Source organism: Manis pentadactyla, chromosome 11 (assembly GCF_030020395.1).
Source record: "Manis pentadactyla isolate mManPen7 chromosome 11, mManPen7.hap1, whole genome shotgun sequence".
In the NCBI taxonomy this organism is placed as follows: Eukaryota; Metazoa; Chordata; class Mammalia; order Pholidota; family Manidae; genus Manis; species Manis pentadactyla.
In genome coordinates, this window is record NC_080029.1 from 106,580,306 (window position 1) to 106,652,394 (window position 72,089).

Here is a 72,089-nt window from a genome sequence, read left to right on the forward strand (position 1 = left end):
AGACCGACTTGCCGAGAACCCCACAGCCTCCATTTCTGAAACTTTCTAGGGTTCAGTGGTATAAACTGGCTTGCTTCTTACTGGTTTCTCCCTGCTTGCAGACAGCTACATATCAGTTTTTTCTATTCTAGTCAGCACATGAATGCATAGGTTGGTGTAATTTTTATTCTTCTGTCATTTCAGTAGGGTTTCAGGATACAATAGATTTAAATGCAAGTGCTCAATCTGCAGTATTTAACTGGATGTCTTAAGCAGTCTACTCAACAACCTTGTAATGTAGGAACAAGTAATATCCTTTTACAATTAGTGAAACAGGCGTAGTTCAGGTCATTCATCTAGGAAGTGAGCGAGCTGGATCTTGAACGAAGCTCTGTCTAACCCTCTGCTTAAGAGGACTGGACTCAGTGGTCTCCAAAGCAGTGGTTCTCAGCCCTGTTTGACATGAGAGCTACCCAGGGAACTTTAAAATGCAAGTATCTAGGCCACCCTGAAACCGATTAAATCAGTCTTTGAGGTTGGACTTAGGCCCTGATGGTTTTTAATGGCTCCCACAGGAGAGTCTAAGGAGAATACTGGCTTGAAAACCACTACTCTGAATTCTCTGCCAACTCCAGTATTCTTTCTACCACTTTCCTTTTAGAGGAAAGGACAGTCTGGATCTCTCGGTGAAGCTCCTCTGCCCCTTTCTCAGTTGTCCCTCCATCCTTTCCTTCCCTGTTCACTTTTTCACCAGTTCTAATCAGATAGGGTTGCCAGATTTAGCAAATACAAATATAAAACACTCAGTTAAGTTTAAATTTCAGTTAAACACCAAATACTGTCGTTAGCCTAATGTCCCAGGTAATCTTTATGACATATATATATACTAAAAACTTATTTAATCTTTGAAATTCAAATGTAACAGAGTGTCTTGCATTTCACCTGGCAGTGCTATATTCAGAACACCAGTTTGCAGAACACTTGAGGTTTGTAGAACCTTCCACCTGGAAGCAGCCTGCCTTCAGGCCCTTCGTGTCCCCCAGGCTCCCTTTGCATTACCACCCCTCCTATAGCAGAATCCAGTGGATGGGCAGAACCGATGCTCCAACCTTGCTTCCTTCTCCCCTTAGAACCAGCACATCCATATCTGTAATGCCAGTTTAAGTACCACTTCTTCCAATACCATCTTGCCATTTTTCCTCTGACCCCCAACATTTGTTTTGCACTAATGAACAAGCTGAAGTTATAAGATCTCTCCATGTGTTGTGAGATGTTACCCATCTGTTTCCCTGTTTTGACTAAAGCATCTCCAAGGCTGGGACCCTGTCTCGTTCACCTTCTCGTCCCCACAGCACCTGTGTCTCTGGCTGTGTTAATGGGGAGCAGAGGCACTTAGGAACCAGTTGGGAAGTTGTGTTCTAGCAATTTCCTTCCTTAGACTTCCCAGCTGTTTGGCAAATCTCCTCTTCCTGGCTTACCAGACACTGACTAGGGTGCATGAAGTGCCCATGTCAATATCTGTAAAAGCGGGATACTAATTGTTTCTGCATTACAAGGTTGTTGAATTGATTGCTTAAGACATCCAGTTAAATACTACAGATTGAGTACATGCATTTAAATCCATTCTGTTCTGAAGCCCTACCGAAATGATAGCAGAATACAAATTACATCAACTATACTAATTATACCAATATATACCTAATATACTGGTATATATTATACCTGTATATACCAATTATACTGACCCTGAACTTGCATGACACTGAGATTGAGTGCCTTCTTAAGACTGTACATCCCTGGGCCTTGCTTGTCTCACCTAGTCTGGCCCTGCCTCTTGGGGGAAGAGCACTCGCTGCCTGGCCCAGAAGGAAATAGGCCTGGGTTAAGTCAGGCAGCAAGGTGTGCTTCCCCTGCCCACACCCGCTCAGTTTGTGTCTGCCTTGCCCCAGCTGCAGCACATGGATGCTGAGGCCCACGCCTACAGTCTGTGGGGCCACCAGCGCATTGCCAGCACGTCGTCACAGCAGGTTTGAGAAACACACACTCTGGGTACACGGAGGAGTCTCCAAAAGATTTTGAAGTTTGCAGATATATATTTAGGAAATATGTCATAAAGATGAGAATCAGATCCTGTCCTTAGGAGTTTATGGTGTATAAGTGTCTTAAGTTAAAATTGTATACCACTTCATTAAAAAAACGTGTTTTTCCAAAAAGAAAAAATATCACAAAACCTTCTGCATTATCTTTAGCAGAAATAGGGTCTTTGACTGAGTTCACAGCTGTGTTACTGTAGAAGTCACTTAATGTCAAGGACGTTGGTTTCTTTGTAAGGTGGTGGGAGATAAGATGAGACAATCTCTACCCCCTTCTGTATTTTAAAACTGCCATGATTTCTCTTATGTTAGTATTTCATTCCCTTCTTTATTTTTGTCTCTTGGTCAAACCAAGTGACAAAATTTTTTCTATTTTCGGTCTTTCTTGATTTATCATTTATTTTAATCTGCTTCCATATCCTGGCGTCTTGCTTTGTCTAAAACCTGTATTTTAATTTTTTTAATGCAATTTGTCCTTTATAACTCTTTTTCATGTCCCATAAAAATGATGGATAGAGGAAGGTAGATAAAGCTACAGATCAATCTTAGATTCTGATAATCTAATAAATGCTTTGAGCACCAATCTTGCAGTTTATGACCTCTTGCCAACTGATTTATGGCCTTGTAGTAAATTTTCTCTCCCACTTATCCAATATTTATTGGAACATCTTGTTCTTAACAGACAAAGTACTGTATAAAACATCTGTCAAAACAAAAGGCAATTCAATTAAATATCTTTTGCTTCCAAATCTGCTTCTTTGGTTTTCTTCAGAATCTAGAGTGCAAAACAAGTCATGTTATGCACAACCTTTGAGCAAGGTTTTGGGACCATAAAATGTGTTTGCAAAACCATTAAAACTTAAGTTAATCTGAACAGAGTGAGAGATTCCTATTTCCTCCCCATTAGAGCCTGGACTCCGCCCAGTTTGATGCTGGCTCACCCAGTGTTTCCCAGTCTCTTTGTCAGTATTCACTCTGTGACTCAGCGTTCCCCTCATAGACCCATGACTTGAAAGATTTTCTTCAAACAAACTTTGTTTACCAGTGTGAACTAGCTTAGTGATTAACCTAAAGATAAATTAACCACCAACTCCCCTGGTTAGTCTGTGATAATCCACGTTCATTCACAGAGTTGATGCAAATTCCAGCCAAGAACAAAGGAAAAGAAATGTATGTACAAATTCTTTAGGCATTTTGAAAAATTGAAATAATATCAGGGTCACTCCCTTCTACTGTCTTTGAAGGAACCACTAAGTAAATATAAACTGGGAAGCTTTTCACTCAGGTCCTTTTTCCTACTATCAAATCCAACGGGGAAAAAAAAAAAGAGCCTAATTAATTCTCCAAACTTGCAGTGGGGAGACAGAACCCTGGGCTCTCTGCAGCAGAGATGCACAAGCCTGTACTTCTTGCGATGTTTCCTTTGTGTGAGCGGGAGAAGGACTCCAATCAGCATTCTCCATCCTTCTTTCTGACCTGCAAACCCCCTGAGCTCTACTCCGAAGGCCAGTTTATGTATGGTTTGTGTATGTGGCTTAGTGAGCCCTGTATTGCAACATTTCCATAGTTCAAATTTCTCCAGAATTCAAGGTCCAATCTTGTGTTGCTGCTGCCAAATGCTCCCCAAATGTAACACAGATCGATGACATATTGAAAGCATATGTATGTTTACCTCCGTATTGATGTCATTTCCTATAACACCAGGAATTATATGTGAAGTGCAGGGAGGTGGCGTGTGAGTGGGGGGATCTGACAAGCAGAAGCAAAGGCCAAATGTATTCCAGGAAAGGACTCCGTAGTATTTTTTATGTTAAAGTTGAAACCTGAGAATATATTCTCATTTTAAGGGTAACAAGTTGCTGGACATTGTACCTGAACTGGTTTCTTTTCTATCCTGTGTCATAGGACATTTGGGAAGGAGGATCAACTGTAGACTTTCATATTCATTGTCATGATGGTGGCTGTTTTTGTTCTGCTTAACTATTCAGTCATGATAGTCCCATATTCACAGGGGGTAGGGAGAGAATAGATGACTGTGGGCAACAGATCTCAAACTTGTTCCCCAGGTCGCTCAGGTAGGATGTTCACAGCCAAAAGGAAAAGGTAGAAAATGCACGTTAGAATAATTTCTGAGTCAGGTTTTGCAAATGGTCAATTTTTGTCATTTCTGGCCTGGGTACTTCCAGCTCTTGTGTGGACAGAATGTCTTTTAACTTCCATATTTGAAACTCAGCCACTGAAGTTCAAACATGGTTTTTTAAACGTTGCAAATTGTCTTCGGGTGTTTAACATTTAAACTGTTAGCCCAGAGTTTCTCCAATGCTGGAAAAAACTCCAGCAAAAACAGGTGGAGTTGCAAGACCCCATTTGACCTCCCACAGCCTCCCAAACTCTCTCAGAGGTGCCAGGCTACAGAGTGGGCCTGGAGCAGAGCCATCAGGAAGCAGTGTAAGCCCTGGGTTCCCTGCTTGCTGTGACCCCACCTTCCCTGCCTTCCGGTGTAAAGCACGGCTTCACCAAAGGCCATCCACCCACCTGCCTGTCTGTCCCAGCAATGCCCCCTCACTGGCCTGCCTCCCAAGCGCCCAGGGTCTCTCCCCCAGGAGAGCATAGGCTTCCTGATCAAATGGCCCGAATTTGGTATTGGCTGGTTGAATAACCTTGGGCAAATTACTCAGTCTTGCTGTATCTCAGTCTTCTTACCTGTAAAATATTGAGAAGATCAAATATTATGAAGCAGTTAGTACAGGGCCTGGCATGATTAAGGGCAAAGTAAATATTGGTTCTTATTTATTAGTGTGATGAACAACACTGGAGTGGAAGTGACCATGTGTGATAATGCCTTGACATTTCCCCCCCGCATTTCCACATGCAAATACCTTAGGCCAGAGTATGGAAATCCCTGGACCTGGACCTAGTGCCTCCATGTAAGGCTGCTCAAGGCTAGAGTTAGTGAAAGTGAAGGAGGCCTGAGCCATCCTTAGCAGCGAGAGCTTGACGCTATGAGATGGCCGTGAAGTTCACCAAAGCACTCTCATGAACGTTCACGGAGCTCTTGCTGAGTCCTAACACCCAGGATACCCCGGAAGCAAGACAGAGACAGTGCCTGCCCTCAAGGAGGAGCTTCTGGTTGGGCAGGGGAGAGCGCAGCAAATGAACCATTGCCCTGCAAGTCTCCAGATCAGTTTCCTTTCTATGCTACTAGCTACACACAGCACCTTTCCCATGATGCCCACCCCCGCCTATGTCCACCTGGACCCTCCTGAAGTTTGGGCCATTTCTCCATGGTCTTTCGTGACCCCCTGTCTTGCAGGACCCCACTATACTCAGGCTATGGTCCTTGAGCACACTTACCCACTTAAGTCCGGTTCCTATACCTGTGGCTAGATGAGCCCTGCAGCCGGTGACAGACAGCAGAGAGAATGTGCTTTGTCTGGAAGATTCTTTTTTTTAAAAGCAAAAATTGTGAATTATTTTAAAAATTGAGGTACATCCAATAAAATGCACACATCTTAGTGTACAGCTTGATGAATCTTTTTCTGCCAGATTCCTAATGCAGTATCTCAGTCTGGAGGTTTCAGGTAGGGCCCTACAGGGTCTGTTCCTAGGGAGGATCCATCTCCCTAATATTCCTACTGATAAGTGATTGTATCAGGAGTTCTGTTAACATTATTGAACTTTTAGCTTTGTGTAGCCCTAGACTAAGCACTGGCTATGCACTGTCTCACTTAGTCCTCTCATCACCCTCTGAAAGCCATACTATAACTATCCTGGTTTCCTAGATGAGAAAATCAGGCTTCCCAAGGTAAGTCACATGCCCAAGTCCCAGAGTCTGTCAGCTGCAGAGCTGGCGCCTCAATGCTGCTTCATATTCTCTCTTTCCTGTTCTCTGCAGCTTCTTTGCACGTCTTGCCATTTCTGGCGTTCATCTTCTATCCCATCCACAGCCTTGTTCCTGCCTGACATTCAAGGCCTCCCACAGACCCCTGCAGCCACCCCGTTTGCCCCTCAGTCACCTCTGCACCACTGGATGGAGGCTGTTGTCCCACGTCTGCCAAAGACCTGGGCAGCCTCTAAGACCTGGCACCAGTGGTGCTGCCCTGCCAGGATTGCCAGGCTCTCGCATCCCTGCCCCCATTCCCCTGCAACATGACAAAAGCATCACTGGTCTGCCTGCAGGGTCAGCTGACAAGCGCCTGCCCAGCGCTTTATCCTCCTCCTACGCCTGGCACAGAGCATTGTGCAGGGAACGGCCGGTGTGTACAGTCTGGCCTCCATAGTCTACATTCATCATTAGAGAGACATGGGAAAAAAGCTTAACCACATGTAGGCTGTTGATCTGGGCACTTTGAATTATTACTGCCAGGTTGCTTGAGTTTATTGTTACCATGTTGACTAGTCAGTTAATAAATAAACAAGAAATGACTGGAAAACCATGGCATGATGCCCCTGTGGCAAAATGATTTAATGGGCAACAGTTGTCGACTTTGTTGCTTGTCCTCTTCGAGTGATGCTTTCATGAGCCCAGTGACTTGTCACTTGTCCTTGGACATTGTACCAAAACCTGCTTGTAGGGCCTGCATCTCCTCCGCCAGGTGTAACTGATCCCCGGTGCTCTTCCTGGGAGGTGCGACCTGTTTTAACTGGAACCAGAGCCTTAAGGTCAAGAGAAGAAGGTTCTAGGGAGGGATTGTAGGCATTCTCAGGCAAGGGGACCCGTGCTCAGCCTCCTGAAATTACACATAGGCTCCCTGAGTTTATCACTGTGTGGACATTTGTGTTATTCTCTAAGGGACAATTTTTTGCAGAAGAATCTCAGGGTGGGAAGGCTGAGGCCCTGCTGCCTGGGGAGTTCCTGTGCCAGCTGATAAGTGTGTCTGTCAGCTCCCAAAGAAAGGGGCGCCCCACAGGCTGACCTTGCTCTTCTCCTCTTACCTCATGGGCTGCCCCTTCTTGGGCACCTCTCCTTCCCCTCACCCCCCCAACAATGGGCTCCTTTCAGCAGCTGCCCCTTCCCTTTGCCGTTCCTCTCACTCTGAGCCCATCTATTCTCATGGTTTCATTAGCACCTCTTTGGAGATGACGTGTAAGACGACCTTTTCAGCCATGACCCTTTCCTGTGCCCCAGACTACATTTCCAACTGCTGACAGGACATCTCCATCCACATGTCCTGAAGCCCCTCGGCCTCTGTGGGTCCAGAGCGCCATTCTCCATGTGCTCACCCCCTTCACGAGGTGCCGGTGCCACATCTCCGTGTCTATTTCAGTCAGGGCTCTGCCCAGCTTCCTGGAGGTCCTGGCTGGAAACTGGAGTCAGTCATCAGAAGTCTACTGAAGGCTGCTGTATGTCAAGCAGCAGGCAGCCTGCTCTGGTCCGGGGTAGAGAGGGGAATAACACCGGCGACAGCCCTTATGGCACTCAGTCTAGGGAAGGGGACAGGGGCACAAACGGTGCAGGCACTCCCTGGGGAGAGAATTGCAGGGCGCTGTGCACGGCACTTGTGAATGTTTCCAAGTGAGGAGGATCTCAGTCTCGGCTGGTCTGCACTCCCTGCCCAGCCCCACTGCCACCCTGTTGGTTCAGTTCCACGTCACACACACCTAGATCACTGCATGTGTCTTCTCTCTGTCTGCTTGATTGTGCATGTCTGTCACTAGCTAATTTTTTCTGAGATACCACCCTCACCAGTTTACTCCAGTTCTCAAGACAAAAACCCGCCCTGTGCCTCATGCTTTCTCTGTAGCCTTATTCCAGCACAGTTAGCGTGTGGGCTCCGTGCCAGGCTCACTGTGCCAGAATTTCAGCTCTGCTATTCAACTCCTGTGTGAGCTTTGGCAAGACACTTAGCTTCCCAGTGCCTCTGTTTCCTTATCTGTAAAGTGGGGATAATAATAATATCTATTTCCTAGAATTGTAAGGACAGAATGGGTTAATATAGGCAAGAATCATAGGCACTGGATAAGTGGTGGCTACTTTTTTTCTTCTGCTTCCAAGTGGTGGGGGCCCCCTGCTGCTCTGAGGCTTCCTCACAGGCCGTGGGGACTGCTGTGTTTCCCCTGACGACGCCTTACCCGAGACACCAGGCTTGTCTGGTTATGTTGCTCCCGCACATCTCTCAGACCCAGCTCAGTTCCTGAACCTGCATGGAGTGTCCCCAGTTTCCCCAGCTCCCAGTGAGTTTTCTCTGCCATGTGGGCTTGAATCAGAGAAGAGGCCTTTAAAGAGAGTCGTCTGTATACTTCCTCTAAATATACTGCCCTTCCTCCAAGCAAATAAAGACTCTGTCTGGATGGTTGAAACTGGCAGCATTTAACACACACAAAAAACTATTACCTCCTGCTTGGATTATGGGAACAACCTGTTACCTGCCATTTGTACCTTCTGGATCGGGAGTTGGCAAACTTTTTCTGTACAGGGTCAAATAGTAGATGGTTTAGGCACTGCAGGCTATGTGCCTACAACTCAGCTCTCAACTACTCAAGTCTGCCATTGTCATGAGAAAGTGGCCAGGGCCAATATGTGGCTGTGTTCCCATAAAGCTTTGCTTATGAAAACAGGTGGTGGGCCTGATTTGGCCTGCAGGCTGTAGTCTGCTGACCTGTGCTCTAGCTAAGAGCCGGTTTGTCAGACAAACCCTTCTGCCCAGCTGGCCTCCCTGAATTTTCCTCCCAGGAACAGATTATTTCCTCATTTTTGGACTCCAGTCAGCCTCAGCAAATGTTTAAGTGGCCTGGGGCTGAAGTGAGCAAGCCTCCTTGTCTGACAGCTTTGTTCCTGAGATCAGCCGGAGTGAGGAAGGACGGCCCAGGGGGCTGAAGATGGTTAAGCAAAAGGAAATCAGAGGCTCTGCTCATCCCCTTCTTCCTCCCTAACCCATGGCCCGTTCACACTGCCCTCAGCCCTAGTCCCAGAGGTAAATAAATACACATTTTATAACCGCCTCAGACAGACTTTTTATTATTAAGAAAGGAAATTAAAAGTCTCTGAAGTATAGATAATATGGAGCTTACTAGACAATTGACAATAGCTAGGAAATTTGAAACCGAGGGCTCTAAGCTTCTCCCCTGAAGTGCCTTTGGCCTGTAATCTCTCTGGGCAGGGCTGGCTTCAGGGCATGGTGGTGTGGCCTTGACCAAGCTGTTCTGGACCCAGAGCTCCCTGCACGCAGATGCGCTTGCCTCAGTATTGGTTCAGCATTTGTGAGGACCCCTCCACCCCTGGCCCTTTCTCTCCTTTGTTTTACCTAGAGGGTTGCTGGGGAAGGTAGTCAACTCCCCAAAGGATGGCCCAACTGCTAACCCCTGGGATACGCCCTCTTAATGGAATCTTCCTTTGCAGGAGGTAGAAACATCTCCAGGGACCATTCACTATAACCCCTTTGGTTGTCACCAGGGGAGGAATTAAAATTTTAATCAATGGGTACTTGAGAGAAGGTGAACTATTTGCCCTCCTCTTACACTTGACATTTTGAACATTGGACAATGAAAGGTGATTTTGTTTATTTATTGAGTTATTATGACTTAACACTAAAATGGGCTCCTGCCAAGAACTGAAAGAAACCACCGTTTTGGGATTAAGTCTTTAAGCACAAATTGCTTTTGTTACTGGTCAATATTTGAGAAAAAAAATCCAGTGAAAACTGTATTCATTTGATATTGCATACATTTTTCTATCTCACTGGGTATGCTGAAAGTAAGTGCTTTCTCCAGTATTTCCAACATCTGGTCTTAATATTCAAAAGTCTTTGTTTCATGTACCTTTGATAGACAACATATTTTTTTTTTTTGAAGCATTTGGTATTAGACTCTATGAGATGTTGATACTGATCTGAGCTGCCCTGGTCTTCCTGAACACAAGGCCAGTCTGAAACTATCCTTGGGTGCATCTTTGAGGAGTATTTTGGGGACACACTACATATTTTGTCATGCGTCCAAGGGCATCTGATTTTTGTCTTGTGGAAACCCTGTGTGTACTTTTTACCCAGCGGGCCCCTGGGCAGGGTTGCTGCTCACTTCAAATCCCCCCAGCCTGTGTTTTGGGTGTTCTTATGTTAGGAACATTGGCAGGTTGAAAGATCAGAGGTCAGGATTTACTGCCTTCACTCTGTGTTCCTGAATCCAAAGGCCTGTAATCTCTCTGGGAAGGGCTGGCTTCAGGGCATGGTGGTGTGGCCTTGACCTACTCAAAGCCTCTGTGAGTAGATGGGTAAACTGTATCTTGAAGGGGCCTTCAACCTTTCTGGTTCTGAATGGACTTAAAAGCAGGGGCCTGTTTTCCAAGTGGACCACTTGCCAGTAGGCCAGTCTGCACCAAGCTTGGAGCACATGCTCTCTAGCTGTGGCCAGGCCTGTTTGCAGATGGGCAGAAATGACCTGGTCATATGCAGAGTGACATCCTCTGTCACTGTCAGCATCTTTAAGGAAAAAAGTATGCTGGTAAGGGTAAAATTTAGAAGGCTTATGAAAATATAGGGTAGTGGGGCCATTTCCATGGAAGAAGTTGGGATGAGGAGGTGTGGTCAAGTTGAGGCAAGGCGATCTGGCAGCCACCAGCATCTCAGGCCTGGATGGTCTGGGACCTGGCTGAGGTCACAGAGCAAGTCAGTGTGAAGAATAGTTCCTCACTGATGAATCACCTGGAGTAGATGATGGACTAGAGATTCATCTTCCCTGGCCAGAAATACTGATTTCCTCTTACACATATTTCTTTTACCTTTAAATTAATAAAGGGTCAGTAAAACTTTCTAATGTAGGTTCCCTAACCTAGTGGTGAGCACTGAAACCTGGACATCAAGAACCCTTGGGATATGGTGATATGTGGATTTCTGCAGAAGCCCCCAAGCTGCCCCTTCCCACAGCCCCTCCCTCCCCACGGAAGAACGTCACAGGCTGCCTGTTCGTTAGCTGCATACAATTCTGCTTTGATCTAAACTTCATTACTGGGTCGTTGATTCACAGATGCTCTCAAGTTCACGGAAGAGGATAATTAAATGGAAGTGTACACAGGGCAATAGAAATGTACCACCCAATGTAATAAACTAAGATAGACTTAGAAACCTTGGATGAGAAAAATCCCAGAGTATTCCCAGCCACAGTTAGTGGTGCCTCAAAAGAGAAAAAGATCCTTCAATACCCAGGATGAGCATTCATCGTGTCAACCACTTATAAAGACCTGAAGTTACAGAGTGGGCTGAGTCATGGTGGGCTGCCCAAGTTGTTTCTGTTCTGCTTACTGATGGAAAGATCTCCAAGTTGTGCTGTTGAGAGAAATGGGTGCGGTGGAGATAGTGTGTATAGCATGCTGCTCTACGGCTAAGAAGTTAAAAAGAGTATCTCTGTGTATGCATAGCATATATCTGGAGGGATACACAAAAGCTGGCAAGGTTGCATCTGGGAAGATGAGCTGGATGGCTAGGGTCCAGAGCAGAAGACGGACTTGCTTTTCACTGTAGAATCTTTGGTATCTTTTAAAATGTAGACCACATACATGCATTACCTGTTCCTCCCCCAAGTAAATAGTAAAAGCTAACAACTGAAAAAAAAAAAAAAACTACTTACTGAGTGCTCACCCTATTCTGTGTAGTCTTTGGAACCCAACTTCCTAGAAGAAAACAATTCCCAGTTTATAGAAACAGATATTCTTGGCCCAGCCCCCTCTCTATCCCATAGACAGGCCAACCAACAGAACACTCAATACCATGGTTTTTAATAAAGAAACCCTCACCTCCTTACCCCTTTAGTTTAGCAGTCACAGCAAAGAAAAACTGGGAACAGGGTGCTAGACATCAAAAAGGGCTGTGCATTTAGGCTGCGGGTTTCTAACACTTATAAACAGGTGCCCTTGGGAAGGAGGTGTGCTTGGCTATTTGGGATTCAGCTGTGAAGGAATAAGTTTATTTACACATGAGTACCTGCAGGCAGGCTCTGCATGGAGGGCCAGGGTTAAGGCATATGATTAGGGATAAAAAAAAAAAAACTTTCTAAAAATGTCACAGGAGAAAAGGAAATGCGAATGAAGGGAAACTGGCCTCTACAATCCCTTATTATCCCAGGTATAACTGCCATCTGACACAGATCTTCTCAGTTTAGAGTGCGTAAATCTTTTTCGTTGGAGGGGGGGACATATTTTTATCATTAACAATAATATAAATTGGAGGAAAAGACTGTAATGATTTTATAGAATTTAAAGACCTTGGTTACGGTCTCCTTTTCTTCCACAGATCCACAAAGCTCTCCTGGAAATGAAGGGGAACAACTGCGTGTCCTAGGGTCGGAATTTTTCGGGGTCTGGTTTGGGTCTCCACTGTGGCTCTCTTGGAGGACAGGAAGTACAGTCAGGGGCCCGAGGATGGAGTCAGGCTGCTCAGGGTGCATTCCTGTTCTGCCGCTTCCTAGCTGTGTAGCTTTAGACAAGCCACACAACCTGTTTGAATTTTAGTTTTCACATCTGTGCAAGGGGGTTAATAATACTAACCTGGAAGGGCTGGTATGGGGATTACGTGTGAACACTGGTATCCAGCACCTGCCTGGGGTCAGCACTCCCTTCGCCGAGAGTCCTGAGGTGGGGACACTATGCCCGCAATGGCGTCAGTCCGACTCCCGTTTTATAGGCTGCCTGGCTGAGAATTCCAGGATGCTGACCTGCCCTGGGTATGGATGAGTGCTTGCTGCGAGGCCCATGCCGAGCTAGAGGGCATTGCCTGTGAGACAGCTTTCTCAAGGAGAGCTTGTATTTTCTTTGCTTGGAGAAATGCTATCTCACAGTCCCTCAGCAGAGGTCAGCAGCACAGCAAACATCTCTGTTTGCCACAAGAGAAGCAGGTTGGTTTAAACACAGGTTTCCAATTCAAAAAACAAACAAACAAAAATCCATGCTCCCCTTTGCAATTCCCATCAACAGCCCCAGACCAAAATGGTGAGATCTACTGGCCTCAGAGTAGATTCTCAAGAGGATTCCCAAGGGCGCATTTGCATGTTAAAGACAACCTTTTGTTCTCAGTCCTGAAAACATCATCCCAGAGATGGTTAAGGATTATAGCAACCTTTTTAGAACTTTCTGTAAGTTTATGTTGCATTTACCCTCCAGGCAAAAGTGTAATAATAGAAGATGTCCAATATTTTGCTTCTTCCTGTGAAGTAAATCAAAACCGTGGGAACGTTTTCCCCTAATTTAATTTACTGCTGTCTCCTTGAATATATCTTTGATTGTATTCAATTAACCCTCTGATTGCAACCACAGACAACTGCAGTGAGGTCAAAGAATAAGAGTTTTCTGGTCAGGAAAAAAGGGATGATGGGAGTTTGTGGCCAAGTAACGTTTGGGTGGGGATCTCAACCCTGGGTTTTGCTTATGACATTTAATCTATAAACTGACTCTCTTTCCCACCGTCTTCTCCATTCTTGCCCACCCCACCCCCAGGTATGAGATGAGCTGGTCAGTACTGCTAAGATGTGGGGATGTCTCTCACCTACATACGCTTTTGTCCCCAATTATAGGTAATTTTGCCGCCAAACCTGACTTCATGCTAAGTTAGTTCTTGGATTTATTATTTACTGTGCTTTTGTGCTTCACAGCTTTATACTGAGGTTTCAGTCTGTGCTTTCCTGCCATTCCTATCACGGCCTACACTTTGGCTGTAGGGAAATAGATTGTGCCCAAGGTTTGAGCATTTGCAGTTGCTCTCTTAAGTAGTGAGCTCCCTGTCACTAGACATGTTTATTCATCAGTGGTTCTCAATTATGGCTGCACATTGCAATCATCTGAGAAGCAAACAGCAAGGAGGGTGACCAGTGATCCTAGGGATGTTCCAGCTTTAGCACTGAAGGTCCCATGTCCTTTGTTCTGGGCAATCCGAGATGCTGGGTCACCAAACTGATGCTTTCCATCTTCCAGTTTAAGTGAGCATTGAGATTTTAAATAGCATCCCAGGTGATTTTATTGTGCAGCCAAGGTTGAGAACCATTGACCCTGAGGCCAAAGGACCATGGTCTAAATGCTGTAGAAGGGGCTCTTGGGTAAGCTGTAGGAAGAGGTGGCCTTGCAAGGTTTCTGTAACTGTCAGAAGCTTGACCTGGGGATGTGGCCTGGTTTGTAACACAACAGGCGCCTTTACTCTTACATAGGCAGGACTGGGGCTGGGATTAGGGTGAGCCTTGTACACACAATTTAAAGGGACACCAAAACCGCAGTAATCAACAGATCATATTTTGATATAATAGTTTTAAAAAGAAAAATTAATGCAGAAAAAAATCTATACTGTCTTTATTTAAAAGTTTGATATTTTATTCATGATGATTTTTTTTGCATTAAACTTGATTTTTTGATGTTGCATTTAAATATGTATCTTGATGATTGAGTTTTTTGGTGCCCCCTTAAATGTTGCCCCCAAGGACGGCACCCCACTCACCATGCCCTGGTCCTGGTAAGGATGCAACCCTGGGCTCATCCAAACTGAACAGGGGCCCCCTGGGCCGGTCAGAGGCCCAGGCAGTTCACAGATGGGGAGCCCTGTCTCCCTCCACTGTTTTCAGAAGGAAGTGGGCTTTTTAGAAAAGGGAAAGTGGTGGCGGGCGGGCTGAGTAAGTAGACTTCATAAGGGGCCTGTAAGGGTACCTGGAGCCTGTGATCCTCGGCAGCCTGGCCGCAGCAGGGCAGGCATGGGGGTTTGGCTTATCCATCTAAGGCAACGCTAGGTGACAGGTTTAAGCTGATTGAAACTCCTATAGCCTTTTTGGTTAGAAACCAAAAGCAAACTGTGTTTCTCTATCTCTATTTCCAGGTTTAAAATTAAAATTAAGCAAAAAGAGAACTATTTTTTTACCTTTATAAGTGGACTGGAGAACAGATAGTGCAAAAACCTATCTTAGGCAGGGTTTTCAGGAAGCAGGAGATGGAGGGCTAATCCTGTCCAGAGTTGACCAGTCACCCAGTTGGCCTGTCCCCAGGCCCAGGGCCAGGACTGGCAGGGCCAACAGCAGGGGAGAAAGTCTTAGTTGGCTCATGATGCTGGGAGCCTCGTTGGCCAAGGAGGTCCAAATGAGGGCTGCCTCCTTCCCCTCTGCCCTCCTCCTAGTTTGGGGAAAGAAAAGCATACTTGTTATAGATTTTTTAAGTGAAAAGAGAAGAGTAGACCAAAATATTACATTTGTGCTGCATTATTTAATGAAATAGGGTCAGATTTGGATTTAGAAGGCCTGATTCCAATCCCAGCCCTACCTCTGGTCACTTGTGCTTTGAGCAGGTCCCTGAGCCTCCTAGAAACCCACTTTCAATTGGTAAATTAGGGAGAGTAGGATCCCCCCACCCCCTGTCCTAAAGATGTTCATGAGACTTGAGTGGGTTAATATTCATGAAGGCACTGTGTAAGGTATAAAGTCTTCACAAATAAAAGGTATGATTGTATTTGTGGCTGTTAGATTGTACTTGTGGCTGTTAGTAGTATTATTTGCTCCCTTCTTACAGTTCATGCTTTTACTATGTAGCTTGCTTTCCTAATTAATTAGTTAATTTAATATATATATCTTGGAGCCTGCCATATGCAAGGCTCCATGGTTTGAAGCAGATAAAGTATTTTCCCACTAAGAGTCTAGTAGGATACAGGACAAGTATACAGAAAATAAGGCACGGTAGAAGGGGACACTAATAAGAGACAGGCCCACACGGGCGGAGCTGTTTCTTCTGGCTGGAGGATTCCCAGGGGATTTCACATAGAGGTAACATTGAGATGAAGCAGTAATAAAGGCAGAACATTTGCAGAGGGAACTGGGGGAATGGGAAGGCATTGCAGTGGTTGGCACCGAGGCTGGGAATTTTCTGGAGTGTGTATGGGGAAAGTGGAGGTATATCTTTAGCTGGACTCTGGGGTATATAAAGGGAATAGTGGGCAAGGGTTGGGAAGATGTGAAGGGGCCAGATGGATGGGGGACAGGGATCTGACCTCAGGGAATGAGTATGGCCCTCATCACTGGGGCAACTTTGTCCCCGACAGGGTCTGAGCAGGGCAGTGGTGCAGCCAGACGGTCCAGGTTAAATCGGCGGTGAGAGGAGCGCAGGCCCTCTGCCAGCTTGTCCAGGCCCTGGGTGCCATGGCTCCCTTCCCTTTCCTTGTGGGACTCGCTGGTGGATGCTGACTGACAGGTGAGCTCCCAATGAGGGCAGCCAACCAGCCTCAGGTAGCAAAGCCTTTATCATGCCTCCTTGGGGCCTCTGGCACTCAGCATTGGAGCAGCTAAGTAAGTGCTGAGTAGTATGTGCTGGGCGTTGGTCCAGGGCTGGGATTCAACTGTGCATGAGATTCAGTTGCCGTCCCCAAGTCTAGTGGGAGGAAGGCTGGGTGTTGGGGGCTGCAGTGGAGTGTGGCTACTGCCACCACAGTGTGTGGGAGCACAGCGGGGCCCTCATTAGGGCTCAGGGGTGCAGCTGGAGGGGGGAGGGTCAGGATTGGGAAGAACGGGATGACGAAGCCGAGACCTAGAGGCTGAGCAGAGTTACCCAGTTAAGGTAGGGGGAAAGCGCGGGGCAGGCGGGGCAGAAGGACCAGCCGTGGATCCAGGTGGAGAGAGGGCAGGCCATACGGGACCTTCAAGAAAGGACAGCTGACCTGTCCGTCAGCTGGAGCCCAGCATCGGGGAATGATGAGTCTCTTGGCCAGGCCGAGGAGCTTGCCTTTCTCCTGAAGGCGCAGGGCTGCTGGTGGGTTTGAGTGTGGGAGAGGCTTGGTCAGATTTGTCTTCTGGAGAGGGAGCTTCAGGCAGGGGGAGGCCGGCTGGGGCTGGGGGAAATGGCCGGAGCCGGTGGCGTTTTCCAGGCCAGAGACAACAGTGGTGAGCACCGGGGCAGGCACGCAGGAGCCGGGTTCCGGCAGGACCACCAGGACCTGGTCTGGAGTTGGGGGTGAGGCAGACACAGAAGACACAGACTGAAACCTACTAAATGTAATCTTGGACCTCTGTGCTTTAATGTTTTCTTTGAGGATTTTAAATCAATTTTAAATTAATCCTCTGTTGATCCCACAGCTAGTGCATCTTCAGAATGCGCCCCAGGATCTGCCCCCCCACGTTGTGATTTTGCTGCTTGTTGATCTTGGTGTTGGGCACGCCCACACTTGGCCGTCTCCACACTGCAGAGGAGCCGACGGAGAGCAGATGCCCTACCTCCTTGCGTGGATGAGGAAGCTGAGGCCCTGCTAGTAGAAGAGGCTCATTAAAGGTTACAGGCCTCAAGGGAGGTGAAAATGAGTGGCAGGGACTGGAGGTGTCACTCAGGGTGTGGGGTGCCTCGTCTTCCTTGGCCTCCTGCATGGGCTGTCAGTGTAAGACCTCCACCTCCTTGTCCCTTTCCCAAGATGTGTCTGTCTGCACCGGCGCTGATTTTAGAGCATCCCCGGGGCAGCTCTCGTCAGAGCTGACAGCCTCTCCCAAGCACAGCCCTACTGAGCAGCTGCCACTTGCCCTGCACCAGTCAGCTCCGAGAGCTACTCCTGGGTCAAGGTGCCTGGAAAAGCTTCGCACTGCCCACCTCCCTCCCGGAGATTCACAACACGCCTGAGCACATGAAAACGTCCGAGAAGATGCTTATTGTGCTTTGTTTAACCCAGTCTCTCCCAAATTCATTTATCCATAGAATCTTTTTTTTTTTAATCACATGAAACTATTAGCATCCCAGGGAAGTGGAGTTCTGGAGAACTCCTGCGGAAATAAACGGTCTCCAGGGGATTCTAATGTGCAGCCATGTTAAGGCCTTGCTACTTCAAGTGAGGTCTGGACCTCAGCAGCACCACCCATGAGCTTGCTAGAAATGCAGGCTTACAAGGCCCACCTCAGACCTACTGAGTCTAAGACTGTGTTTTACTAATTCCCTAAGTCATGGTGCTGGACACTGGCTGGGCATTGGAATCAAACTGGGGAGCCCTCAGAAATCCTGATGTCTGGTGCCAGCCTCTGTGAGTCTAGGGTTTAGAGTCTGGGAAATGAATTTTTTAAAATTGTGGTAAAATACACATAACATAAAACTTAAACCATTTTAATTATTTTTAAGTATACAGTTCAGTGGCATTAAGTACATTTACAATGTCATACAACCATCATTATTATCAATTTCCAGAATGTTTTCATCATTGCAAACAAACTCTGTAGCTACTGAACAATACGGGTAATGGAATTTTTGAAAGCTGACCAGCTGATTCTAAAGGCAGTAAAGTTTGAGAACCTCTCATCAAGACTACTTGCCCCCTACCTTTAGAATATTCTGCCAAAGGCTGTGAGCCCTTCTGGGGTGAAGCCTGGCTTTGGACCCTGAAATGCCTGCCTCCAAATATAGACCCTGGGACCCTGGCAAGTCAACCTCTCTCAGAGGGTCTGTTTCATATACATGAATGGTCAATAATATGTACCTCATAGGGCTACAGCAACGGTTATCCAAGGGCTCGGTAAGGCATCTGGTGCAGGGCCTGGCCTGTAAATGTCAGTGTAGACTCACAGTTATTATTCTGTGTTATTTGGAGAGGCAGTTTGGTACAGTACAGAGCACAGGTTATGGAGTCAGAGAAACCTAAAAAATCCTGGCTTCACCACTTAATAAATCATGTCACACGGAAAGGTTATTTTACCATTCAGAACCTCTGTTTTCTTATCTGTAAAATGGGGATACTACTACTTACCTCATGGGGTTAGTGAGAATTAAATGAGATGACATATGTACATAGTAGGTGCTCAATAAATGGCGGTAATTACTTATATAGGTGAGAGGTACATTACTTCTGTATCATTTGCTATTCAAGGGTGAAGGAATCACATTTTAGACTGAAAAAGTGTTTAAGAAGAGAGAAAAAATTAGTAAAATATTGAAACTTTGTCCCCTTTCATTGCAGTGCAGTAAGGGAGCAACTGTGGGTTAGTGATCCCATCCCCTAGGGTTCAAATACCAGAGCTCTTATTAGCAGCTCATTCTCAGGCAAGTCAAACTCTCATCTAAAGTTTCCTCATGCAAAAAACAAGGAATGGTAAAAACAATATTTGCACATCAGTAAATGTGTAAATTTGAATAGAGTGAGATTTTCCAGATCTCTTCAATTTTCCCAGATTTCCTTATATGAGGTCCCAGATTTTTCAGAGCACTATCAAAGCTTTATTAATCTTGCACTCTGCTGTTTGGCTAAACCACTAAGCTGCCAGGGGCTAGGATGAGAGCCCCTCCTCTGTCCTTCCCTTGCCGCCCCTCCCCATTCCAGGGCCTCTTCCACTGCCTGAAGGTCATGACATGTGGAAAACAACATTTGTAATCGTCCTCTTGTTCCCACAGATATCCATTAAATGAAAAATTCTTTTCAGCACCCTTTCCATTTTCTTTGAACTCTCAACCAAGTTAAAGATCATTCCTAAAGCAGGATCAATTTTGTTTGGGCTAAGAAGATTCTGGTAATATATACAGAGTCTGATCCTCTAGGAGGAAATGTCAGCATGTTACTAATACTATTCAAAATATATACTGTCACATGTACTTTTCAATTCATAATAGTATCTGTCAGTTTATCCCATTGCTGTGTGGCACATGGGATTGTAGTTACACTCCTATGTGTGTTTTTACTATATTGTAGTCAGGATGAATTATGCTTGAAGATTTGTAGTTAGTTTTTGTCCTTGATGGCCTAGCTTTGATTTATCATCAAAATGACTTTGGTTATATGATTAAACCAAATATTATCTTCTTTTTTTTTTCCATGGATATTCTGGAATGTGTGATGCTGATGAATACCAGTGATTTAAGATTGAGCACAGGCTAGAATTTTGATTTTGTAGTTAGATGTTCCATTTATAAGACAGCAATGAAAAATAAAAGATACGGAGTCACATTACCAAAAAGAGTTCCAAATTGCTGACTAGTGGATGTATGTGTGTACAGAAGTAAATTTGAAGTCCACAGGGACGAAGTCATAAAAGGCCTGAAACCTTAGGCCAAATATTGTTGCTTTATTTGCTGGGCCAGGGCTCACAAACTTGAATATCTACTGTGGCCAGGCAGAAATGAATAAAGCAACAGTAAATGAAGATGTCCAGTATAGGAAGTGGTGTCTTCGATTATACTTTTTCAAATCTGATACAGTTGGCTCATAAACTGTGTAGGAAAAAGTTTCATGGCTACAAAGAAGTATACATTGTCATGTTTTCCTTTAAATGTGGACCTTGTAAACTATTTGTTCTACTTTTGATGGAAGTAAAGAGAAACATTTCTCTACTGTAAGAGAAAAAGTGTATATAGGATCATATAAGACAATTCACTGCTACTTCAGTGTCAGGAAGTCTGTCGGGAGGGGTGGGGACTGTGGCTGCACCATCCAGTCTGGGCCTAAAGAAAATCTGCCTCTGCTTAGCTCTATTTGAGGTTCTTATTATAGGGGAACATAAGCTCCAGGTGAATGAGTCCAGATTTTCCTGAAACGTCATAAATTCACTTTCTGGCAAATCTCTCATTTTACATATTGGTCTAAAAACAATTGAAAAAATGTGCATGCAAAACACACATGCACATAACACATCTATAGACTGGACTCCATCTAGGAACTGCCAGTTTTATACCACTGCCAATAATTGAAGAACTTTAACAATGTACATAATATGATCAATTTATATTTTAGGAAGATATATATCTGATAGCATGTTAATACAAGGATACTGATTGGTTAAAGTAGTCTTGTTGGCCTCTTTATTTTTAAACATGTATTTAACAAATACCCATACAGTGTTAACTACATCCCAGAAATGGTTTAAAATGCTTTGAGAACATTTACTCCTTTTAACAGACATCTGATCTATACTGTTCCTGCCCCATTTTATAGGTAAGAACAGAGGTACCAGGTCACAAAGCTTGTAAGGGACAAAGCTGGGTTTTGAACTCAGTCTGGTTCCAGAATGTGGCATTTAACCAGTCAGCCATGTCGCCTTTTAACAATAACTAAAACTTGTTAATATGTATTCAGAAGAGAGAGAGAGAGAGAGAGAGAGAGAGAGAGAGAGTGTGTGTGTGTGTGTGTGTGTGTGTGTGTGAGTGGTGATAGTGAGTATAACTTTTTGACATGTAATTATATTCTGATTGTAGTTGAAGAAAACATGGAGAAAATGCCATCTTTATTGCATAAACAGCATTGCTAAAAGACAATAAATTTATGGAAAATCCAGTTTATTTCACAAAAAAAAAAAAGGAAAAAAAGTTATCATGTGGTCTTCAAGGACTCTGAAAGGAGGGAGACTGAAAATCCTGAAGCCTTTCCCCTGATCTGGTGCTCTCTGCAGACAGGGGCGCTTGCCAGTGTTCTACTGCCATGTGGTTTGCAGGTGGGAGCGGGGAGTGGAAATCCACCCACTCTTTGGTTCCGGCAGGAAGTGTCCGGAGTACCCACTGGCTACCAGCTCTCTTTTCCTTCAGCACTTGCCCTGCCCCAGATTCACCCCATTGCTGATGCTGTGTGGCAGACGGAATGTCCACTTTACTTGGGACCCTAGAGCAAGAAACTGAGGAGGCAAACACGGGCCTCCCCAGACGAAGGGAACATGACAACCAGATGCAAATGTGACCTGGATTGAATCCTGGACCAGAGACAGACAATTCGTGAGCAAGTGATGAGATATGTCAGGTCTGTAGTGTAGATGGTAAGTAATGCAGGGATGTTAATATTCTGATTTGATCTTTATGGTGTGGCTATGTCAGATGTTCACATTTGGGGAATCTGGATGAAGGGTATGTGGGAATTCTTTGTACTAATTTTGCAAACTTTTTGTAAGTCTGAAATTATTTTAAACTGAAAAGTTAAGAAATAAAAAAGAATGTGAAATGATGGGCTCTCTGAGGGCTGACTGGCCTTGGGTGGTACACCCACGTACCAGGGTGGGCGCCAGCTGTATGCAGGTAACAGAAGGCCCCTGGGAGGTTCTGTGCTGGGCCAGGGGTCACGCTTGGAGAACCCTGTGTGCTGTGCTATTGCCTTGACTTTCCCAAAGGACTTTGATTCACATCAAAATGATTCCTGGACCGGTTTTGCTCTAATTTAACTTCCATGTTGACAAAGGCTGTTAGGACGACCCACCCACTCTTGGGCAGCATGATCAGGGCAGGGCAGCTCAGGCACAGGGGGGACTTGGGAGCTGGACATGAACGCTCAGGTGGTCTGGGCCCAAATCAAAGTGTATCTGGCATTGTTGGCTAATGGAGAGAACATTCCGTAATTAAATAACTGAGTTACCACAGGCAAATTATGAATTTACAAAGAATTCAAATACAAGGAAATACACTTAACACTAAGCAAATAAACTAGATACAACCTAAGCTTTCTTTAATGACTCAGAAGGTCTTCAAGATTTTGCAGACTTGACTTAATAGGCATCAATGGACACTGATGATACACAGAAGTCTTGGCTCTCGTCCGTCTCCAGAAAGAACAGAGTGACTCAATTCCTTTTGATGATCTTATTGTTCTCTTTCATGTGGAAATATCTCATCAAGTAAACATTCTATTTGGGGACTTTAAGTATACTTCTGTTAAGGACCATAATAATAATCATAAAGGGGAAAATAATGACTAAAAACAGTAGTAGTCATCAAACCTTTTATTTATTGCTTTATGTAGTTCAGAAGAATTGCATACATTAATTTTCTATACATTTTTAGGAGTGTAGATTGGAGATCAAAAAGGTGGTAATGCTACCATCAGAAAAGCAGACAAAGATTAAACACCAGACTTCTCTGCATGCTAGGAAAAAAGCCCCTGGTTAACTTCATCTGGGAGCAAGAGAAGAAGGGTTGAGTCAAGTCCATGCCCTCTTGACACACAGGGATGCTGTCCATGGGAATCACAGCCCAATCAGTGTCCTGGATTTGATCTGAGCAGATTTGTATCTCTTCTTGGACAAGAGAAGAGAATATGGAGAGAGGGAGAGAGTTCCCTATCTTTCATAATCTCACTCAATATGTACATTTGCTTCAACTCCCCTGCTGAATGGCTTATTCTTTATTTGTATTATTTGCAATAAGGTTGCTCCTGATAATTTTGCAAGTTAGATTATAGCTATGGGTTTGGCTGGCCATGGACCAGCTGCCCTAGTCCTAGATGGGATGAATATCTTTGGTCCTATTGGCTATGGCCAGGCACACACTGTCACATGCACCCTGACTACTTTAGAAAATGTTGGAGTTCACTTTCTTCTTTCCCAGTGGTTCCCCTCCTGGGAGGAATGCTCTCAGCTTCTTTCTTTGAAATCTTTTCTTAGGAAATCCTCTCTGGATAATGGATTTCCTCCTTGTTATTCATTGCGTCCTTTCCAACTGAATTAAATCATCCTGCCTTTGGATTTTTGTTTGTTCAGGGAACTTAAATTTATTCTACCAAACCATTCTCTGGCATTTAGCGGGTATTTTTCCCTCTAGAGCAAAACTGGAGCGCCCTTTGAGCACGCATGTAATATAAGCCCTCTCCTAGGCTTCACCAGTCTGAGCACAGATAAGTGACATTAATGTCAGTAACTCTGAGTTCCCCTTCATGCTCATGAGAGCACTCCAGCCTCCTACAAAGCTTCTGCAAATATTTCTGTGACTTACAAAGAGACTTTACAAACCAGCCAGCTGTCTGGAGTCACCATGTGGCTTCTGCCCTGCTCCTCCCTCAGCTGCCCCTTAGTCTCTGCTGCTGGTGGCAATGCCAACTCTGTGACCAGAACAGATTCTGCTCCCACAGCTGCCCTCCGAGGGTTCCGAGTCCCCACGCCAAGGCAGAGAGGACGTTCCCTCCTCTGTGGTACATTTGTCACCTGGGCCTCAAGGTGGCCCTGCCTTTGCTAAAGTCTCACCCAGTTCCTCTTAGCAGCAGCTTCTTTTTTCTTCTGCCCTGGTTTCTTTCTCCCTCCCCAGAGACCTGGTAAGAACTGGGCCCCACGTGACACCATCTCTCTCCTTTCTCTTAGTAGACCCTGTAGTCAACAACCGCAGAGTTCTTCCTCCTTCCCCTGCCCCAAACCAGAGGTCTCCATTCACATCAGCATGTCTACAGCCACATCTGGGACCCTGGGTTCACCAGTACCTCAAAGGGCAATCCTTGGAATTGCCTGTTGGATGACCTCGAACACATAATCAGTGAGAGATTCCCTTAAATGTAGAGATTCTTGAGAGCTGGAGTTTGAGAAGGGTGAAGTAACATTTTTATTGACTTAGAAACCAAAGATCTAATAAAAGGAAGATTTTCTTTATTGCTGGAACTCATTAAAATTCACAAAAAAGCCATTTAGTTAATTGTATTCTTTTTATTACCCTTTTTTTGTTGTTGTGGTAAAATATACACAGCATAGAACTTAAAATTTTTAGGTGTACAATTCAGTGGTCTTAAGTACATTCACATTGCTGCACAACCATTACCACCATCCATCACCAATACCTTTCCCAACAAATGGGTACCCCTTAAACATACTCCCCACCCTCTTCTTCCCCCTAGAAACTGGCAACTACCATTCTGATGGCTACTTCATATGAGTGAAATCACACAATATTTGTCCTTTTCTGACTGGCCTATTTCACCTAGCATGACGTCTTCAAGGTTCATCTATATTGTAGCATGTGTCAATTTCCTTCCTTTCCAAGGCTGAATAGTATTCCATTGTATGTAATGCCATATTTTGCTTATACAGGCATCCATTGATGCACATTCGAGTTGCCTCTACCTTTTGGTTGTTGTGAATCACATTTGTAATTTAAAATTTTCTAGTAGCCTTATTAAAAAGCAAAGACAGTGAAATTAACTTCTAAAATATATTTTAACAATATATCCAAAATTTTATCATTTCAACATATAATCAGTGTCAAACATTTATTAATAATATATGTTAAATGCTTTTTTTTAATATGAAGTCTTTGATGTCCGATGTGTATTTTACATTTGTAGCACATCTCCATTTGGACGAGCCACATTTGAAGTGCTCAGTGGTCATGTGTGGCTGCTGGCGACTCTGTTAGATACACAGGTCGAACTCATCACAGGGGTAGAGTTTGGGGACCCTAACAAAACTCTCTTTCCACGTCCTTGGATTGTCTCTGTCTGGGGGAGCCAGTGTCTCAAATGAATCTTTGCCAATGTTTCAACTGCTGTCTGTTCTCAGCTGATTTCTCAGACAAGTGCATGGAGTCCTGAATTTCTGTGGCTCCAAATGTTTGCAGTCTTTGTGTGAGCAGTCATGTTGACATTTTGAAAATGAAGGACATTGATTTGCATCCTCCGCAGGCAGGGGGCTACATGCTATCACTTACATGATAACCTGAGTATGTTATATACACAACACATTCAAGGCACCAGATATAGTTTGTCTATGTATATATGACCCAACATGCTGATTCTATTTCACATGCATCTGAATATAATACTGTACCACAACCACTTGTTTATTCATGAATTCAACAGTGATTTGTTGAGTTCCTTTTATAGGCCAAGCACATGCTAGGCGCTGGGGGTCCCTCAACTACAGCGACACAATTCCTGTCTTCAGGGGTCTTAGCTGCAGCTCATAGACCCTCTCCGTCAGTCTGTTTGACATTGACTGATACAGAGAGAGGATACCTCACCCTTCTCAGCCTCGGCAGACCCAGTTCTCTTTTCTTTTCTAACCTGAGAGATAATTTCATTCTCTTGATTGTCCACCCAAGGGGGAACTTGGGGGTTTACTTTTATAAATATGAGTGTAAATTGCAACAAAAATCACTATAAGTTGAAGCTCACTAAATGACAGTGGGGGTGGGGGTAGGGTTGGGGGGACTTGGGCAGATTTTCTCCACATCACCCCACTCCCTGGTAAGGAGGCTGGGTTTTATTTCACAGGATCTAATGAAGGCCCAAGTGACATATCCTATGTCATGATGTGTGTGGTTCCTACGGAGAGGTTTGGTTTAATAATCTAAATGTAGAAGGGCCAGTTAAGTCTGAAGCTGATTTCTTCCCTTTATTCAAAAGACATGTACCTGATGCCTGAAAATGCCCCTCATCCTGTCCTTCATCCCACCCTTCACATTCATACGAACATCAGATTGATGGGAGCTTGAATATGTGGGCCATTGCCAAGCATGGATTTCTTGGTGCCTCCTTTAGTTGAAGTTGTGGAGCTATATCTCTCCTTTCCTTAGGGAAACTTCCAGAAAATTAAGATTCTTACTAGCTTTCTCACTATAATAGAAATCTTCCGTTCAACTGATTTCCAGATTTGTTATATGAAAACCATGTAGATTTGGTTGGTGGTTACTGTGCTTCTCCTCAGGGCAGGCTTCTCGGGACTGCAGGTCTGATTTCAGGAGAGGTTCCAGCTTCTCTGTCAGTCCCCACTGTATCTGGGAGGACGTTCCGAGCACTGATACTGGAGGTGGCCTGAGGAACATCAGATTCATCTCTGTCTCGGTTTCTTCTCATCATCATTGGCCAACGGAAGATCCCCACCCCTCTTCTCTCTGCCCACCCAGGCAGCACCCCCTTGTTGCCCACACAGTTGATCATTTTGGGGCCTTCTTCTTTAATTTCCTTTGTAGAGCATGCTGTACAAAGCTCTCTCAAGCATCACCGCCTCCTTGAAGCCTCTGTCTGCCCGACCCCATCACCACACCCACCATACCCAGACACTCAGACTCACTTGTGGAATTTGGTTTATCAGACATTTTCTTTTGCCTCAGTCTTTTTGCCACGACTCTAAAAAAAATTAAGGCAGAAAGATGAGGAAGAGAGATTCTGTGTTAAAAAAATATAGCTCTTTAATATCCTAAAGCAAACTTTGTTCATCTATGAGATCTCTCATCTACTCGGCTCTCATTTAGACGTGGATCTAGGTCATTTCTAACATGCAGTTTTGAAACTCTATCTGATAGGTAGAGATTCACAGCAAAAACAAAACACAGCCCTTGGACATTGCAGCCCTTTTAAAGAATTTTCATATGGTAATGAAAACAGTAATGCCTTGGAACTTTGTATGTGTTCACTTATTCATTTCTCTGAAGGCATTATTATTATTATCAACTGCATCTTATAAGGAAGGAGCTCTGCTTTGGGATGAAGACCCAACAGCATAACTGTTAGGGTTAGGGTTAGGGTTTGTGTGCAGTTACACCATGCACAGCTGCTGGAACCAGCATTGGTGGAGTCAGTGTGGAGGCAGTTATGCAGTTGGGCCAAGGCTTGGTGAGTGGAGCACCGGCCCCCACTTGCTCCTCCTGCTGGGCACAAGTCTACACAATCCTGTGGGCTCGTCCTGTTCTTAACCCCAGCCTTCTGTCTAGCTCCTGCTCTTTACAGGAATGCCTTCCTATCATGCGGTAATGTTACAGGAGGGAAGGCCATGGGAGGAGCTGTTGTTCCTTCTGTTTAGGGCCAGGCTTCTATGTAGGCAATAGAGGCTGCTGGTTCTTTCAGGTGCCTTGGGGGACGCAGGGAAGCCTCCTCCCCTGCTGCTGGTTCACCGTGAAGTCTGGGATTGGATTAGGGATCCAGTTTTGACTTTGGGTTTTGCTCCTTTCAGGTGGGCAGGTCGTAAGTGGCTTCTAGACCTCAGTTTTCTCAGCTGAAAAATGAGGGGATTGGATTAGGTCACTGATTTTTAAGAATTGAGATTTAATTCACATGTTATGAATTCATCCTTTAAAAGTATACAATTCATGTTTTTTAATATCTTCACAAGACTGGGGAACCACCACCTCTATCTAATTCCAAAGCATTTTCATCAGCCCTAAAAGAAACCCTGTACCCATCACCAGAGTTCTCAATTCCTCACTCCTCCCAGCCCCTTGCAACCACCAACATACTTTCTGTGTCTATTGATTTACCTGTTCTAGATATTATTGTTGTTGTTCAGTGACATGGACCCAGGTTTTATTTGAATTGAAGCATAGTTGATATACAATCTTATACTGGTTTCAAGTATACAACACAGTGGTTCAATGGTTTGACAGTTACCCATATTATTAAATCCTCACCCCAACCAGTGCACTTACTATCTGTCAACATAGGAAGATGTTACAGAATCATTGGCTATATTCTCCATGCTGTACTACTATCCCCGTGACCAACTTATATTGTGATTGAGAATTGTTGTGCCCCTTTATCCTCCTCACTCACCTCACTCATCCCACCCCCCACTCCCCAACCCTTCTCCCATGGTAACCACGAGTTGCCTCTCAGTATCTGTGAGTCTTCTGCTATTTTGTTCATTTTGTTTTGTTTTGTTTTTAGATTCCACAAATAGGTGGAAAGGCATTTGTCTTTTTCCTTCTGGCTTATTTCACTGAGCATAATATCCTCTAGGTCTATCCGTGTTGTTGCAAATGGCAGAATTTCTTTCTTTTTATGGCTGAATAACATTCCATTGTGTACGTATACCACCTCTTCTTTATCTATTCATCTATTGATGGACAGACACTTCAATTGCTTCCATATCTTGACTATTGTAAATAATGTAGCAATAAACAGAAGGGTGCACATATCTTTCTGAATCAGAGATTTTGTTTTCTTTGGATAAATTCCTAGAATGGAATTATTGAGTCATATGGTATTTCTATTTTTAGTTTTTTAAGGAATCTCCATACTGTTTACCACAATGACTACACCAATTGACATTCCCACCAACAGTGGAGGAGGGGTCCCTTTTCTCTACATCCTTGCCAACACTTGTTATTTCTTATCTTTTGGATAGTGGCCATTCTTAACTGGTGTGAGGCGATATCTCATTGTGGTTTTGATTTGCATTTCCATGATGATTAGCAATGTGGAGCATCTTTTCATGTGCCTGTTGGCCATCTGTATTTCTTCTTTGGAAATATGTCTGTTCAGGTCCTCTGCCCATTTTTTAATCGAGTTATTTGTTTTTTTGGTGTTCAGTTGTATAAGTTCTTTATATATTTTGGATGTTAACCCCTTATTAGGGATGTCATTTATGGATATATTCTCTCATACTGTAAGTGCCTTTTTGTTCTGCTGATGGTGTCTACAGAAGCTTTTTAGTTTTATGTAGTCCCACTCATTCGTTTTTTATTTTGTTTCTCTTGCCTGAGGGGATGTGTCCAGGAAAAAATTGCTCCTGCCTTTGTTCAAGAGATTTTTATCTATTTTATAATATGGAATTATATGATATGTGGTTGTGGATAAAATGAGACTTCCTGTGGTCAGGATTCTCACTTGGCCCTGGTTGACATGGTGGCAGGGCTACAAGGCTGCAGGAGAGCAGAGCAGAGGCTGGAGTGGTGGCAGCGCCAAGGACAGAGGCCCTGAGGATGGCTGTGTAGAACGGCTGTGCAGAGAGGCCCAGGGGAAGGCTGTGCAAGCAGAGGGGCCCAGAGGCAGAGACCAGCTTGCTGCATGCAGACTCACTCTGAGTGAGTGAATGGGATTCTAGTGACTGACCTGCCACCTGGAAATAAAGTTGGGTATAACCCTTTCACCCCAAGAACGTTTTGCTGTCAATTTCTTTGGTCACATTGAATCCATAGCCAACTTGCCCAGGGCTGAAATCCATTGGCAAGACAGTGGTCCTCTGTGTCTGGCTTCTTTCATTTAGCATGTTTTCAAGACTCATTCGTGTTGGAACATTGATGAAAAATGGAAATTCCTATGGCCAGGATCCTCACCTGACCCTAAACCACTTGATGATGTAATTGGCCTGCTGCTGGGCTCATGCTTCCACACCCATTAACAATGAGCTGTTATTGACTGAGTCACTATAAAAAGAGCTCCATCCAGTGCTCTGGGTGGAGGTGGAGACAGAGGTGGTTTACAGACCTGCAGACTGTTGGATATAGACCCGATTCTAGTGCTTTACCTACTGCCATGAGAATTAAGCTGGGTATAAACCCTTTTACCCCAAGAATGTTCCCATCTGTTTTCAGTTCTCAGTCTCACCAAATCCATATTGAACTTGCCCAGGGCTGACATCCTCAGGCATGACAATTGATTGCTGGGTTTTAAACTTTCTTCTGAAAAGCAAAATGCTCTGAACAGAAATAGTGGGTGGAACCTTAATATTTAACATAGATAGAAGCAGAGGTGATCCAGTGGAAGAAGGGCAGAATTTCCTGCTCTCCTGAGAGCCTGCTCAGCCTGGTGACAACCCCTACAGCACCTCTGCAGAGCCCTAGGGCTTCCCAGGACACAGAGGAGAAGGCCCTGAACCGGGACATCTCTCAAGTGCCTTCTGGGTCAAGGGCCTAGTTCCTTTAAGGGTTCTGCTTCAAGAATGCAAATCACCCTATCAGTCATTTTCACCTGAATTAGTTCAGGACATCCCTCTCTGATGTGATTTGGAGACAGCAGAAGTTGAGCAAGTGGGATTCTGATGGGGAAAACACAAGATGTTCTGTAGCTTTGATACTGCCTTGGAGAGGTAGTTAGCAGAATAGAAGCCCTGGATATCCTGGGGAGGGTGGGCACCTGGAGGCAGGAAACCACGCAGAGAGGAAAGGACTAGAGACAGCACATGAGGCTGCTTTATCATGTTGCTGTGTCCTGGTCCCCAGTGATGGGCTTTTCTAAGAAATGTTCTTGTCTTTGAAGCCAGAAAAGGATGGTATGGTCTGCAGCTGACCAGAGCTCTTCTTTCCCTGGGCATGATTGCCTTTCTGGGCAGGGACAAAAATACATGTAAATCTCTGCCCAAAGTCAATTATCTGAGATTTGGAGAAGTGTAATCTGCCGATGGAAACTGCAGGTCATTTGTATGTGGCCTGGTGTCTTGCCAATGGGTTTCAGCCCCAGGCAAGTTCGCTATGGATTCAATGTGACCAAAGAAATTGATAACAAAACGTTCTTTAGGTTGAAAGGGTTTATTACCCGGCTTGTTCTCCCAGCGGTAGGTCGAGCTCTAGCGTCTCTGCCTGCGCCCTAAGCACTGGGCCGAGCTCTCTGTATAGCGCAATAAAAGCTTATTGTCTAAAGATGTGGAGGTGGCAGCCCAGCAACAGGCCAGTTACTCATCAGGTGGTTTAAGTTCAGTGAGGATCCTGGCCACAGGAACCCCAACTTCCCCACACCTGGTATGTGGGTCACTGCAGGCAGCTTTCCTGGCTCTTCTGTCCATCTTTATGGGAGACTTGGGCAGTGGCAGCAGCCTCCTCAGCTGTTACCCACCCCAGTGCTCGCCCTGAGGGGAGTGAGCTTCTTCCCAGGCCGTGTCACTCACCTTGAACATGTGGCAGAGCCAGCAGGGACCTCACCTCCTTTATCCCCAACATGGTGTCTGAGTCCCACTGGGCTCTAGAAGGTGAAAGGAGCCACGGACGGGAAGCGGGAGAGCCAGTGCTGACCAAGGAGACACAGGTTCTGCTATAGGCTCTGCCTTCACTTCTAAAGCAATGACAGGCAAATCATGCTGTGTCTATGAGCCTTAGTTTTCTCATCTGTAAAATGGCTGACTGAGTGATTGGTTTTCCATCTTGGTCCACGAAAGCCTTAAGGCAACTATTCTGTAAAATGAAGGCATTAGACCAGAGAGTTTCTAAGTACTTTTTTTTTGTTCATCAGGTTGTAAAGACTTTAGGTAGAGTGGGTGCTGTTTTACGATTTGGAGCCTTCTAAATATCTGACCCGTCTCCCCAGGGTCTCTTGGTAGCCACCTGGTGACTTGGTCATGTTTTAACCCTGTTCACCCAAGTGGGGCCAGATTCCCACTGATTAGTTCAAACCCTCTTTAAAATGCCTGCCAGATGGGGAAGCTGTTCTAGATGAAAGGAGAATTAAGAAACGAGAGACTCCGATATAATGTGTGCTCCTTAATTGGATCTTGGATCAAGAACGATGACACCAAAACAATACGCCACCCCTAAGCTCGCGGCCTACAGCGGCCATTGGTAACAACTGAGGTCTGAGACCCTGCCGGCTTTGCTCTCCCCGTCCCTGCCAACCCTCTCACGCAGGGCCTAGCTCACACCTTTCACTTCAACGGTCGCTACCTAGCCTCCCTCCTTTTGCTGCTGCGCCCCTCTTCTCTGAGCTCTCCCTGCAAATTTCCCCTTAGCCATAGCCTTTCCCACAAGGGAATCGTCTTATCTGTGTCCGTGTGTGTAAGTGGAAGCTGTTCCTGGGGTCCTGGCTTCTGTGCTAGCCCCAGGCAACACATTCAATAAATAGTCTTGCTATTGAACTTGGAAAAGGTATTCTAATTCAGATGTTACTGTGTATTTTTTGCTGAAGGCAAAGTTTCATGTTCTGGGCCTTTTGCTCATTATTCAGAGGTGAGGGCAACATGGATCAGCCTGGATCCTGACAAAGCCCAGCCTCCCCCAAGCTCAGAACCCTGTGTTTATTTTACAACAACTAGAAGCATACAGGCTCCTTCCCAGACAGGTTAATATATCAAGCCAACTGCAAAACCCCTGCTCAAACATGCCTGGTGCAAGGGCCTTGAGCACAGCTTAAAAAATTACCTTCATAACAGGATGTTGAGAAGCACTTTCCTTGTTCCTTTAGAAATGGTTGCCAGGGCCCCCAACTAGGGGCAAAGAGATATGACCACCTCCCATTTGAAAAAAGCCCCTAAGGACTGGGTCCCACAGTCCAGGGCCAGCCTACCACAATGATCCAGCCCCTCCTCATCCTGCCTGGGGCAGCCTCGTGGGGGAAGGAGACAGCCTTCTGGAACAGTGACTCACCAGCTTAGTGGGCTGCTATGGTTTGTACCCCTTCCCCTGCTCTACTGGCTCCCCAGTAAACCATGAGGGGCTACAAAAAATCACACTTAAGGGCGAGCTCTGGCTGCAAGGGGAGATGGGATTCTCGTTATCCAGTTAGATGACTTCTTAGGCAACAGATTTGGCCATTTGGATTTGACAATGTCTGGAGACATTTTTGGTTGTCACAAGTAAAGAAGGTGCTACAGGCATCCAGTGGGTAGAAGCCAGGGATGATGCTGACACCCCACAGTGCACAGGTAGTCCCCACAGCAAAGAATGATCTGGCCCCAAATGTCAATATTGCCACAGCTGAGAGACTGGTACAAAATAGTTACTGATGGACAGGGAAGGTGTGGATAAAATGAAAGTTCCTGTGGCCAGGATTCTCACCCGGCCCTGGCTGACTGGCTCACTACACACGTGTGGGCAATACATTGCTATTGACTCCATATAAAGGGCTCCACCCAGTGCTTCGGGCGACACGATGGTACTGTTGCAGGAGAGCAGAGCAGAGGCTGGAGTGGTGGCAGCACCAAGGACGGAGCCAGAGGATGGCTGTGCGGGCAGGGAGGCCCAGAGGCAGAGACCAGCTTGCTGCATGCAGACTCGCTCTGAGGGAATGAGATTTTAGTGACTGACATGCCACCATGGAAATTAAGTTGGGTATAACCCTTTCACCCTAAGAATGTTCTACTGTCATTTCTTTGGTCACATTGAATCCATAGAGAACTTGCCCAGGGCTGAAACCCATTGGCAAGACAGAAGGGATGTTATTATTCCTGGGGACAGCCTAACGATTGCATCTTATCCTCCTGTCCTCAATCACGGCCAGAATGTCTACTGCCATTTGTGTACTCTTACGCAAAATGCTCAGGTTGTGGCTGCCTCCCTTGGGACTCACATGTTCTTATTTTTGCCCCAGATGTTATAGCTTGTTAACTGTGTGATTCCCACATCAGAACTTTTGAAAGGAAGCTGCTCTATTAAAATAAAAATTTAAAGAAATGCTACACATTAGAATCATCTGGGGAGCTTTTAAAGTTCCCGCTACAACAGCTGCATCCCATGTCATTTAACTCAGAATCTCTGGGGTTGGAACCCCAGCAGCTGAATTTTTAAAAACTGCCCAGGTGACTCCAATGTGCAACCAAGTTTGAGAACACCTTTACCTCCTGGTGCAGTCCTTCATCTGTAGCGATTGTGGAGCAGGGCCTGGTACCTCTGCTACGGCAGTCCTCGCCCGGGTGCCCATGTGCTGACATTGTGAAGGTTGCTTCGGTTCACCCATTCCAGGTATGAGCTGCTCAACAATAGCTGCATTTATTACTTAACTCTAGTATATACATGTATATTACTAATTGCTTATGTACTTATATATATTATTTATCTTGTTTAGCCATTGATCCGTCATCACTAAGGACTGGAAGCTGTCTTTGAGTCTCAGAGGCTGTGGCCAAGCCCTTGGAAACAGCCTTCTGTACCAACTAACTGATCTCACGGGGGCCGGGACTTTGGGCCTCACCCTGTCTTTTGCTGTGTTGGCTGACCTCTTCTCCTGGCCTTGTGTTGGTTATGTACGCTCTCCGTCCTTTCCTGTCTCTGCCTTAGTTGTTATTGCTACTAGTTTGCTCTTTCTTTTATCTCTGCTTCTTTCTGTGCATTGTCACTTTACAATGAACTCAAACTTTTCAATGTCCTAATCAATAATTCTGGCTGCTATAAATGGCAGAACATTCATAAGGAGGTTTTAAAATAACAATTTTTAAATTAAAGAATATTATATACAGAGAGTATAAATTATATATATATTAAGAAGCAAAATAATCGAAGGAACACCAGCGAGCCTACCCCTTAACCCAAGAACTGAATTACTGTCCATACCTGCACACGCGGCTCCTGTTCATCTGTGTGCTTTGCCACCAGAATCAGCAATATGCCAAATTTTGTATATAATTGGCTTCCCTTTTGGAAAAAGAAGTTTTTCTCAAGGCTTTATGGATTCCTGAATGTTACATTATTTGGTTTTACTTGTGTTTGAGCTCTCTTAAAATAGCAGCATGTTGTATGTAATCTTCTGTGAATTGCTTTATTTCTTAGTATTATTTGGCTAAGATTCATCCTTATGTCACCCAAGAAAGTTCACTCATCTCAGTGCTGGATAATATTCCATTGTGTAAGTATACACAGTTCATTTGTCCATCCTACTGTGGATGGACATGTGTGTTGTTCCTACTCTTGTAGAATTGTGAGCTGTGGTGCATACATTCTTTTACACATCTCCTGTCCCATATATGTGAGCAAGAGTTTCTCTAGGCCAGGGCTTCTCAGTCTTAAGTAGGGCTATAGATCATCTGGGAATCTTGTCAAAATGCAGATTCTGGTTGAGTTAGTCTGAGGGGAGGCTTCACAGTGACATAACTGTGAATCCATGGATTAATTTAGTGGCAAGGCAAGTGGTATGAGTTTGGGCAGTTTTACAGAGGATGCCACAGAGCCTTCTGAAGTGGTGGTACTCATTTACATCCCCACTGGCAGTGAATTTTCATACATATCTTCTCCAGGACTTGTTGTTTTTGGTCTTGAGGTCTGAATGTGCATCTCCTATTAATTAGATAGAGCTGTCTTTCATATGTTTATTGCTCATTCACATGTATCCCTTCCTCTGTGGAGTGCCTATTCATTTTTTCTAACCATTTTTCTTTAAGTTGTTGGCCTTATTAATTTGTAGGAGCTCTTCTTACCCTCCTTTTGTTGTTTCAAATCCTATATATGTTGCAAATATTGACACCCAAGTTTTTTCCTCTCTCTTTTACCATTCTTTAAGGTGTTCTTTGGTGAATGGAAAGTCTTAATTATGATTGAATTTATCATTCTTTTATATTTTGAGATTTTTCTGTCTTGTTTAAAAAGTTCTTTAACTCAAATATTCAGTTGATAGTATTGTACCAATGTTAACTTCTTAGATTTGGTAATTGCACCCTGGTTATGTAAGATGCTAAATAACCACTTTACAGGAAGCTGGGTGAAGAATATAATGGAACTCTTTGTACCATTTTTGAAATTTCATTGTAAGTCTGAAATTATTTCAAAGTAAATTTTTTCTCCAAGTTTATCACTGTCCTAAGGCTGCAAAGATATTCTCCTATATTTTATTCTAAAAGTTTCGCCTTTCATATTTAGGTCCTTGGTCCAACTTTGTGATTGATTTTGTGTTTAGCATGAGGTATTGATTTAATTCCACATTTCCCCACATGGATTGTCAATTGTCCCACCAGTGTTTTTGAGTACTGTCTGCTGTCCCTAGTGCTTGGCAATGCCATCTTTGTCATATACTGAATACACATCAGAGAGTGGATCTTCACAGAACTTTGAGATCTTTGGAAGGCAAAGCATGCCTTCTGTGAAGCGTGCTCCTAGGAAGTCAGTACCGTATTTTCCCCAGACCCACAGGTCCCTTTCTCTAGGGTAGCTCCTCTCTGTCTACCTTCCACCCTTGGCTTGAAGCTCATTCAAGGCTCTCAGTCACACCCTGCTTAACATCACCTTCGGACTTTTAGACTGTCAGACGCATCTTACTTATGTTCTATCTTTTGAATCACATTGTTCAAGCTAGGAAGGAACCTGCGGATGGAGTTTCCCAGCCTTTGCAGTTCACAGTTGAGAAAACTCAAGTGAGTTAGGCGACGAATCCAAGATCAGACCCTGGGCTGATGGAAGAGCTGAGATGAGACCCAGTTTCTTGCCTCCCCACGGCACACGCACGCTTGTTTTTCCGCCTGTGCTTCTCATTCCAGTTCACAGCTTCACTGTCTACCTAGCCTTTCCAGCTAGAAATCTGGAGGTGTTCCTGGGCTGGTCCCTCCCCAACTCCCTGCACTTTCTCTCCTGACCACATTCTGGTAATTCTGCCTCTACAGTCCTTTCCAAATTTGTTCTCCCAGTCATTCCCACATCCACAGCCCTACGTTATGCCCTCCTCCATGCTTGATTGGATACAAGAGCCCCGTGCTGGCCTTCTTCTTCTTGTCATTCTCCTCTATAACCATTCACTTGCTAGGCCACTCTTAAAATCCTGAATTTGAAAACACGTATCTAGTTGCTTAACCACCCTTGTACTTTGCTTGAAGACCCACTTTGTGACTCTTTGCCAAGGGATGAAGTTATAACTTGTATTATCTGCTCCCAGTTTACCTTCTCAAGTTCATTTTTTATCAACTTCCTCCTTCCCTCCCAGTATCAGAGCTGGGTCCACAATGCCCTGTCGGATGCTCCTGAGAAGTGCCGCATGTTTGTGCCTCTTACACTTAGCACACGCTCTCTCTGCTGGCAGCACCGCTACACGTTTCTTTAAGTACTGAAATTGCAGTCACCCCTTAAGACTCAGAAGAGTGCTGGCATCTCCATGAAGCCCTCCTGAATGCTGTGCTTGCAGCTAATCAGTCTCCTAGCCTTTTGGATGATCCTGTGAATCTGTTATAACCATGGGCTTGTTCATGTATCTGAGTTCCTTACCAGTCCTTGAGCCCCTTGAGGTCTGCAACCATATTTAGTCATCTTTGTACCTCATGTGTCTGGCTCACAGTAGATACACAATATATTACTATTACTATTTGAATCAATAAATAGTTAAGGCAAGTGTTTAGGAAATTTTTCTTACCATTATTGCTTTCTTATTCTGCCAACACATCCTTGTATTGGTATCACATGCACACTAATCGGGACTCTTGCCGTGGCAAGTGCAGAAATTCCACTTGCATAAAGTCAAGTAAGCAGCTAGTATTGGCTCATGAACCTGCTCTGGAAAGGGCAAGGCAGGAGGAGGCTGCCCGCACAGCCAGAGCCAGACACTCAGGTTCTGGGTTTGGGGTTTTTCTGCACAGTGGCCTTATTCCCTCCCAAGTTTCCTCTCAGGGAAGCACCGGACCAATAATTGCAGTAACATAATGGAGAGGAACTAGCTTCTCTCTGAAGTCCAGTCTGAAGCGTCTGGAGGACTCCGTTGGGCTGAGTTTGTGTCCAATGCCTGCCCCTAAACCATCTGGGAGGTAGAGTCAGCTAAGAGAATGCATAAACATGCCTGACACGGGGAAGAAGGAGCAGATTCCCCCAAAGATGGAAGGGATGACACTGACAGGGTATGACTGGATGAGTCCCTTCCCCTTAAATGTGAGTCCACTTAGAGGACAGGAGACAGGAAACGACTTTGTTTTGTTCAGTTACAGTGTGTGGACAAGAAAAGAACATGACATTTGTGCTCTCGGCTGCAATACTGGGCAAAGCGAATGTGTCGCCCCCTAATGAAGTCATTCCATCTTTTGGGCAATGTCTTCATGGTTGACAAGTACCAGGGACTTTAATTGAAAATTACTTTGGGAATCTTGCCAGACATTACAAATTGAAAAATATGAAAACCCTTCTCCTGGGTCAGGAGTGTAACAAGCCCCATGTCAAATGTCATTACCCCATGTGCATTCTAAGACTGTGCAGGTGGGAAGCTAAGTGTTGATTGCATATTTTAGCCCAAGAATAATTTCCTGAATGGCAATTTGTTCCTTTATTTGATGAAACCGAGGTTTTCAACAGCAGTAAAATGCAATCTTTCCAGAGCATATTTCCGTGGGTTATGAAGATTGATTATGCTGCTTAGTGAGAGATTCATTATTTGGTTATTTAGACCATGATTTATTAAAAAAAAAAAAAAGAAGTAAAAAGCTAATGATTTCCAGTTAGGAAGGTTTGCTCCATGAACAGTGGTATTTAGCTCAGTATAGCTTCTAATTGATAGTCCTGGGGTGGGGGAAGGGAGCTGGGAGACAAGGCCTGTTTTAAGCTGTGCCATTGGCACTTTCTTGGCCTCCCTAATTTCTCTGGATCTCAGGACTGTGTGACCCCCACAATCCCAAGCTTGAGGGGATTGGATTTTGATTGTGCCCTAGAATAAGGGAAGGGGTTCAGGCCAAAGGCAGGCCAGAGGGAAAGCTGAGACCAGAGGACACAGAGCCTAGGAAAGACCCAGGGGTGTCAAATGGAAAAGAACCTGAAGAATAAAGGTGGGGAAAGGAGCAAAGGAGTAAGGCCTGAGTGAGGGAGTGTTCAGGAGAGAGGGCGACAAGGAGACGGAGAGTCATAGCCGAGTTCAGACCCCGCAGGAAACTAGGAGAGACACGTGGGGTGAAGGCAGAGATGAGAGAACGGAGGCCCCACCTGCAGTGGCCTCTGGCCTGGGCGCACCCTCGGCGTGTCTGTGCTCGGCTGCGTGGACACCGCAGGGCCTCCTCTGCAGACCTGTCCAAATATGTCCAGGCACGGACTCCTGCAGCCCTAAACACTTTCTTTTCAGTAAAACAAGCAAACAAATTTGTTCCCAGTTTTGAGGATCAAGAAGAAAAAGTGGGGGGAAGGGGTCTTTGGGAGGAATATTGTTCAGATCACACAGGAGACTCTGAGAAAAGAGGGAAGACACCAGGAAGAGTGGACAGAGGGGTCCCTAGCTCCTCTTCCGTGCTCGGAATTGTTACCCTGTGTGACTGCACACTCTGGGCCCCTGGAAGCCGCCTCTTGGGAAGGGGCCCACAGAGGTGAGAGTGAACAGGTGGACAGGAAGTCCTTTGTTTCAGGGCAGGAACCAGCCCTGGGCCCTAAAAAAGCTGCCAGAGAAGTCATAGAGCAACAGCTTGAAACGATGCGACCCTAGCTACTTCCTGCTGGCCCCAGAGTGGCGGGGACCTGACAGTTATGGTCTACTTCGGATCTCGTTAGAACCCCTTAGGTCAGGTTCCTGGCTGCCCTTCGCGTTTAAAGGCAGGTTTTGTCATTTCTTTTCTACAAAGGAGGAAACTGGAGGTCAAGAGAGCTGGGTTCTTCTCCAAGGCCTCTGTGCCAGGAGGTGATGAGCCAGGCTGGCTCGACAGTCTCAACCCTTTCCTTCACACCTGGCTGTCCTCCAGCCAGTCCATAGGCCAATTAGAGCCAGCAATCTACCAGTTTAGTGCATGTGTGAACATCACCCCTTACATTTGTGTCAGACTTGATGACCACTTAGCAAGGCCGTTCATGTCCATCACTTTGGTTCGCTGCATGGCCACCCGAGAGGCAGAGCAGATATCCCAGAGCAGATGAGTGGGGGGTGGCGGGCTTTGGGTACAAGTTGCAAGGGGAATACCTTCTAAACAGGTTCTCCTTGGTTTGGAAACTCAACATCACTGGCTACTTTGTCAGACTTTCAATTTAGAACTCAATCCTTGTGCCTCTGACCCTGGCCCAGATCAAAGAAGCAGGATACTGTTTGAGGAGGCGTGCCTTCCTTGCCAGGCTGGAGTGGGGCAAATAACCCCATCCCTGGGATCAGGGAAGGGGGGAGGAAAGGAACTTCCAGTGGAGCCCTCCCAAGGACAACTCCCCATTTGAACCTCAAGGGAATCCAAACTGAATCACAGTCATTGGGGAAACAATATCCTTTGTTGTTCATTTGAGATGGTCCCAACCCAGTTTCCACAAAGTCATGCTTCAAATTCCTTCAGCAGTCCTACATTACCTTACAATTGTGTCTCCAGGAAAATTCTAAGCTCTCACCCAGGAATCTCATTTCCAAAGATGCAATTGCAAAGTTCATTCAAGTGGTTCTTCTAAAAAAATTCATTAAAAAAAATAGTGCACTGTAGTGACAAATCTCACAATTAGCTCTTCTGCCAGATCTGTCTTCAGATTTGCATTAACTGGTTTATTTTCAAGTCAACATGGGATGGGCAGATTATTTTACCAGCTTTCTACATGTCATAGTTTACCATGGAGGAAAACAAATTTGATGAGCATTCCTTTGGATCTGAGAAATGTGAAGTTTTACGGTGCATTTCCAGCTAGCAAAGGCAATCCTTGGCCCTGACTACCAAGAAGGGTCTGGGCAGTAATAATGAGGCTTTGAAGGGTCTGGGCAGGAATAATGAGGCTTTGCTGCACACTCAGAGTCTAGTTGGGTTTCGCTGATGGAGCTGTAAATGAGAAACTCAAATCTTGAAGCATTCAGCAAAAGGGCACCGAGTAAGAGAATGCATTGGCCATAATCCAAGAAATGTGTGGTTCTCATCATTATGACCTTTATGAGCTGAGTGATTAGCAACTTCTGAAGGCCAAGACTGTGCTCTTTTGGGTCCATTGCTGTGTCCCCAAGGTCTAGCATCAGGTCCTCCTGTGTAGCTGTACAAGCCATGCTGTGCACAAAGCTGCCCAGCCAAGGGGGTGAGAGCGCTGAACGTAGCCTGTTCTTTGATCACCAAACCAAGAGGCCTGGCCTTACTTCTCTATCCTAACCCACAAAGTCTGGCCTTGATGAATCTCTGCCTAGCATAGCACAGTGTCTGGCACTTTACTTATTAAAAAAAAGTCAACTGGCTGATCCATGTAAGCCACAAAAACTCGCTCTCAATTTCTTTATCAGTGAGATGGTGCTATGAATGCTTAATTTATAGAACAAATGTGAGGTTGTGATAAAACTAGAACATACTTTGTAAAGTCCTGCAGGACTGTAAGATACTGTTCTTCCGGTGTCTCAGAGCCTGTCATCCTTCTATCTCCTCAGTACCCCCAGGTCAGTCACCCACACATTCTCAACATTTGTAGCTCCACTGTTACATGGCAAAATGTTTGGTTCTCAAGGAAAACAGAACCATTCCCAATGTGCCTTCCAGCCTCATTGTCTAAACCCATAGAACACTGGTTATTATTTTCTTTCTTAAGTGGAACTCTTAAGAGCAGCCTCCCTGAAATAATTGCTCCTTTTACAATATTAAAAATATTTCAATAGTGACAGCTTGAAAATGCTTGAGCTTTTAAATACTTAAACCAAATAATAAATAAACCCTTGTGATGAATGTTTCCAGAAGGGACGATTAACATTATCCTTACAGCTGTTCATGATATAATATCAAAATGAAAAACATGCACGAGAAACACAGCAAGCCCATGCTGACTTCATGTCGCTTTTTTTGCAAAGAGCTCTAATGTGAAGACATCCTCAGGAAGACTTAACCAATGATATTTCATCTGACCATCATTTAGCCAAACCACAACAATACTCCTGAGGCCTCTTCTGTTTCACTGACAGCATCTGTCATTTCTGTTACTGCAAATGTGATCGTGTATGATGATGCCAGCAGGGTGCTTTGGGGCCTGCAAGGAAAATGAATCTCTCCCTCTTTTTCAAATTTTTAATATTTCATTTTGAGGCAGGACTCAATGGTAGCTCAGGAAGAAAGGCTTGTTGTCATTGTTGTTATTTGTTTGTTTGTTTGTGGGGTTTTAGGAAAAGTAAAACCAAAACCTCGTTCTGGACAGATGCATATGTTCCTGATTTAACTATGTACCTGAGCTTCTAAATAGCAAGAATTCCTGTTTATATCAGAGGTGGTTTTAAAGAACAGAGGTTGAACTATAACTTAAAAAATCTACAATCTTACTAGTCAATAATTTATAGGGAGAATTCCACGGCAACTTATAAATTTATGAGAGTGGTAATAATTACCATATGTGGCAGGCTTGCTGTGTGCCTCTGTGCCAGGTGGCCTTAGATACCTTATCTGACTTAACCTTCATGACAACCCTCTGAGGCAGGTATGATTTCTCTCATTTTGATAAGAGAAAACTGAGGTTCAGATTGACTGCTGGAGTGCCCCGCTCTAGCCCAGGGCTGCCTGACTGTATGTACTGTCCATGCCTACCCTGCAAGTTCATAGGCCACCTCTCAGCCATGGAAGGAATTGCTGAAGACGTGGTCATCCAGAGCTGTGTATAGGAATTCCACTTCCCAGCGAGCTTTGCCCCTTTGCTCTCTTCTGAAATAGGGCCTTGGGTGTGGTGGTGGTGGGAAGATGAGTATCCTCCTGAAGACCTGCTGTGGTGTCTCATCTTTCCAGGTTCATCAAAATGGCATCTGTCCCTGACACATCTTCCTCTGGGACTCTGCCCACTGCCTTGTCTGGCTGCTAACAAATCCCTGGTGATCTGGGAGACCCCCAGGCAGTGTTAGTGAAGAACACTGGAACTTTGCTTTTGGACAAATAGCCCGTAACCGATGGACTCTGGCTGATACACTCACCCCACTGGGGCTCAGAAGTGAGAGAGGAAGGCAGGGTGGGGTAACAGCTCCAGGCAGGTGGGGAGACCCAGACTGTTAGCTCCTGCCCAGCCCCTCCATAGGCAGGAGAGGCAGCCTCTGTCCCACCCTCTGACATACCCATTCAAGGGGGCCTTTCCCCATATCCAGGGAGGATGGCTCATTCTAGGGGTGTGATGGGAACTGAGTTTGGGTACCACCACCTGAGTTGCAAATTTTCTTGTCTATGTAAGAGAAAGTGTTCCTATGTTATTCTAGTCCACACTGATCTCAGAGGTGAGGCTGGGATCTGAATGAGAGCAGCTGTGGATCTGAAATGAAAGCAGTTGTGGTGAGAAGCCCATGAAATGAAACGCTCAAGAAGAGCTGGGCTCTGCAGACTTTTCTCTTTTCTGCTTCTAGAATTTACCCCAAACTTTCAGTTTTTAGGAAACTTCTGTTTTAATAGTGAAATAGCTGAATTCTGGATCCTTTAAGTTCTCTTCATTGCATGGCTCAGTCTAACCTGTATTTAGGACTCAGCTTCAATGTCATTTTCTCCAGGAAACCTCCCTTGACCCCCCAGTTTGGGTTTAGCACCCCACTTGGAGCTCCACAGCAACTGTATTTACCTTTAGATGTCTATTCCAAAATTGTCTGTTTAATCTCTGCTTCCTCCCTTGTCGGAAGGCATTGGGTCTTGTTTACATTTTTGTACTATATCACTAGAACACAACATAGAAAATGCTGAGGGTCATAACAGAGAAAACCACACAAATTGTTCTGAGGAGGGTAGTTCCTGTGAAAAAAAAGTTCATGCAGCCTTCACCAAGGAAACGATTGCTCTTAGTAACTTTATAGACTAATGATACTATGAAATTTCTATCGATGATTTCTTTTTTTTTATTTGAAGCATAGTTGATCCACAATATTATATTGGTTTCAAGTATACAATATAGTGAATCAACAGTTATCTGTATTATTAAATGCTTACCCAATTAGCGTAGTTACTATCTATCAACATAGGAAGATATTACAGTATTAGTGACTACATTCTCTATGTTATACTTACATCCTCATGATTAATTTATATTATAATTGGGATTTGGGGTGTGTGTGTGTGTGTGTGTGTGTGTGTATATATATATATATATATATATATGTACACACCACATCTTTATCCATTCATCTATTGGTGAACACCTTGGTTGCTTCCATATCTTGGGTATTATAAATAATGCAGCAGTGAACATAGGGGTGCATATATCTTTTTCAGTCATTTTCAAACAATCATATATTTTGTTTCTTTTGGGTAAATTCCCGGAAGTGGAATTGCTGGGTCATATAGAACTTCTATTTTTGTTTTTTGAGGAATCTCCATACTGCTTTTCAGAGTGGCTGTATCAATTTACATTCCTACTGACAGGGCAGGAAGATTCCCTTTACTCCACATTCTTGCCAACACTTGATATTGTCTTTTGGGTAGTGGCCATTCTGACTGGTGTGAGGTGATATTGCACTGTGGTTTGATTTGCATTTCCCTGAGGATTAGTGATATTGATTCCATCAGTTTTTATTTCTACACATAAAACTCACTGGTTGTTCTTCTAAAACATTAGGGTGTCCAGCATCTGACTTGAGGGACTCACTTATGGTGAAAAAGTCAGTATGTTGGGTCTTTTGGAGCAGAAGATCTATTGAATTACCATATCAACACATCTAGCAATCATGTAATTCCCTGCAGCACAGTGGTGATTGGTGGGATCCTCACTGTGGTCTTGTCAGGTTGAATGGCTTTTTATTAGTTAGTTATGAACAAAGCTGAGTTCATGGAGATGCACGTCACCAGGCAGGGTTTGGACCACAAAGGACATCATGCATTTCCCAAGTCCCAGTCAGGGTTCCTTTCCAGTTGGTATGAAATGTTTCCCATGGGTCCAGAACCCACTCACATATGTGTCACCCCAAGGTGTGGATGGCTACAGACAACTGGTGACCAAGTTGGAGCTGAGGGTGACAAGGGGCCAAAGTCAGAGTCCTGTAAGCGTAAAGGCTGGATGACCAGGGCAGGAGCAATGGCCAGGAGAGAGCAGGATCCCGGGCTGGTGTGAGACCTCAGCACACCGTCCCCGCCCTCAGAAAGTGTGAGTGCCTCAGGGCCCTCCAGCACACCCCACGTGTGTAAAAGGCTGAAGCTCACAGGCTTCAAGCGCCAGGGAAAGGATGCACCAAGGCTTGGAGATTTGTCACCCAGCCCTTCTGTCAACCAGTGAGTGTGCAAGCAAGACACACCCCTGAAGGACAGGGTCTGTTTCCCTCTGTATTTATTTACATGTCTACACTGGAGAAGGGGACTCCGAGTCATTTTTTTTCAAACCTCATATAAAGCATTTTTACCTCATATATAACACTGTATGTTTTTTTCCTATTACAAAGAAAATCTTGGAATATAAATAATACATACTGAAGAAAAATTCACAAACACAAGAAAAAAATACAATCCGTCCATAATACAACCAGAGAAACTATTATTAATGTATTACATTTTATACTTTCCCTTTGCAAATACACATACATGAGTAAATATTTGTAATATATAAAACTAAAAAAAATCCTTGTTTTATTCATATGATTTTGAAGGTTGCTATTTTCACTTAAATGTATAGCAAATATCTTTTCATTTCAATGAATGCGGATCTACTATACCTTTTGATGGCTGCAAATCGACATGATTGATTTATCCAGCCCCCAAGTCTTAATGTCCAACAACATTTTGCTGTAACGAACAACACTGTGGTAAACGTTCTCACTGACTCCTCAGGGGGCTTGTAGAAATGGCTAATGAGAGCAGGAATCAGAAGCTGGCAGCAGCGGCATCCTGGGGACCTCAGACGCCATCTGTGCGCCTCGAGAAAACACTTCGTTCTAGACCAAACTGTGAGTTTTGATCAGCAGTGGAGACGCCCTGACTGGTCTTCCAACTGCTCTCATCTCCAGGGATCCTGGGGAGCAGGATGGCCTCGGGCTGGGGCATAGCTCCTGGAACTGTCTCTCTTAAGGGAGCTAAACCCACAACGGCGTACAAAAAGCAGAGATTTCACCCTAAGAACAAAGTGTAGTTGTACCTTGAGAATCCCTTACACTGCGTGACAGTTATCTGTTTGTGTCTGGAGCAGTCGCGGAGTGTGAGGTGCGGAGGAGAGGGGAGCCCAAGAGACTTCAGAGGCTTGGCATCTAGGGGAGAAGCTGCCTTGTAGGCAGTGTTCAGCCAAACAGAGCGGAGAAAGGTCACGGGCCCTTGTGGCATGTCCTGGCAGCTTGATGCCCATCCTCTCACTGAACTCTCATCATTCATGTCTCCCATTAATGGATGAGGAAATAAAAACGAAAGAAATCAGGTCATTTTTCCAAGGTCAGCTCATGTGACAGAGTTTGGACCTTTGTCTTTCTGGCAGTTTCTGTTGACCAGGCTGTGAAGTTTGAGAATTGCCTGCGGCCACTTTGAAGTGAAAACTAATTAATATCAATTATGAGAGTGGTGAGTTACTATTAATAATACGTGTAAGAAAGCTGAAGATAATAACGCCAATGTGAGGCCCATGTCAAACTCCTTCCCATGGGGTTGCACCTTTACTGCCAAGCTGCTGCTCTGCCTTTAAACCAGAAACCTCAGTGGCCAGTGAAGTGTGAGGGCTGTGATCTGGCTTGCATGGGACTCTTACCTCTTCCTTGTGCTCAGCAACTTCACAAACTACCGGATCTGTTCTGGGCTGGGCCTAAGAAGTCATGTGAGGGTACAGAACAGCTAGAACATCATTCAACTTGCCATTAGTCCACCTCCTAATGTGGCTAAGGGTCACACTCTGGTCAGCCATGAAAGCCACAAGGTCCCTGAGGCTGGGCCGCTCTGCAGCCATAGGGCTTCTGGTAGTGTGCTATTCAACTTGCCCTTATTACTGTCACCCAGGGGTCTGGATGCCTTTTTTTGTAGACGGCTGGGTAGCAAATAATTAAGGCTTTATGGACCATAAGTCTGTCACAATTACCACCCACTCTGCTGTTGAAGGGTGAGAACAGCATAGACGATACATCAGTATATGAGCATGGCTGTGTCCCACTGAAACTTTGCTTGGCCTGTGGGCTGTGGTTTGCCAACCTCTGCCTTAGTCCAACAGGCTTATCCATGTCCCCACATCTTCCTTTCCTTCCTTAATATAATCCTTCAGAACACAAGTTTTCTCCAGTTTGCTGGACACTAGGCACAAAAGTATATATACAGAAGGCTGCTGGAATTTGCTTCCTCGTATCAGTGACTAAAAGCGACATTCCACTAAATCTCCATTTGACCAAACAAAACCTCTTTCTTTGCAATCCTTTTTCTTTGGCTGCTCTTCCTGTGTGGTGGTCATAGGTATCCTGAGGAATAAGCCTCTTACCTAGGGAAAAACAAGCCCATCATGCACTCATAGCACTGGGGTCTGGACTCCACCTCCCACAAAAGCCACCAGCCCCAATATCCCGTTTTGTTCCCCCAGTTGTTTCTGATACAACGCACATGAAAACCCAGGGTCACTTATTCCTGGAAGAGTAGCAAGGACTCTGGACTAAGACACAGGAGGTCTCAGTTTTGGCCCCAGCTCCGTCTCTACCCACATGCCTGTCCTCGGGCAGACTCCTCCCCTGTTCTGGACTCAGTTTTCTGTTCTCTCAAAAGACATCTTTACCACAAACATGAAGTTGGGCCCTTACCTTAAACCATATATGAAAATCAACTTGAAATGGATAAAAACTTAAATGTAAGAGCCAAAACTATAAACCTCTTAAAAGAAAACATAGAGGAAAAGCTTCATGATATTTGGATTTGCAATGATTTCTTGGATATGATACCAAAAGTACAGGCAACAAAAGGAAAAAAATAGATAAGTAGGACTTGATCAAAATTAAAAACATCTATGCATCAAAGGACAATTAAGCAGAGTGAAAGGAAATCCATGGAATGGAAGAAAAATATTTGCAGACCATATATCTGACAAGGTGTGAAGATCTAGGAAATATAAAGAACTCCTACAACTCAACAATAAACCGTGGCCCCCTCCCCCCCCTACCTGCACCCCCCACTCTGATTAAAAAACAGGCAAAGGACTTGAATAGATATTTCTTCAAAGAAGCTATACAAATGGCTGATAAACACAAGAAAAGATGCTTGTGTTAATGCTGATTATCAGAGGAATGCAAATCAAGACCACAGCAGGATACCCCCTCACACCCATTAGAATGCTACTCTAAAAACAAACAGAACAGAGAATAACAAGTGTTGATAAGAATGTAGAGAAATTGGAACCCTGTGTACTGTTGGTGGGAATGTAAAATGGTGCAGCTACTTTAGAAAACAGTATGGTGGCTCCTCAAAAAATTAAACATACAGTTACCATATGATCCGGCAATTTGAAAGCAGGGTCTTGAAGAGATATTTGTATACCCATGTTCACAGCAACATTATTCGAACTCGCCAAAGGTGGAAGTAATAAAGTATCCATCGACAGATTAATGGATAAACAAATGTGGTATATACATACAACAGAATATGATTCAACCTTAAAAAAGGAAATTCTGACACATGCTACAACATGGATGGGTCTCAAGCACAATATGATAAGTGAAATACAAGCTCATTGCAAAAAAGACAGATACTATTTGATTCCACTTATCGGAGGTACCAAGACTAGTCAAATCATAGAGACACAAGATAGAATGGTGGTTTCCAGAGACTGGAGGGAGGAGGGAATGGGGAGTTAATGTTTAATGGGTATAAAGTTCAGTTTTGCAAGATGAAAAAGAATTTTAGAGATGGATGGTCGTGATGGTTGCACAACAACAGGAACGTATACTTAATACCTCTGAACTGTACCCTTAAAAATGGTTAAGATAGTACATTTAAATATGTGTATTTGGCCACAATTAAAAACTTAAAAAAAATGCTAAAAATAGGTCAACTTTAGATGACTGCTAAAATCCCTTGTGCTCTAAAGTTCTGTATTTCACTCTGTGCATGGGAAGGGGTCTTCAAGGATCCAGGAGCTTATATAAAGCAGGGGTTGGCCCTCCACCTCCTAACCACAGTCCCTTCCAGCTCTTCAAGAGGACATCTCATTTTCAAATGCTCAATCTCATTCAAGTCTTACAACAGCTCTGCAAAACCAGCAGGTTGTATTATTAAAGTGAGGTTTGGTCTTTTTAGTGAATTGTCTAGGACAGTGAGTTAATACATGGATGTGCTGGGTTGTGTCAGGCTCTCCCTGTACACTCCTGGGAAGCCTCAGGATGCCCTTGAAACTGGTGTTAACACTGTGCTCAGCAGCATGCCAGGGAGGTGAGTGCTGTTGGCAGCTATGGTTTTTCTCCCCAGGCGCCTTGACTCCTTGTACTTAGTGATTTTTCTCTCCCTCCCTGAAGAAATTAAAGTCTTTAGGCCTCCTTGCAAAGTGTTTTGAGGAAAAGGAAGGAAATGAAAGTTTATTGAGCACCCACCACAGGCCAGTTTTCTGGGACAGTAACTATTAGCAAAGCAATGATATCCCCTTTCTGAGAGATGAGGAGGAAGTGGGTCTTAGGGGAGAAGGCTCATACAGCCAGGAAGTGAGGTCACACACTAGAATGGAGGACTGTGTGTTAGTCACCCTCTGTCTGTTGCTTTCTCCAGAAACAGGTGGGCCTGGTATTAAAATGCTCCATGCACTGGTGCTAAAATGCTCCTTGCACTGGAGCAGAAGAGCCAAAAGAGCAGGATTTCTCCCCAGATGGAGAAGGCAGCTCACGTGCATCAGTAACCTCTTGGTCAGAAACATGCACTAGGGCCTGAGTGGCAGGTGTGGTGCAGAGCACAGGTCTATGGTGGGAAAAAGGCAGGGTGGGTGGCTGGCCAGGTGCCCCCATTTCACCAGGAGGCAGGAAATAAAGATGCAGACAGCGCACAGACGTGTGGCGAGTCCAGCGGGGGAAACCAACAGGAGGATGTTCTATAGGGAGTAATGGGGGTCTTTGAGGAGGTGGTGTTTCAGTTGTGACCTACAGGGAGAGGAAGAGGTGATGGATGAAGAGCAAAGGGGAGGACACACCAGGCAGGGGACAGCAACCGCAGGTGGCCCCTGCTGCATGGAGCTTGGAGAATGGGAAGGAGGCCAGCGTGGCTGAGCATGTGAGTGAGGGGGCATGTGGCCGGGGGAGCATCAGCCGGTTCAAGGGGATCATTGGAGACTGTGGTCCTGAGTTTTGGTTTTATTCTGGGAGCAGTGGAGTTTGTAAAGGTTGTGAAGTATATGTAGGGGCTCTCACTCAGTCCCTCCCACATGGCGTTTCCCCATAGCTTCTCTGTGCATGGATGCAGCTCAGCCTGTCACCTCCACAAAATATTCCTATTACCCATATGGAAAAAATCTAGTTGACATATTTTAGGAGTTACAGGATGCATACATATTTCAGTGTTTCTTTTAGGGACCATAAACCTTCAGTTTTATGATGAGTTAATATTGATGTTGAGCCATAAACAGAACTGGGTCTGTTGATTAGAAAAGTGGCAACTTCATGCCAAACAGGCAATGCTTTCTCCTTTCAAGTGTTCTTAAAACTAATGCCAAGCAAAGGAGATGGCTCTCCCGTGGCTATCAGCACCGTCCATGTGAGCTTTGGAGCCCATGTTCTGAAACTGGGGACAGTCCCTGATTAATAGTGGCCTTGACCTCTTGGAAGGCACCTCACGTGGAGGGAACACAGCCCACTGCAGACACCTCGCAGAGTGCCCTCAATGGGAAAAAAATGGCAAAACTGCCTATAAGCTAAGAAATCAGAACCACTCCCCCCACCTCCCCAGCAACTCCTCAGGAACACAGTGTTTATAGGCCCAACAACAGGAAGGCAGGAAGGGCCACGGTGCAAGAACCTGGGCAGAGAAAAGCTGAGGAAAAATAACTTCCAGAAGAAATGTACTCACATTTTGAATACTAACAGTATTTGGAGAAAGACAAAGCTCAAACCCCAAACATCCCATCCAAAAGGAAATCATCATTTTAGGAAATTCCAAGGATAAAACCCCGGGGCAGCTGAAGAATTGGCACAAGGACATCAGTTGGGCTGACGGGGAGCTGAGGACGGGTTGACCAGTTCTCCAAACACCTGGGGATGTGCTTGGTTTACTGACACTCCCCAGACACTCTGGGAAGGTAGACACGCCGGTGGTGGACAGGAGGAACCCAGCAAGATGCTGTGGACACAATTATTTTTGCTGTGCAGCCTCCTACGGTCAGTAGGTATTAATCATGCACGTGCCAGGTGCCTGGCCCCCTTCTAGGTACTGGGGATACATAGCGAACCAGACAGAACACATCTCTCTTCTCCAGGAGGGCGCACTCACTGCTTCGGCAGTACTCCACCTCTCCACTGGAGAGCTTCACGGGACTGTCCAGCAGAGCGATGTGCCCTCCCCTGGCAGGTCATCGCCGCCCTCTGCCTGAAATCTGCAGCCTGAGAAGAGTGACAGAAATGCTGGGGGAAACCTAGTTGGGGCACCGCGGTCCATGTTCTGCTGGACTTTCCTACAGAGGCCGCCTCAGCGACCAGGCACCTGTCCCTTCAAAGCTGCCTCCTCCGCCTTCCCCAGGTTTTGTGAGCCGTGGCATGCTTCTGCTTAGGGTGCCCGTACTGCCTCTGTGGCTTGCACTTGTAGCCAATGATCCTTGACTATTAGAAGGTAGCCAAGAGAAAGAGCTGGAGACAGATGATGGCCTTTGCAATTTAGCTTGAAACTCAGAACTACTAGGCCTGAATTTCTATTTTATTACCAGCAAAACCTCATTCTTAAATTTTAAAGAAAACCTTGTTCTCGTACCTCGCATCTTCTTGCCTAAATGATTGAAATGGTCTCCTTCTGGTCTCCTTGCCTCCAGCTTCTTCTACTGCTTCCAGAAACTGTCGCCAGAATGATTATTCTAAAATGTTTCCTCACTTCTTTAGAACCATCAGTCTCCTTAGCCTATTGGCAAGGTCTGCCAAAATGTGGTCCCAGCCTGCCTTTGCAACCTGTTCCTGACATCCTTACAAATCCAGCGCCAAGGCCCGCAGGATGACTAGGCATTCCCTAGCGCCCAGTGCAACTTTGCTCAGTGCCTTTGCTCAAGCTCTTCTCTCAAGTAGGAATGTCTCTCCATGTCTCTGTGCTCTTTGTAAATTCTGCTTCAACCTGAAAATCTCAATTGAAATGTTTTTCTGGTAGGAAGCTCCCCTGAATGCCTAAAAGGAGTGGATCCTGTCTCCCTGTGTTCCCACAGCCCCTTGCTCGTGCTGCCACTGTTTCCATCTGTCTTGATCCCGAGTTACTTGTACACGTATCCGTGTGCCTCTCTGGATTCGACATCAGTGAGGAGGGCCTGTATCTGGTCTCCCAAAGCTTAGTATAGTGCCAGGCTAAACAGACAACAAAAGGTTTGTTGAATTAATTTAATTTAATTGCTAGTCATAGGCCTCTAAGATTTATTTATTAGTTACAATTGATCTGAACATGAAGCATCAGGTTCTGACCACTCGCTCAAATACCAGCCCTCCCTGCCGCCATCTCCTTCCTAGCATGGACTGGGCACTGTCGTTTCACTGTCCTGTGGCCTGTCCATTCAGTGGCTGCTGCCTCCCCTGCTCTCCTGTTCACTGTGGTATAACCAGTCCACGGCACAATGCTTAGCATATGCCAGGAGGCGAGTATGTTATGGCTGAAGGAATGAATAAATGCATGAACTTGATCTCATGTGCTCTGAGATGAATTCTGACCCAGACCCTCCCTGCCAGTTGTGAGGCCAGCTGCAAAAGTAGAGAGGAATCTAACCTATTTGTGTCTGAATATTTGAAGGTTTCAAAGCAAGCTAAAAAACTGTTACAAAAAATATTTGGTATCCTCCAGCCTTGACAAATACGCCTCCACTTGGACTTCTCCACACTCTGTGCTGGGTGGGGTGGGGTGGGAAAGGCTGGCTCTTGAGCCGCAGCCCTGTGCCTGCTGGCTTCTCTCCCTCCCCTGGCCCTGCCTCCTATCTTGAGAGGCCTTGCACATGCAAGCAGGCCCACACCCACCCCATAAATTGTTGCCCTTGGCCGTCCCTGGGACCTCAGGGTGCACATTTTGCTGATGTTGCCTGGCCTCAGAGAATAGGCCCAGGGATGAGGCCCTCAGGAAGCTGGAAGCAGGCTCAGGGACTTTGGGGCAGAGAATTCTGGGGTCCCAGTTGCTAGAGCCCAGTTTAGAAAGAGAGGTGTGAATTCCAGGTGGGTACCTCCTCCAAACTTGCTGGGTAGGAGAATGGCTGAGGTGGGTAGAAGAATGAGGGATGCCTCATGCCGAGGTCTAAGGGAAGTACTACTATGACTTCATTCTTCTTAGGAGAGTTGCTCATCAGGGAATCAAGTAAAAAGAACCCCGCTCCTTAGAAGCTGCTTCTACGCTGGTTTATCCTCTGGGATTGCAAATGTATCATTAGTCAGACAGCCAGGGCAATGGGTGCCTGGATGTGCCAAGGTGAGAGTGGGGCGTGGTGCCCCACTACGGCCTCCGCTCTCAAGATGGAGGTGGGAGTCCCTCTCAGGCCACAGATGTACTAGGTCATGGAGGTCTAGAAGCTTGTATGCCTAACTGTGACTTTTGTCATCCTGCTTAGACATCCTCTTGGACCCCAGGTAGGTGGGGGCCCTAAGGGTGTGGGCAACACGGCAGCTCTCTGAGCTGAGCAAAACCAGTGGCTGCCGCTTTAAAGGAAGAAGGAGATTTTCTACACGAAAGCTTTCAAATGGGCTCCTGCAGACAGCTGTGGCCAAGCTTTTGAAATATTTCTAGCCTCTGTTTTCCTGCTGTGAAGTCTTTCCAGAAACAGCTTAGGAGCAATGAGCTGTTTGCTATTCTGGGGCAGTGGGTGTGCAGATGAAAGGGCAGATGGGTTGGGGAGGAATAATTCCCCAAGGGCCCATAAAATTTTTGATCTTTGGCCCCTGCTGTAAAGTGGTGCTGGGAATGCCGGTCAGACAGGAGAGCCAAGCTCTGTGGCCCTGGGGCTTCCTGTGACCTCTGTCTGGGCAACCAGGACACAGTCTTCATCAGCCAACGCACCAAGATGGGGACTCTCTGGCTCCTGGAGGCCCTGGAGGCCTGGAGGAGCTCAGAAGACTCTCCGATCAGAGACCTGAGGACTGGGGAGGTCATGTGAGGCGGGTGGAGCTCTGTCTAGGTGGTTGATACAAAGAAGTAAATACTCGACCAAGAAAGTGAGATTTTGTGTGTGAGTGTGTTTTAACTGATGGTGAAATTCTCTCAGGTTCCAGTGAGTCGAGACTGTGTGGCTTCTTAAGTGGAGCACCCAGCCAAGCATCAGGAGACCTGGAGTTGGCCTGGGAATCCATCACCCCCTGGCGGGGAGACTGGCCACATGAGGCGCCTTCCCAGCCTTCGTGCTTGTTCCAGCTCAGAGATTCGAAGTTACCTTTTCAGGAGTGGTGGAAATGCCTAATGTTTAGCTAATTTCCTGCTTTCCATTTTTCTTTAGATAACACTGTTTTTAATTTGGGTTGGGAATTTGAGCCTTGGAGTCAGATTAGATCTAAGCTCAGTCCCAGTTTAGCCACAGGTAACTGTGTAACCTTGGGTGTGGGTTGGTCACCTCCTTGAGCCTCAGTTTCCTTATCTGTACAACGGGACAGTATCACTTACTTCCCCAGCTGGGAGAACCGAGTGAGAGGACGCTGGCTCAGGCGTGACGCCTCCACTCTGTGCAGGCTCACCGAGGGCCCATACAAGTGAGTTTGCTGCATTCCGACTGAGCCTTCCTGGAGCCATTGCTGAAGTGGGCACACACTTTCTTCAGACAGTGTTGGGTTTTCTGGTGGGAGCTCGGCAGTCAGCATGAAGGAACGTCACATGGCCTAAAGGCAGCGTGGTCCGAGTGCAGGCCTCAGCCCTCAGGTCCAGAAGGTGTGGCCACAGGCAGAGTAACGGAGGTTAGAAGGCCTGCTTATCCAAACCAGAGGCTCTTTGGTCCAGTGGGAAGGGTGCTGGATTTGGAGTCAGTTGGGCTAGGGCTCTGTTCTAATATAACTTTGTATGCCTTGTACCTAGTGGCCTAACCGTCATAGAGCTGGGGCTAAATAACTGCACATTTAATGAATAGAGGAAGGAAGGAGAAAGAGAAGAGAGGCACGAGGGAGGGAGGGGGAGGGAAGGAAGTTTGAGTCCTTTCTCCGTCACATGAGACCTGAAGCCTCAGTGTCCTCACTGGTAGAATGTGGACAGTGATATTTACCACCAGGGTTTGTTAGGAGGATTCACTGTGACACATGCGTTTTAATCTGTAAAGTGCTATCTACCTACCTATCTATGGTAACGACAACAACAAAATTAAGCTAAATGTAGGAAAGGCTAAGAGAAAGTGAATATGGAAATTGACATGGGTGTCGGTCAGGCTGGAAATAGGACACCCGTTGCCCCGAACTCAATGCCACATGACTAACCAGCTGGGAAAAGGCTCCAGGTGCATCTCAACTTGACATGGACATCTATTCTTTGGATTTATTTTCTTACCCTCAATTTTTTGGAAACAAAGGAAGTAGATCATAATAAAATAGGCTCACTTAGCGAGCGTTTCTTTATCATCTGGGTGATTTCTAGAATAGTAACTCCACCCAATGACTATCATTCTGGACAATAAAGATTTTGAGGATCACACTCATTAGCAACATCCTCACTCGTGAAGGAAATATTCAAGCATCTTTCACATAATTTATGTACTAAGGCAAGACATTGAGCAGTTTTGTTCTCCTAAGTGAGATATGTTCAAAGCTTGTGTCCTTAATAGCACTGCCCCGTCCCTTTGTCGCCCCCTTCCCAAAGTCACAATGGTCCTGCTGTGTGCCGGGCAGTTCTAGGTTACGCCATGAACAAGACCCAGCCTTCCTTCAAGGAAGTTGTAGCCCAGGGAGGTGGACAGACAGACAAAGAGGCAATCACAACAGTGATGGCTCACATACGAATTGCTTTGCTGTTTTTCAGGAATTATTGAAAGGAAATTCTTTGGGCTAGCTATGAAATAACCCAGAAATGCAACGAATCAGGCCATATTCAGAATAGAATATTGAAGTAATACTGAGCTCCTGCTTTGTGCCCATGGGAGTGTTTTACACATATCAGGTTAGCGGCTGCCTCCACACAGCTCCTAAGGGCCAGGTAGCATATTCCCAACTGAGACACAGGGACGTTAGGTAGTTGGCACAGGGTCTTATAATGGTGAAGTGGGTCAGTCTTGCACCCAAATCTTGCTCTTTCATTTGCACCACTTATACTTGAATAATATGCCCAAGTAAATAAAAAAACAGTTTTTCACCTCCCCTTTAAATGCCTCCCGGAATTCCTGAGGTTTTGGGTGAAGCCCTTGAGGTGGGTCCAAGTGTGGGTCAGGGGTCTGGCAGCCCTGCTCAGGCTTGCTTCTCAGTGAGTCAAGAGGACTACATTTCAGCATCACCTAAGTGGCTGTGCATGTTCTGTGTGGGTCTTGGCAGTAGGAAGAAGTGGTTCAGGGCACATTTGGCTCCAACAGTTCTGGGTTTGAGTTCTAAATCTGCATTTATATCTAGGTGAGTTTGAGCAAATTCCTCATCTGTCAAGTGGGAAAATAATAACACCTACCTTTTATTAGATTGCTGTATTAGATCATGTCTAAGCATGAGTCCTGGCAGGGACTGTTAGCTACGTTTTTGTTCTTCAGACATTCCCAAAGGTGGAGTGCAATGAGAGGACCACTTGGGAAGACTCAGTGCAGAGTGGACTTAAACAGACTGGTAAACTCTGAAGGGTTCAATACACCATATTAATAGGCCTATGTGTGCATCTTTTGGAAGTTCTAGGAACCTTGCAGGCTATCTCTACATTTTATCAGTTTGTATTTCATAGTGTCTAGCAAAATAGTAAGGTGCTGCTAGTAATGACATGGTTAAGAGCTTGTAGTACTAATAAAGCATGTTACTGGAAGTGAAAGCCACTCCCCCACCCCACCCCACCAATATCACAGTTTATTAGGAGTCCCATTTCTTTAGCACCTTATGACACTGCCAAGAAGTTGTCTGGCTGGGTATTCAAGGGGCTGTCTCTTGAGTGTGAAGTGAGTTCTCCCCTGTTTCTGTTTGCACTTGACTCTCCCTAGCAGAATCCTGATTCTAAGAGGATTCTCGTAGATGTTAACTTTCCTGATTCTTCTAGTCCATTCTTGTCTCTGTGGCTCTTTCCATCCACGCTGTGCTTGGGCTATGCATGAACTGAGAAGGGACCTCAACCCTCCTCATCAGTCCTGAGACATCTGGAATGCCTCTAGGGAGCCAATTAATTAAAAGCATGCCTCAAATGCAAATATGTCCAATCAGTTGTGTGTTTGAAGAAGTAAACAAAGTGGGTTTTATTGTTGCTGTTTTTTGGTAAAATCAAGTGTTCAATCTTCCTCTCCCTAATCTTTTGTTGCCCACCCCCCATCCCACTGACATATATACTTTATTGTTTTGGAAGGTAGCAGGTTTAAAGGGAAGTTATAATACTTAGAGCACTTTTTATTAACAGAAAGTTTTAACACCATATTGGCTTAAACATCTTGGAAATTTGTTATCTCATAGAACAAGGAGTTCAGAAGTAGGGTGGGCACAGGGTTGATTCTGCAACTCAGTGATGTCCCTGAGGGGCCCCGTCCTCTGGGCCTCTCAGCTCCACCATTTTCTCTGTGTCAGCTTTGCTCTCATGCTGGCTTGCCTCACAGGACAACACAATGTTGAGAGGAAGACAAATATCATGTCTTTCTGGTGTCTATGTTTTTAAACCTCAGCACCTGGCAGGCTTCCCTCACATTTTATTGGCAAGGATTTGGCCCCATGTCCATCTCCCAACAAACCCCTAGCAAGGGGATGGGAGGACCACAATAAGCCCAGACGAGTCCTTTGGGGGGCAGAATGAGTGGCGGGTCAGGAAGTCACAGCCACCACTTTAGACCTGCAGGTTCAGGTTGGCACCCACCCCAGTGCCATGAATGCAGTAGGCTCTTGGCCCACAGTGACAGTGATGGCATAAAAGGTTTAAGTTTTACCATTCAGACTTGTTTAGTCTTGAGGCTGCTTTGAGGTTCTCTGACACCCTAGTCTAGCTAAGCCCAAGCACAGACAATTGTGAGGATGCCACGCTGCCTGTAAATTCACAATGCCTACTGGTATCGCAGCACACAAGCAGGAACTGGGGAGGGGCGGGAAGCCCTGCTCTGAAGTTTGGCTGGTCCGCTGCAGCTCTTGTCCACATCCCTCCCTGAGGGCAGGGCGGATGCTGAGGGCAGAGCAGGCTTCCTGGATCCGGCTGACGCCAGCGAGAGGAATCCCCATGATGCATGGCTCTGAGCAGGCCTTTCTGGTTTCCGTGGCTTCACTTGCCCACTGAGGATCACATGAGGCCTCCACCGTGTATTCAGGGTCATCTGAATAATAAAATCAAGCTATTCCATCATTTCACTTTTCCTTTGAGGGGGAACATGTTTGGAACGCAAGGCCCATCAAGACCTTTCCTGTTTCTGATGTCTCTATCACAGACTTGGCTCCAAAGGTTAAATGTTTTGGATTACAAAAATGTACATTATATGGGGGTCTTCCTATAAATCAACAAGGCAGGTATGTTAAACACAGAAAAATATCTACAGCTGTTCTCTTACTCATCCTGCTTGTTATTTAACTCAGCCTGGGCCCTAAGGAACATTTTTAGTTGTACTGTCAACAGTTTCAAAACAAAGAAGAAACTGCGACTGGCAAATGAGGAACCCAGCTGGCCCTCTGTTTAGGCTCCCACTGCATATACTTTAATCCTGACACCTGCAAGCTATTTAATCAGGATTTACAATTGAACATGAAGGATGAGGGGTCCGCAGGGCTGTGTTCTTAGTGTTTGGATTGCAAATGATGGAGAAAAACTTTGTTATCGGATGTTGTAGTTATTTGAAGTTGGGTGCCCTCTAACCTGCGGGGAACCCAGCATCATTTATCACTCCCCAGAAAAAACTCTGCTCAGGCAGACGCTGTCCCTCACAGCCTACCATTCTATTTTTGCTTCTCCTGTATTCTAGAGTAAACAAACTTGGAATTTATGAACAATAAGAAAATAATTTCCTGAGAGCATATGGCAAGAGAAAGTTCTAAGTGAAATAATGAAGGAGCAGTCTTGATTTAGACACCAAGAAAAATGTAGATAAGATCATTTGCCTACAATCTGGCCAAGGCCTGCAGGATACAGAAAAGTTCTCTATTTACAGATGTCCTGACGTTCAGGGAAAAGAATGTAGTCTTGAGCCAAAGTGAAAGTATGGCCATTTTGCCCAACACAACAGGTAGAATTAAAGGTTGCTTGAAAATGAACATATTTCCAAATGAACAAGGAAAATGCACTAATTCTGGAAATGCAAAAATTGCCTTAGGAAGTCTTTTGGGTGGACACCTTGTAAGGTGACATGACTGAAAGGAACCTAAAGAAATGGCCAATGATGACTACTTATCCAGTCCACATGGGGCTGAGTGCTTCGGGATAGACACAGAGGCAGGAAACAGGGCCCCTGCCCTCATAGAGCTTTCAATCTTCTTGAGGAGAAGAAAAGACCCCAGGCAAGACAGTGAGAAAAAAGGATAGAACAGTGTGCAATAAAAAGAATTTCCCTGTCAACTGGAGTAATCAAAGAAAACCTTCTGAAGAGCTTGGAGCTTGAGTGAAAATACAAATGGTTGAGGCAGTGGTTCTCAACATATTTTAGTACAAAGGGCCCCAAATGGTACTCCCTGGACATTTATACTTAGAATTCATTAACCGAGAAGCACTTAACAAAAAACGGCTATGAATTTACTATTATTGAAAAAATGTGTTTGTATTTTTCACCATAACAATATTTGCATGCATTTGAAAACAGTACAAATAGGTGAAAGATTTAGTTTTCACCCAGTGGTTGTACAAGATATACTTCCATGTGGCTTTGCATCTTTTCCTCGTAATAGCCCTGCTGTTTCCTCCCAGGGGTTTGAAGTTCCATAGGTAGTAAATACTGGCTTAGAACAATGTGTTTGGGTGTTTATGAAACTGCCTTAATGGGTATTAGGGAAAATGCCTAATAAATTGGGAAGATGGTCTTGTCCAGGAACACTTTGGAGGGCAGTGGCCAAAGAGCACTGAGGCTTGTTTGTGACTTTACTGGCAACCTTCCATCCAGATCTCTACCAGCAAAGCAGCACCTCAAATGATTCCTTTTACCCCATCCACCTGTTTCAATGTGCCCAGGTTGGTAAGTAGCACAAATTTAAGTAATTTAGAGTCAAGGCTAAGAATGATGGACCATGTTATTTATTGTCTTTCACTAGATCTACTAGACCTAAACGGGTTAACACAGAAAATTCCTTGACTGTCAAGAATCTATATGACTTTTAAAGACCATCAGAAAACTGGATTTTGTGATCTGTTGTGTAAATTCCTTATCCAAATGAATAAAGAAGAAGTACTGTTTTTGTCCTTGAATGCTAAAGTAACATATGCTTGCTTATTTTTGAAAATGTTCAAAATACAGAAACACAGAGGAAAACTCATCTGGTATTCTCCTGTGATCATTTTGGCATGTATCTCTTTAGTCTTCATTTTTAATGCATGTATGCATATATACACATCAATATTTTTATAAAACTGGAATCATTATACCATTTTATAATCTGATTTTTAAAAGTTAGTATATTGGGCTTAGTTTCCTTGTCCATATACATTTTTCTAAATCTTTATTTTTAATTGCTACATAATATTTGATCATATGGCTTTTCCATACACGATTTAACCAATTCTCTTTTCGTTATACATTTAGGTTATTTCCACCTGTTTAAAATCTTCGTAAACAATGTGGTGATGAATACCTTTATACATAAATCTTCATGCTCATCTCTAAGAAAATGCAATTTCAATTGAATCAAATGTCTTGAATTCTATAGTTTAGGGCCTGATCTCATTTTGGTTTCCTACCAATTTCTGTTTGTGTTTGGGATCTGCACTTAACCTTTGGGTAAAGTCCACAGAATACAACGCAGGGAGGTGGCTTCTTCCTGGTTGATTTGGGGGAGTCCGAGGAGTGCCGCTCTCTCATCCTCCTCTTCTGGGGGGTTGAAGACATAGCGCCGCACAACACTTAAGCGGTTGGTGGAAGAGGAATTTGGATGTAGAAACTCCCTGCCTGTGCTGTGGAGAAAGCTCAGGCCCGGACACAGCACTTAGCCTCCTGCTCGGGGGAGGAAGCTCGGGCAGGGATCCCCCTTGAAATCCGCAGTCCTCGCCAGTGGCAGTGGGATTGGGGCCCAGGGTGTTTTCTCACTTCCCTCTCTTTCTTCTACAGCCTTCCTCACTACAGAGATGCCATTTTAGGGTGGGCATTGTTCTAGAAAAAATTGCTCATGGCACTTGTTAAAGACAGTAGGGAATACTGTATTCAGGGGGGCTACTATAATGGGGCTTTGCAGTAGGGAGAGAGATGGGGTTAATTCTGACTACAGGAAGGATAAGTGGGGATTTATAGCCAAGGAGTGTGTGTGTGTGTGTGGGGGGGTGTCAATGTGAGGCAGGGCAGAGACATGGGACAAGCATCACGATGAATCTTCCTAAAAATGCTGAGATATAAGTAGTGTAGTAAGAACAGGAGGAACTCCATCTTAAGGCCAAGATTCTATCTTGAAAACCAGGGAGTTAGGAGGTAAGATTCCTAACATATTTTATGGTAATCAGCCAATAAACGACCCTATCTTTAAGGCAGGGCAAGTAGTCCTAAATGATATGTCCCCATTGTTTGAGGGTAGCCACCATCTTGGACAAGAGCAGGATCAAGAAGTTCCTTTTGTTAAGTTTGTCTTACAGAGTATCTAGAGGACAGGCTATGGACGATGAAGATGCATCTCTCACAGGAGGTAGACATCATGAGGCCACAAGTCAAGCCTTATCCCCCCCACACATGCCTTGCCCCATTCTTGAAAGCCTTAAAAAACAGAATTCTAAGCCTCTGAGTGCATCCCCTCTCTAAGGTTGCCCACACTCCCTGTTCTTTGAGGGTGTACTTTTTAAAAAATTCATTTTATTATCATTAATCTACAATTACATGGAGAACATTATGGTTACTAGACTCCCCCCTTCACCAAGTCCCTCCCGACAAACCCCATTATAGTCACTGTCCATCAGCGTAGTAAGATGCTGTAGAATCACTACTTGTCTTCTCTGTGTTGCACATCCCTCCCTATGACCCCCCCCCACATTATACATGCTAATCATAAGGCCCCCTTTCTTTTTCCCTGCCCTTATCCCTCCCTTCCCATCCCTACTGCCCAGTCCCTTTCCCTTTGGTAACCGTTAGTCCATTTTTGGGTTCTGTGATTCTGCTGCTGTTTTGTTCCTTCAGTTTTTACTTTGTTCTTATACTCCACATATGAGTGAAATCATTTGGTACTTGTCTTTCTCCACCTGGCTTATTTCACTGAGCATAATACTGAGGGTGTACTTTTTGCCTTAAATAAAGACTTCTCATTGAATTTTTTCTCTGTGCTCTTCCAGGGGTAAGTTACTTTGCTGTTTAATTCAATTTTCTAAAGCACAAGTCTTCTCTCTCTCTGTTCTACTGCAGACAAGTAGGGCAGGGCTACTGAGGGCTCTGATTTGGGCTTGCAAGAGTTCCTGTAGCATGGGTGACCCAGACAGTTAGTAGCCTGCCCAAAAATCTCCTTTCTTTGTCTTTGGGAAGTTTGCAGAATCTCACTCCATTCAGTGGTCTGCAGCTCCCCCAAATCCTGGGGTGGTAGGGGCTTAGTTCCCACACCTTGCAGATTCAAGTGGACACAAGATGCCAGGTGACCCTGGCTTCAGGAGTTGGCAAGGCATTTGCTCGATGCCAACAAGGAGTTAAATGAGCTTCCCTGTCCTCCCTCTGCTCTTCCTTGCTCTCTGATGCCTGCAAAGCAGCTTCCATTCACTGCTACTCTCACTTTAATGAATCCCTTCCTTACCTACTCTTGTCTGACCTGCTTGAGAATTTTCTTATTCACAGTCAAGAGCCCTCCCCCATTCAGGTTTAGGTTTCACCTAGTGCACAGGGAAAAACCTTCCCAGAAGCAGGTGCCTGGCAACAAATGGATGGAAAATGACGAAGATGCAGGGTAATTCTTTGCTAAACTGACCTTATAGGATTCTTGCTGAAGGCAGACCAGAATGATAAGATATGGAGGGTGAGGATGAGGAATTTAATCAGTCACTGAGGGTGAAGATACCAAGAGTGGGGGATTTGCACCACTGACCCAGTAGGATTCTTGCTGAAACTGGACTAAGCAGGCCAAGGTCAAAGCCCAAGGTTGGTGTCGTGTCAGGAAGTAGACTCAGAGGAGCCTGACTCAAGTTGGGTCAAGGAGATTCTTTGTCAGTATCTCTATTTGCTGACGTGTCTAACCTCTCATCTTGATGTTTTTTAGTTTTTATTTCATTTTTCCCTCAGGACAATAATAAATGGAAGCTCAATTTTTAGGAAGAGATATCAATTTGGTGCTTTTCATTTCCCATGCTGTCTTCTTTGTTTTCCCCCTCTGCTGTCTCTCCCCCTCCCCCTGCACTCTCCCACCCTTCCGCCTTCCCTCCTGTGCCTTCCTCTCTCTTACCGTACACATCCTTAGTCGCAGACTTCAGGGAACCATTTGCTCACTCTCTCACAGTGCTTCCTCCCCGGCACCTCTGTGGTGCATAGCATTAGTACCTGATTTGATCAAGGATCCCGAAGAATCTGCTGTCCCTGTGGGGTCTTCCCTGTTCAGTTTATAGCTTACATACCTGACCCGTTCACTTATTCTCAGCCACCAATTTACATAAGGCTTGTTATTCTCACCACATCTGGCCATACAGTTTGTCTTAAGAAGAGCACTTTGAGAGTAAAAAGAGGTCCTCCTGTTAATTTATGCCAGCACAACAGTATAAATTGGGACTGTCCCCAGTAAACCTCTGTATAGGGTCACTTTATCTCAATTTTGCCTCTACTTAATAAGAGAGACTTATTCCCAGTTTCTGCAAGGGTTCTGTCAAATGGAGTCAAGAATAGATTACAATCCTAAGAATATGAAGTACAAAGTTTTGGAATTTTGATAAATTAGCCAGAAGATGAGCTAAATCGAGATAGCATTGTGCAATAAATGAAGAAAAGATTGGTCAGACAAATAGCATAATACAGAGACTAGTAGGAGAAGAATCTGGGCACTGTTTTTATGTGGTGATTTAAGCAGATGGTCAAAGGTGTTTGAGGCATTTACGCTTCATTATTGTCATTTAATGTCATCAATTTTTTTTCTTTTCTTTCCAGATTTTCTCTTTCTCTGGTTCATCTTTTTGTCCATCAAACATACATATGGTTTTATAATGATGCATCTCAACTACTGTGGCTATTTAGGTCTATTTGTGGAAATTGGCTATTGATGGATAGGTATTACATAGGGCCATTCAAAACAAATGGGACTGTGGTAGCCCTAATCTGAGACAAACAAAATTAAGGAAACAGTAGTATTTTCAAGAAGATAGTACCTTATAAGTTGCAATTATAAGAGGCTTCTCATATTTCAAGTCTTTTTAAAAATATTTCAGCTTGACATTTGCATGCTGATAACTCTCTCTCTCAAGATATTTACCAAGCCCATAGTAGGAAACCTGAATATATCAAAAACTATAGAAGATATAGAAAAATATTGCTAATTATCACCCCAAAGCATACCAGACTGACAATTTGTCAAATTTCTAAGGATCAAAAAGAAGTCCCTGTTTTAACATTCTTCCAGAGAGAAGGAAATATGAAAGCATTTGAAAATTCATTAAAAATAGCATAATCCTAATACAAAAATTTGTCAAAGATAACATTAGAAAAATCTATAGCCCAATTTCACATGTCAATAAACATGCAGAAATCCTACTTAACAGTATTAAAAGAGTAATATATAGAATGTTTATTCCATTACCCAGGGATTCATGGGTAGTTTGCAATAGGGAAATCCAGGAATGTAAATTATACATTGATAGATCAAAGGGCAAAAGTCAGATTATTATTTCAATATATAGTCAAGCGGTGTAAGACTCAATATTCTTCCTGTTTAAAACTTTCAATAAACTTGATACTTTCAACAAACTTGGTATAGAATGATACAACTGTAAAATTACACACACACATATTCCTCTCTTCCAAATCAGTAGCCATGCAATATTATTCTTAACCATGAAGCACTAGAGGCAATCTTATTAAAGGAATAAATAAATGCGATATTATCGCCATTATTTTTATGTTCATAACATATTATGGAAGTTCTAGATAATACTATAAATCTTAAAGAAGAAAAATGATAGTATTGTTATTTGCAAATGGTGTATTTATTTATCTGGACCAGGGGTTCTTGAACTATAGCCCAAGGGCTAAAACTAGCCAGTAGACTGATTTTGTAAATAAAGTTTTATTGGAACATAGCCATTCCCTTTCATTTACATATTGTCTAATAGCTGCTATGAACTACAACACAGAGTTGACTAGTTATGACAGAGATCATATACATCACAAAATGTAAAATATTTACTATCTGGCCCTTTACAGAAAAAATTTGCCAGCTCTTGATCTAGAGTACCCCCTGAAATCATTTAAGACACCATTAAGGTGGGCAAATATAAAATATACCAAAGACAATTATATACTATACCAATAATAATAAGTTATATAGTATAAAATTTGAAAAATTCCCCCCAAAATAGTATATTTAAGTATATTTAACAGGCAGACTCTACATGAAGATCACCCAATTTTAATGAAGGATATAATAAAATAGATAAGTAAACATTGAACATAGTATATTTATTAATTGGAAGACTGCATATCATATGAATGACAATTCTTCCCATATTATTTTATAAGTTTAATGCAATTTCCATAAGAATTGCAATTTGGGTGGGGCGAGGGGAACCAAAATAATTCTTAAATTAATATTCCAGAATTGTAAAAAAGAATTGGCTAACAAAATGGACAAAATAGACATAATAGAAGTTTCTCATTCACATGAAGTCCAAAATGGGCATTTCAGATGGTCAAGCAGCTCTCTGATCCCAGACTCCTGCCGCCTTGTACGTCCTGCATCTTACCACATGGTTTCTGACGTTGTCTTGCAGACCCTCTCAGTCCCAGACAGCAGAGAAGGGAAAAGATCATGGAGAATTGCTTATGTGAGGTATTGTTTTTTTAGGTCATCCTGAACGTGCCGCATACCACTTCCCTCACACTCCATCAGTCAGAGGACTGCAACTAATTGCCAGGGAGCCTGGGAAATGTAGTCTGACTGTGTTCCCAGAGGAATGTTTTTTTAAACAAGAAAAGTTTGGCGAACAGTGCACAGTTTGCCATAGTACCAGATGGGGAAGTCCAGGAACAGATCACAGCATATGTCAGACTTTATAATGTAAATTATAATGTAATAATAAGGCAGTGAGGGAATTATAGTCAATTATTAAGCTAGGACAATTATTGGTTATACCTTTACCCTCACACTACATAATAGAATAAATTCCAGTTGTACTACATTAAAGTATATTATAAAGAAATGAAATGCTTAAAAACTAGAGTAAAATATAGTTTGTTTGATATTTTGGTGGAAAGACCTTTCTAAGTATAAAAAAGGAAGACACCATAAAGGAAAATTGATAGTTTCAGTATCTAAGTATTAATATTTCTGAATGTTGAAACGAGACAAAAATTAAAAAGGCAGATGACAAAAGAAAATATTTTCTACTTGACAGTCAAGATTAATATCCTTAATTTGTAAAATATCATATCAATGAGAAAAAAATGAATTCCTCAATTGAAAAGTAGGAAATGAAATGAGATGTAGGTGACTAATAAACATATAAAAAGATAAATCTCAATAACATTCAAGGATAGTTTAGAAGTGGTTTGAGCTTATAAGCCCTTGCTGAGCCCATTTCTCCGTCTATGAAATTAGAATAATCACAGAACCTATTCTTGGGGTTCTGTTTGATTAAATGAGAACACCCATGTAAAGCATGCAGGAAATAGCCAACAAATATAATATTGCCATTTAAAAAATTCTAAGTGTTCATGGTGTATTTTTAGGTAAGAAAGGATTCACTTATTAAAATGTACACATACATACACATACACAGAGGAAATAAATGCACCAGGATTTTAGCAAAGATTGTCTCTTGGTTGTGGCATTAGGAATAATTACTTTCTCCTTCATACATTTCTGTGTTTTTCAAAATTTTCACAATAAATATGTATTGTTATAGTTATAATTTTTAATTATGGCTCATCCTTGAATATTGTTGAATGACCCCAAATAGTTTCTTAAGTTTGTCTGGGACTGATTCGTTTCTGCAACCAGAATCCATTTCCAAAACCACTATCCAAGCCCTGACAAGGGAAAATCATCAAATCAAGCTTTGCTTCAATTTTAGCCTAACAACAAAATCTCTTTTTCGCTTGTCCAAATTAAGTGTGAAATCATTACCCAAGGATTCAGAATGTTAATTGGAGCACTTTGAAAAAAATCGGATTGTGATGATGTAACCAGGGAAATGGCTGTGGAGAGAGCACAGCTGGTGTGGGCACCTTGTGCAGCTCAGTCCTGGTCTCCCTTCTGCTCTGTGTCCAGGTTCTGTACATTCAGCAATTTCTTTCCTTAGCTCCCATGTTCCTTTGTTGGCTTCCCCTTGCATACTGCTCCTGTTTTTCGGGAAAATTTCTTTCTTCATGCACAAAATGGGGTGATAATGCCTTCCTAATGGGGGTGTTTTATATAAAGCACTTAGTATAATGAACATGATAAGTACTCAGTAAATTGGCGTTATGATTCTTCAAATGGATGTTGTGCTCATTCTTAAAATATCAACACATACAATCACATAATCTCTTTTTCTGCCCAAGCTCTGGAATTGTGGTGAAGTTCACCTTTGCCCACACCTGGACAGGTCATTCCTACATAGCTTCAGTTAGACACATTTCCAGTACAATTGTTATAACTTGTCCTTGAAATGAACGAATCAGGATTGGGTCCTTAAGAAGTCTACTTGTGGTAGCGTATCATCCATTTACATGCCGTCTTGCTCACAGTCCCTTCCAAGAGTAGGTGCCTTATCCACAGCCTCTGCTGTAGGCATAGGTTGCCATACATTGTCTCAGGAGAGCCGCTTCTCTCCCTGACGACACTTGACGAGAACAGCATGAGCTCCTGACACAAGGGCCACCAAATGAACTATGGCGAACTAATGGCCTGTGATGATGTTAAGGGGAAACTATTTTTACTCCACTCCTGTAATTCTTCAAATGCTCTCTTGGCTTTCCTCTGCCCCAGGGAGTGACTTACCTCATTTTCCTGGAAAGAGGTTACCTCCAGGGGGCCATGCATTCTGCTGCTTGTCCGGGGTCGGCCCCTGGGTAGCGGGAAGGACAGGGACGAGGGGAGCCTGCCCCAGCGCCCAGCTGTCTGTGATGAGGGGTGGTCTGCCCAAGCCTGGGGTTCCTTAGCAGGCCCATGTGGTTCTCCACCATCTCATTCTCCAACCAGGCCCTATCAGCAATAAAGGAAGTCTATTGACTTCTATTAGCTCTACGTTTTCTTTTCAGTATTCAGAACTTCAGTAGGGAAGAAGAGAGCTCTTTATTGGAGGCCTTCTCTATGATCTCAACAGATCTGATATGAAAAAAACCAGACCCCTCAGACATACGGAGACTGAAGTTGGCAGTCCTTTTAATCAGATACCTAACAGAAAACTCTCCTCCATGTACCAACTTTATCATCTACCTTTTTATCAGTAGGGGATAGATAAATGAAATGTGTTTTTATTTATTCAATTTGTTTACTTAATGGAATATATACAGTGGTTTTAAGGGATGAACTAGGTTTATATGTTTCAATATGGGTATAGATCAATATTATGTTGAATGAAAAACTAAAATAATACCATGTGGTAATACTTGTGTAAATAAAAAAAAAAACACACAAAGGAGAATGCCATATATTGTTTGTGGACGTGTGTGTGTGAGAGAGGAGAGAGCGTTAAAGACTTTACAAAACAGTGATGGCGAGTGACAGTGATTGGCTTAGGAGAGAGAGGCAAGAGGGAAATAGGATCTGGTTTACTCGAGAGAATTTTATCCATAATTTTACTGTCAAAAGAGCACTTAAGCACATATTGTATAATTTTAAAAGGTATACACATAGGGAAACATTCAGAAAGAAAATAAGAAAATGGGGGTACTATATTATACATTGTACTTTTCTGCAAATAAACCTTTTCTAAAACAAAAATAAATAAAATAAAATGAGGATTGCTCTTGAAGGAATCTTTCAGAGGTAGAAAGCACAGAGGCTGGACGGTCTGTGTTGGGTTGACAGCTCGAAGACTGTCCTGCAGTTGAGGCCAGGGCGGATGGAAGCCATATCCAAGCTGATGGGAAGAGCCCCAGGGCTGATGAGCAGGGTCCACCAGCACACACAGGGAGGGAACCTACAGGGGCAGAGAGGGGGAGACCATGTGCCCCAAAGCTGCAAGATGGGGATGAGGGGTGAGCCCGGAGGGCTCTCCATTCCTGACTTAGTTCCTACTGCAGTCCACATTCTTAAAGCAACTCCCCTTTTAGCTGGTGATAGCTGAGGGGCAATCAAATGAGCTGCAGGGAGCTGATGCTGCTGTCCTTCAAGTTCCTTAAGAGATGCTCAAGATGCCACGTCTACTTGTATCTGTGCCCTGAGCCTTTCCAACCTTGGGAATTCTGGACTGATGTGGGAACAAATGCTAGAGAATAAGTGGGCCAACCCCTTCTCCCTATCCATTTAAAAGACAACTTTTAATTTTGAACAGTTTTAGATTTATAGGAAAATTGCAGACTAGGTATAAGGAGTTTGGGTACACCTCACACCTACTTTCCCCTCTTATTAACATGTATGGCACATTTGTTATAATCAATGAGCTAATAACAATGCATTATTATGGATTAAAGTCCATGGTTTATTCAGATTTTGGCAGTTATAAGGTCTTTTTGTCTTTTCCAGGATCCCATCCAGGGTTCCACATTACATTTTGTTATCAGGCTCCCTCTGGCTGTGAGTGTCTCATTTCCTTGGTTTTTGTTGACCTCCACAGTTCTGGGGAGAACTGGTCAGGTATTTTGCAGATGCCCCTCTACTGGGATTTGTCTGGTGTTTTTCTCATGACGAGACTAGGGTTGTAATTCTTGGGAGGATAACCACGGAGGTCAGTCGCCCTTCTCAACCCTCCTATCGCCGCAACTTGCTACTGTTGACACGGGCCTTGATCACCTAGCAGATTTCATCGTAAAGCCGTTTTTCTAGGCACTCTCTTGACTCAAGGAGTGACTCTGACAGATAATGAGAGTCGTCTCTAGCGGGGCAGCTCTGCCTCACGCAGCGCACACCAGGCAGGTGGCCTCAGGCCCACCTGCAGAGAGGGCCCATTGGTGCACGTCTCTGTGCAGACAGGAGCGAGGACTCCCAGCTGTGTTCCCTTGGGCTCCAAGCAGGGGATGGGAAACTGGCTGGGATTAGTGACAGTTCCTGGGGCACCAAGGAAAACCACTACTGGAAACCAAATTCTCCTTCCCCAAGCAGTGGGAGGGGCGTCTCAGGAGCACTAACATCCACATTAATAAATATTTGAAGAAAAGAGCAAACCTCATTTCCCGTCGCTGATAAAGGCCTGGGCCTTCGCCACTTTGCAGCAGTCCTTTAATGCGTCCAGGCTGACTCCCATCCCAGCCGCTGCAGCCACTGTCAAACCTTTCTCTCTCTCTTTCCCCTCACCCATGCCACGCCCCAGGCAACCAGCTTCACCTCTGGCTATTGTTTGTTTCCCGTCTTATGGAGAAGATAAAACCAGGCATCCTCAGCCACCACACGGCCCCTCGGCATCCCCTGGGTTCGCCTGCTTTCCCTTCTCTCTGTTGCCGGTGATGGAGGCCAGCCCGGCTGGCTCCCTGACCAGCCCCCGGACGTGTTCCCCACCTTTCCTCTGCCTCTCCTTGTCCAGCTCCCAGAGCTCCAGCTTAGTCACTATTCCCTCAAAACAGGTGCCCTCTTGAACTGCCACCCCATCCCTGTCCTTTCCTTAGATGGCCCTCAGAGATCCAACCCTGACAGTTCATCCATCCTCACCTCTGCCTTTCCTACCTTGAAGCTCCAGCCAGACAAACCATTTCCCTGGAAGTGTCAGGCTCGCTCTCTCTTCCGGGCTTCTGCAACTGCTGAAATACCATGTCTCCCCGCTCGCCTCCGTCCTATGTCAGTGCCTGGCCGTCTCCCACACTTCCTGCCTCGCATCCCAACGGACAGAGCTTTCAGAGCACTTCCTCCAGGAAGCCCTCCCTGACTCCCAGAAACCAAAACAGGGCTCCTCCATGTTCTCTCAGAGCACCCAGTGCACTCTGTCTTGGCACCTACCTCATGGTATGAAAACTGCTTGTTTATTTCTCTGTTTTATTCTCCACTGGATTATAAACTCCTTGAGGGAGCAGGGTGCATCTTGCTAATCATTATATTCCTCAGATACTGAACCTGACAGATAGGTGGAGCTCAAAAAGTGCCTGTTGAATTAAAAAAACAGTCTAGCTAGCTGCTTCTGCCTTGAATGTAAACTCCTCCGTTCCTATCATTTGTTATGCTCCCATCACGCACACCCCAAACTCCTTTATTTGCCTTCCATACCAGCCGCCTTATGAAACAATCTCCCACATGAATTCCTACAAGTACCAGCCAGTGGCCCCCTTGCAGCCTCTGTCCTACTCAACCCCTCGGCGGGCTGTGGCGCCCGTGTGCAGTCTTGCCTTTCTCCTCTTAATTTTTTCCTCCCCTTTGATTCCTGGAGCATTATGCTTTCCTGATCACCGTCCATTTCCGTGACTTCTCCTTCTCAGGAAACTTCCCTCTCCCCTCTTCCTTCCTTTACTTTCACAGATCCTAAGGGACTTTCGTCACTGTTCCCTACTGCTCTTGCTTCTCATCCCCGGTTGCCTGCGTCTGTGAACGGCCCCACCATTCTCCAAGACGTATGCGCTGGCAGAAGCCCTAGCAGCGTCTGCAACTTCTCTCTCCGTTTATGGGATCTGCCAAGTACTCTAGGAAGTTCTGCTTCCCGAATGTC